The 61958-nt window shown below is 46.3% G+C and overlaps 1 protein-coding gene across 3 annotated transcripts; it reads right to left on the reverse strand.

Annotated features, from left to right (window-relative positions):
* Nucleotides 1-2844: 2844 nt before the first annotated feature.
* Nucleotides 2845-55452, reverse strand: vit (vitrin). 3 transcript variants are annotated; one of them, XM_063071710.1, is made up of 20 exons: nucleotides 55232-55452; nucleotides 51265-51381; nucleotides 45608-45667; nucleotides 44918-45074; nucleotides 43483-43616; nucleotides 42607-42684; nucleotides 36548-36742; nucleotides 34262-34321; nucleotides 34114-34176; nucleotides 33691-33759; nucleotides 31806-31874; nucleotides 29480-29548; nucleotides 27780-27800; nucleotides 26246-26302; nucleotides 24051-24107; nucleotides 22097-22244; nucleotides 18433-18536; nucleotides 17513-17739; nucleotides 9585-10098; nucleotides 2845-6203 (listed from the first exon to the last, which is right to left on the reverse strand). In XM_063071710.1, the coding sequence occupies exons 2-20, from the start codon at nucleotides 51296-51298 to the stop codon at nucleotides 6025-6027; spliced, it is 2295 nt and encodes a 764-aa protein (XP_062927780.1). In that variant the 5' UTR covers nucleotides 51299-51381; nucleotides 55232-55452; the 3' UTR covers nucleotides 2845-6024. The 3 variants fall into 3 exon arrangements, with proteins under 3 accessions (XP_062927780.1, XP_062927790.1, XP_062927771.1); XM_063071701.1 differs by having other exon boundaries at nucleotides 2846-6203; nucleotides 27750-27800; XM_063071720.1 differs by lacking the exon at nucleotides 27780-27800.
* Nucleotides 55453-61958: the final 6506 nt, after the last annotated feature.

Raw genomic sequence — 61958 nt, forward strand, 5'->3', positions numbered from 1 at the left:
TGGGGGGGAGGAGTGGAGGGTGATGGGTGAAATCAGGTGGGGGGTTGGTAGGTGGATGGGTGATGCGAAATGAAGTGAGAACCTGGGAGGTGATGGGTGAAAAAGGGCTGAAGGAGGAATCTGATAAAAGAGGACAGTGGACTATGGGAGAATGAGAAGGAGGAGGGGCAGCAGAGGGAGGTGACGGGGGGGGGGCAAATTACCATAAATTAGAAATTAATGCTGTTGATTTACTTCCAAGAGTTTTTTGTGGAGGTAATGAGGGTCCAGTGAGATGGAGGAACTGAGTGAAATACATGTTAGTAGGGAAGTGGTGTTAGGTAAATTGAAGGGATTGAAGGCAGATAAATCCCCAGGGCCAGATGGTCTGCATCCTAGAGTGCTTAAGGAAGTAGCCCAAGAAATAGTGGATGCATTAGTGATAATTTTTCAAAACTCGTTAGATTCTGGACTAGTTCCTGAGGATTGGAGGGTGGCTAATGTAACCCCAATTTTTAAAAAAGGAGGGAGAGAGAAACAGGGGAATTATAGACCGGTTAGCCTAACGTCGGTGGTGGGGAAACTGCTGGAGTCAGTTATCAAGGATGTGATAACAGCACATTTGGAAAGCGGTGAAATGATCGGACAAAGTCAGCATGGATTTGTGAAAGGAAAATCATGTCTGACGAATCCCATAGAATTTTTTGAGGATGTAACTAGTAGAGTGGATAGGGGAGAACCAGTGGATGTGGTATATTTGGATTTTCAAAAGGCTTTTGACAAGGTCCCACACAGGAAATTAGTGTGCAAACTTAAAGCACACGGTATTGGGGGTAAGGTATTGGTGTGGGTGGAGAATTGGTTAGCAGACAGGAAGCAAAGAGTGGGAATAAACGGGACCTTTTCAGAATGGCAGGCGGTGACTAGTGGGGTACCGCAAGGCTCAGTGCTGGGACCCCAGTTGCTTACAATATATATTAATGACTTGGATGAGGGAATTAAATGCAGCATCTCCAAGTTTGCGGATGACACGAAGCTGGGCGGCAGTGTTAGCTGTGAGGAGGATGCTAAGAGGATGCAGGGTGACTTGGATAGGTTGGGTGAGTGGGCAAACTCATGGCAGATGCAATTTAATGTGGATAAATGTGAAGTTATCCACTTTGGTGGCAAAAATAGGAAAACAGATTATTATCTGAATGGTGGCCGATTAGGAAAAGGGGAGGTGCAACGAGACCTGGGTGTCATTATACACCAGTCATTGAAAGTGGGCATGCAGGTACAGCAGGCGGTGAAAAAGGCGAATGGTATGCTGGCATTTATAGCGAGAGGATTCGAGTACAGGAGCAGGGAGGTACTACTGCAGTTGTACAAGGCCTTGGTGAGACCACACCTGGAGTATTGTGTGCAGTTTTGGTCCCCTAATCTGAGGAAAGACATCTTTGCCATAGAGGGAGTACAAAGAAGGTTCACCAGATTGATTCCTGGGATGGCAGGACTTTCATATGAAGAAAGACTGGATGAACTGGGCTTGTACTCGTTGGAATTTAGAAGATTGAGGGGGGATCTGATTGAAACGTATAAGATCCTAAAGGGATTGGACAGGCTAGATGCAGGAAGATTGTTCCCGATGTTGGGGAAGTCCAGAACGAGGGGTCACAGTTTGAGGATAGAGGGAAAGCCTTTTAGGACCGAGATTAGGAAAAACTTCTTCACACAGAGAGTGGTGAATCTGTGGAATTCTCTGCCACAGCAAACTGTTGAGGCCAGTTCATTGGCTATGTTTAAGAGGGAGTTAGATATGGCCCTTGTGGCTACAGGGGTCAGGGGGTATGGAGGGAAGGCTGGGGCGGGGTTCTGAGTTGGATGATCAGCCATGATCATAATAAATGGCGGTGCAGGCTCGAAGGGCCGAATGGCCTACTCCTGCACCTATTTTCTATGTTTCTATGAAAAGATTTACTGTCCTTTCCATACTACTTCCCCTTGCCCCAACTGCCCAAATCAGCAATCATCATTTGAAAAACCATTTTAGAATGGAACAAGCAGATAGATTGGGATACGCAGGTAGGCAGAAGAAATTAACAGACTTTGGAAAAGGATTACTTTGGATATGAGCAATTCAATCCTTCCTATCAGTTTGCTTTCTGCAGAGCAACTATGGAATAGGCACTGTTAACTTTTGCCTCTAAGCAGATGCCTATGAAATTGTGGAGTTGAGAAGCAATAGTGAAATAAAAAGATGGTATGGGTAGTCATCTCTATACCACTGTGTATCAGACAGCTGAAGGAAGAAATAGGTGTGCAACTCCTCTTTTTTGGGTTACTCTGCTAATGTCTGCTGATAGGGTTTTTTTTTAAAAAAGGCATTCAAACTGCCAGAAACAAAACAAGGGGCAATAAGATTGAGATTTGCACAGCAGTTTTCATAGTTTTCATAGTTTGGGAATATTCTCTTTTTATATATTAATTAGATTCAGGATCTGGGTGACAGATTGCCAACCCAAAGTGTACAAGGGGCGATAAGATTGAGATTTGCACAGCAGTTTTCATAGTTTGGGAATATTCTCTTTTTATATATTAATTAGATTCAGGATCTGGGTGACAGATTGCCAACCCAAAGTGTCCTTGAGCTTGATTGGACTACTCGGTCTGACTCAAGGTCCTCTCACAGTGCTGCTGGGGAGGCAGTTACACAATTTAGACCCTGCAAGGATGAAAGACGGATAACATATTTCCAGGTCAGGATGGTGTGCAACTTGTAGATGTTTACATGCAGCTGCTGCCCTCATTCTCAATGGTAGATGTCTTTTATATGATGTTGTTGTTGGAGAAGACATTTTGTAGATGGTACACCTTGCAGCCACTTTGATAGGAGTTTACGTTTTGGGTGACGGGTGGAGAGTCAGTTAATGGGCTGCTTTGCCCCAACTGGTGTGAAGCCACTTGAGACTTGTTTAACCTGGTAAATAGAAAATATTATGTCATACTCCTGGCTGGTGTTTTGTAGATAGAGGAGAAGTTTGGGGATTACAGGTGGTGAACCATTCACTTCAGGGTATTCAATCAATGACCTGTATGGTGGCATTGATTGATTTGAGTGCCAGCAATTGATCGATTCGTGTTTAATTCCTGCTGTTATCAGTAATGGGTTTGCATATGCTCCCCATGACTGTTGGTTTCCTCTGGGTGCTACTGTTTCTTCACACATTTCAAAGGCCTACATGTTAGGGTTAGTACGTTGTGGGCATGCTGTGTTGGCACTGGAAGTGTAGTGACATTTGTGGGCTGTCCTCAGCACACTTTGTAGGTCATTAATGCAAACAACACATTTCACTGTATTTCGATGTACATCTGACAAAGCTCATCTTTATTGACATAAAATCGTAGAATGGTTGTAGTACAGAGGGAGGCTATTCAGCCCATTATGACCATGTCAGTTATTTCACTGCAATCTTTTCTCCAGTGTATTTGGAATACAACCCCATGGTGCCTTTTAATATTTTCCTGATTTTTGCTCAACAAATATACACCACGGAGTTGAGATACCCATAACATTTATTTGGTTAGGGAATTGTGTAGGAGTCACACTCAAGGTCTAGTGAAAATGTACATGTTTTTTCACCTCACCTTGACCACTGTGCCTCTATAATTACTTTGCATATATCCAACATTTCATTTTAGTAAATATAATAACTGTACATATTCACAGCAGCTCTTGAACTGTAGCTTCAAATTCACACCCATTTAAAACAGATGAGGAAAAATTTCTATAGCCAGAGTGTGGTGAATCTGTGGAATTCATTGCCTTTGACAGCTGTGGAGGCTAAGTCATTGAGTATATTTAAAGCAGAGATTGATAGGCTCTTTGTTATAAGGGCGTCAAAAGTTACAGGGCGAAGGCAGGAGGATGGGGTTGAGAGGGATAATAAATCAACCATGATGGAATGGTGGAGCAGCCACAATGGGCCGAATACCCTAATTCTGCTCCTGTGTCCATGGTATAAGATTCTGCAGATGCCGGAAATCTTGAGCAACATACACAAACGCTGGTGGAACTCGGGGTCAGGCAGCATCCATGGAGAGGACTTGCTACATGACGCTGGTCAGGTAGGGTCAGTTCAAGGATGTTTTAAAATTATTTTTGGCATGTAGTAATTTGTGACAGGGCCTGCATTTTATTGTCCATCCTGAATTATGATGGTAAGGCTCCACTTTGCATTATCGTAGTGCTTCTGGTGAAGATGCTCTCATACTGGTACAGGACACAGAGTTCCGGGATTTAAAGCCAATTTTAATACTGGTTTGGGAGGTTCCTTTCCCCAGTGAGATTAGTCAACCAGTTTTTTTTTAATTTTAAACAATTCTATAAATTTAATCCCAAACAACTATGTTTTCTTGACTTTGCTTCACAACTAGGAGTTAAGTTCAAAGGAGATGTGAAGGACAAGTTTTTTTTACACAGAGAGTGGTGGGTGCCTGTTCTGTGCTACCCTGGGTGTTGGTAGAGGCAGATACCTTAGGGATTTTAAGTGACATTTAGATGGGCACAGGAATGTGAGGGGAATTATGGGCCAAAGGGCCTATTCCTGTGCTGTACTGTTTCTATGTTCTAGTACCAAAATGGGTCCCTTGGTGTCCGTGCCAAACACCAAGCATTCATCTGCACTGATCCCAATTTTCCCTCTCACCTTTCCATAAACAACTGCTCCTGATTTTCTAGCTGACACTGGAAGCAATTTAATATAGCCAATTAATTACATGAATGGAAAGCAGTCACAGGGAGAATGTGCAAATTCTGCACCCATAGCACTGGAGGTCAAGGTTGAACCTGGGTTACTGGAGCTGTGAACATCCCATCACCACTCCACTGAGTCAAAGTGTAATGTGGGAAAAAAGTAGCAGCAATCTCCAATTTAAAGAAAGTTATGAGAAGAGGGTGATTACTAACCAGGACATGAGCTTTCCTTCAATAAAACCACCACTGGACTTTTCACTTCCACCACAGTGTGATTGGATGTCAAAGTATCATCGAAACATTGACAGTGACTCTTCAGTTGTATACATTAAGTGTGCAGAGATCTCTGGGTCAATGCCTCAGTGTCTGGTTACACTGGGATTCCATCTTGATATTCCCAACATAATGTGGAATGTCAGCACATGGATTTTCTAAAAACTTACTTTGCCCATCTTAGATGCCATTTGAGGATGTTGTGGGTGTGAATTCCGTCGTTTGTCTTCCACTGCACCCCCTTCCACATGCCAGAGCAACCTGGCAGAAGAGAATTCTGAGAGCTTTGATACCCTAAATGTAACACGAGACTCTGCAGATGCTAGAAATCCAGAGTAGCACACACAGAATGCTGGCAGAACTCAGCGGATCGGGCAGCATCTATAGAGAGAAATAAAGAGCCAACATTTCAGGCCAAGACCCATGAAGTCTTGGTCCGAAATGCCAAATTATTCCCTTCCATTGATGCTGCCTGACCTGCTGAATTCCTCCAGTATTTTGTGTGTAATACCTTTCCTGTACTTGGTTATTCCTTAAGGAGAGGGGAAAATCTCTGGGTCATTTTGGTTCTTTCCCCCACTGCTGGACTTCATAAGTTGTTGCAGCTGACTCACCCAGACTCAGGTGCCTGTAATGGAAAATGAATGCCCCACTCCTCCCATTCCCCGGGGGATCCAGGAGAGGGAAGTGGGCCATCCAGTGCTCCCTCACTGCCACAGCTGGGCCTCCAGAATGGAGGATCTTCACAGATTTTGGGATCGTGGCCACCAAATCTGAAGGATGGTTTCCACTGGTAACATCAAGTGAAGCCACAAGTACCCTCCTGCCCACATGTGGATGTGCCTCACATGGTTGTACTTCAGAAGATCATCCTGTTCTGCAGCTACATGCCTTTAGAAAGATTGGTGTCAGCAAGAAAACTTGGAAGACATGTAACGAAGTCTACTCCATAGGCTGGACAATTTGAAGCTTGCCTTTTTTTAAAATGGTAAGTGTAGCTGAGCAGCTGGAGTCTGGCAGCCCACGACAAGGTTCGCTTAGTTGCGTGGCTGTGAGTTGAATTCCTGGCAAATATTGTGCACGATCTGGGGCACAAATTGATACAGGCTGTTGAAATCGTCAACAAAGAAAGAGTGGTCCTTGTCGGGGTCGCTGGCAATGTATTCCAGCTCATCCATCGCAGCCCAGGCAATCCCGACTGCATACGCGATCACACCTGCACAAGGAAGATTAGTAAGACATCTTCACTCATCCTACAGAACAGATATTCAGATAAAGTGGCACGAAGTGCCCTCTCTCACCCCATTCCCTTAATTTTTCAACCCAGCCCTCTATTCTGTTCTCTTTCACATGTTCCCACAGATACTCCGGTTTTATCCCACATTCCAAATCCGTACAGATTGTGTTGCAAGGATTTCCCCCGGATGCTCCGGTTTCCTCCCAAATTCAAAAGGACACGCATCTTGGTAAGTTAATTGACCAGTGCATGGTATAGACAGTGAAGAATATATAGAGGCCGCTGTGATCGATGAAAAGGTGGGGAGAATAAAATATCTCGGAGTATGATTAGTGGAAGGGGAAGTCAAGGTTGGTACAGACTCGAAGAGCTTGTTTCTGTGCTGCATCTCTCCATGACTCGACACCATGGATGCTGGAATCTACAGCAACAAGCAATCTGCTGCAGAAATTCAGGCTCAAGCAGTGTCTGTTGGGGGAAAAGGAGGGGACTGATTCGATGCAGTGCTTCCCCCCAAAACATCAACAAATTCTTTCTCTCGCACTGACTTTTGGAAATGGATGACGAATATCTTTCAAAAATAGAAAGGATCATTATCAGGAAGAATCTGTAAAGACGTATGTGATGATAAGAGACATGGATAGTGGACAGCCTGCCAGACTTTTTTTTACCAAATGGCTCATAGGTGGGGGTATAATTTTAAGGTGATTGGAGGTAAGTATAGGAGGGGATATCAGAGGTAATCATTTTTTTTTTACAGAGAATGCTGAGTGCATGGAATGCATGCATGGTAGAGACGGATACATCAGGAATCTCAAACGAGAAAGTCTGCGGATGCTGGAAATCCAAGTAACACACACAAAATGCTGGAGGAACTCAGCAGGCCAGGCAGCATCTATGGAAAGGAGTACAATGTTTTGTGCCAAGCTTTCATCAGGACTGAAGAAAAAATGTGTGTTGCAGTAGGGATCTTTAAGGTTTTATTTTACTCAGAGAATTGTAAGTGCATGGAGCACGCTGCCAGGGGTGGTGGTAGGGTCAGATGCATTATACAGACATTCAAGAGACTCTTAGATAGGTACATGGATGGAAGAAAAATGGGGGTGTGTGTGTCAGATTGATCTTGGAACAGGTTAAAGGTCAAAGGGCCTGTACTGTGTGGTACTGTTGAATGTTCAGACATTTCTCTGCCAGAGACTATGAGATATAGGAGCAGAATTAGTCCTATCAATACTTTAAATATACCCAATGACTTGCTGTCCACAGCTCCCTGTGGCAATGAATTCCACAGATTCGTTACCCTCTGGCAAAAGAAATTCCTCCTTATCTCTGTTCTAAATAGACATTCCCCATTGAGACAGTGCCCTCCAGTTCTAGCCTCGCCCACTATAGGAAACATTCTCTCCACATCCACTCTATCTAGGTCTTTCAATATTCAATAGGGTTCAATGAGATCCCTACCCCCTACCCCCATTCTTCTGAACTCCAGCAAGTACAGGCCCAAAGCCATCAAAAACGCCTCAGAAGTTAACCCTTTCATTTCCAGAATAATTTTTGTGGAACTGCTCTGGATCCTCTCCAGTGCCAACACATCCTTTCTTAGATCAAGGGTCCAAAACTGCTCACAATACTTCAAGTGTGGTCTGACCAATTTTTTTTTTTACAAAACCTAGGCATTACATCCTTGCCTTTACATTCCAGTTCTCTTGAAATGAAGGCTAACATTGCATTTGTCTTCATTATCAGCAACTCCATTTACAAGTTAAACTTTAGGGGATCTTGCATGAGGACTCCCAAGTCCCTTTGCACCTCAGATATTTGAAGTTTCTCCCCGTTTAGAAAATAGTCTACGCCTTTATTCCTTCTACCAAAGTTCATGACCACACACCTCCCTAGGCTATATTCCATCTGCCACTTCTTTGCACATTCTCTCAATCTAATGCAGACTCCCTGCTTCCTCAACGCTACCTGCAGCTCCACCTATCTTCGTATCATCTGCAAACTTGGCCACAAAGCCATCAATTCCTCATCCAAATCATTGATATATAACATGAAAAGAAGCGGTCCCAACACAGACCCCTGTGTAACACCACTAGTCACTGGTAGTCAACCAGAAAAGGCCCTTTATTCACACTCTTTACTTTCTGCCAGTCAGCTAATCCTCCATCTAGGCTAGTATCTTTCCTGTAATACCATGGGCTCTTATGTTGTTAAGCAGCTTCGTGTGGCATCTTGTTAAAGGCCTTCTGAAAATCCAAGTAAACAACATCCACTGACTCTCCTTTGTCTATCCTACTTGTTATTTTCCCAAAGAATTCCAAAAAATTTGTCAGGCAAGATTTCTCTTTATGAAAGCCATGCTTACTTTGGCCTATTTTATCAAGAACCTTCAAGTATCCCAAAATCTCAACCTTAATAATGGATTCCAACATCTTCCAAAACACTGAAGTCAGACTAACTAGCCTATAATTTCCTTTCTTCTGCCTCCCTCCCTTCTTGAAGAGTGGAGTGACATTTGCAATTTTCCAGTCCTTGGGAACCATTCCAGAATCTAGTAATTCTTGAAAGATCGTTACTAATGCCCCCATAATCTCTTCAGCCATCCTTTCAGAACCCTGGAGTCCATCAGGTCCAGGTGACCTACCTACCTTCAGACTTTTCTGTCCCACGACACTCTTGCACTTCCGACATACTGCTAGTGTCTTCCACAGTGAAGACTGAATCAACATACTTTTAAAATTTGTCTTCCGTTTCTTTCTTCAATACAATCTCTGCAGCATCACTTTCCAGCAGTCCAATATCCACTCTCACCTTTATTTTACTTTTTACATATCTGAACATACTTTTGGTATTCTCTGATATTAATGGCTAGCTTATATTCATATTTCATCTTTCTTTATGACTTTTTAGTTGCATTGTTAGTTTTTAAAAGCTTCCCAATCCTCTAATTTCCCACTAATTTTTGCTTTATTGTATGCCCTCGCTTTTGCTTTTATGCTGTATTTGACTTCCCTTGTCAGCCACAGCTGCCTTATCTTCTTCATACTTCTGAATTGCCCCCAGAAACTCCAGCTGTTGTCCTACTGTCATCCCTGCTAGTGTCCCCTTCCAATCAACCTTGGCCAGCTCACCTCTCATGCCTTTGTAATTCTCTTTACTGCAATGTAATATTGACACATCTGACTTTATCTTCTCCCTCTCAAACTGCAGACTGAATTCTATCATATTATGATCACTGCCTCCCAAGGGTCCCTTTACCTTCAGCTCCCTAATCAAATCTGATTCATTACTCATAATCCAGAATTGCTTTTCCCCAGCCAGAGGACTATGTTCATTGAAATCCCCCTTCCAGTGACTTACCATTCCCGTGGGCAGTAAGTGCAGGGGTCCGAACATCGTCGTACGATCGACCATCAGTGATGACAATCATCAGTTTTCTTTTGTTGGGTTTGGACTTGCTGAAGAGATGTTTGGAAGCGAAGGTGATGGCTGCCCCTGTGCTTGTGCCACCGCTCCAGTACCTGACGTTCCTGACGGCGCCCACCACTGACTCCCTGGTGTTGTGCTCCCCAAAACCGAACTCCAGCCGCTGCTCGTACGTATACTGCACCACCCCCACCCGGGTGGCCGTTTCAGAGATCTCGAACTCCTGGCTGATGTTGGCCACAAACTCCAGAACGGTGCGGAAGTTGCCGGTGCCCACGCTGCTCGAGCCGTCCACCACAAAGCCAATGTCGGCAGAGTTGAGGCAAGTTTTGCTGCAGGCCAGCCGCTCAGTGTCACACACCCGCCCGACCAGCGGAACTACCACCCGCTGCAGCTGGAACCAGCTGGGCACGTGGATGGAGAAGTACCCATTGGTCCTGCAAACGGACTGCGTGGGGGAGAATTGCAAGGGAGGGGGAAGAAGAGAACAGGTTAGAGAGTGCCAGCCAGCACCACTCTCACAACAATGGAACAGCATTTGTGGGAGCAGTAATTGTGTCATCCGGCTTATCGTGGAATTGATATTGGTTTATTGTTGTCATGTGTACTAAGATACAGTGAAGAGACCATCTTGCATACTGTTCATACAGATCAAATCATAACTGTGCTTTGAGATAGTACAAGGTAAAAGAACGATACGGAATAAAATGTAAAAATGCAGTGTGCATAAGCGATAGAACGCAAGATCATAATGGGGTGAATTGTGAAGTCAAGAGTCCATCTTATTGTACGAGAGGTCCGTTCGAGAGTCTGATAAGATAGGTCAAGGTAACATAGAAACATAGAAAATAGGTGCAGGAGTAGGCCATTCGGCCCTTCGAGCCTGCACCGCTATTTATTATGATCATGGCTGATCATCCAACTCAGAACCCTGCCCCAGCCTTCCCTCCATACCCCCTGACCCCCGTAGCCACAAGGGCCATATCTAACTCCCTCTTAAACATAGCCAATGAACTGGCCTCAACTGTTTCCTGTGGCAGAGAATTCCACAGACTCACCACTCTCTGTGTGAAGAAGTTTTTCCTCATCTCGGTCCTAAAAGGCTTCCCCTCTATCCTCAAACTGTGGCCCCTCGTTCTGGACTTCCCCAACATCGGGAACAATCTTCCTGCATCTAGCCTGTCCGATCCCTTTAGGATCTTATACGTATCAATCAGATCCCCCCCAATCTTCTAAATTCCAACGAGTACAAGCCCAGTTCATCCAGTCTTTCTTCATATGAAAGTCCTGCCATCCCAGGAATCAATCTGGTGAACCTTCTTTGTACTCCCTCTAAGGCAAGGATGTCTTTCCTCAGATTAGGGGACCAAAACCGCACACAATACTCCAGGTGTGGTCTCACCAAAGCCTTGTACAACTGCAGTAGTACCTCCCTGCTCCTGTACTCGAATCCTCTCGCTATAAATGCCAGCATACCATTCGCCTTTTTCACCACCTGCTGTACCTGCATGCCCACTTTCAATGACTGGTGTATAATGACACCCAGGTCTCGTTGCACCTCCCCTTTTCCTAATCGGCCACCATTCAGATAATAATCTGTTTTCCTATTTTTGCCACCAAAGTGGATAACTTCACATTTATCCACATTAAATTGCATCTGCCATGAATTTGCCCACTCACCCAACCTATCCAAGTCACCCTGCATCCTCTTAGCATCCTCCTCACAGCTAACACTGCCACCCAGCTTCGTGTCATCCGCAAACTTGGAGATGCTGCATTTAATTCCCTCATCCAAGTCATTAATATATATTGTAAACAACTGGGGTCCCAGCACTGAGCCTTGCGGTACCCCACTAGTCACTGCCTGCCATTCTGAAAAGGTACCGTTTATTCCCACTCTTTGCTTCCTGTCTGCTAACCAATTCTCCACCCACACCAATACCTTACCCCCAATACCGTGTGCTTTAAGTTTGCACACTAATTTCCTGTGTGGGACCTTGTCAAAAGCCTTTTGAAAATCTAAATATACCACATCCACTGGTTCTCCCCTATCCACTCTACTAGTTACATCCTCAAAAAATTCTATGAGATTCGTCAGACATGATTTTCCTTTCACAAATCCATGCTGACTTTGTCCGATCATTTCACCGCTTTCCAAATGTGCTGTTATCACATCCTTGATAACTGACTCCAGCAGTTTCCCCACCACCGACGTTAGGCTAACCGGTCTATAATTCCCCGGTTTCTCTCTCGCTCCTTTTTTAAAAAGTGGAGTTACATTAGCCACCCTCCAATCCTCAGGAACTAGTCCAGAATCTAACGAGTTTTGAAAAATTATCACTAATGCATCCACTATTTCTTGGGCTACTTCCTTAAGCACTCTAGGATGCAGACCATCTGGCCCTGGGGATTTATCTGCCTTCAATCCCTTCAATTTACCTAACACCACTTCCCTACTAACATGTATTTCGCTCAGTTCCTCCATCTCACTGGACCCTCTGTCCCCTACTATTTCTGGAAGATTATTTATGTCCTCCTTAGTGAAGACAGAACCAAAGTAATTATTCAATTGGTCTGCCATGTCCTTGCTTCCCATAATCAATTCACCTGTTTCTGTCTGCAGGGGACCTACATTTGTCTTTACCAGTCTTTTCCTTTTTACATATCTATAAAAGCTTTTACAGTCCGTTTTTATGTTCCCTGCCAGTTTTCTCTCATAATCTTTCTTCCCCTTCCTAATTAAGCCCTTTGTCCTCCTCTGCTGAACTCTGTATTTCTCCCAGTCCTCAGGTGAGCCACTTTCTCTGGCTAATTTGTATGCTTCTTCTTTGGAATTGATACTATCCCTAATTTCTCTTGTCAGCCACGGGTGCACTACCTTCCTTGATTTATTCTTTTGCCAAACTGGGATGAACAATTGTTGTAGTTCATCCATGCAACCTTTAAATGCTTGCCATTGCATATCCACCGTCAATCCTTTAAGTGTCATTTGCCAGTCTATCTTAGCTAGTTCACGTCTCATACCTTCAAAGTTACCCCTCTTTAAGTTCAGAACCTTTGTTTCTGAATTAACTATGTCACTCTCCATCTTAATGAAGAATTCCACCATATTATGGTCACTCTTACCCAAGGGGCCTCTCACGACAAGATTGCTAATTAACCCTTCCTCATTGCTCAAAACCCAGTCCAGAATAGCCTGCTCTCTAGTTGGTTCCTCGACATATTGGTTCAAAAAACCATCCCGCATACATTCCAAGAAATCCTCTTCCTCAGCACCTTTACCAATTTGGTTCACCCAATCTACATGTAGATTGAAGTCACCCATTATAACTGCTGTTCCTTTATTGCACACATTTCTAATTTCCTGTTTAATACCATCTCCGACCTCACTACTACTGTTAGGTGGCCTGTACACAACTCCCACCAGCGTCTTCTGCCCCTTAGTGTTACGCAGCTCTACCCATATCGATTCCACATCTTCCCGGCTTATGTCCTTCCTTTCTATTGCGTTAATCTCTTCTTTAACCAGCAACGCCACCCCACCTCCCCTTCCTTCATGTCTATCCCTCCTGAATATTGAATATCCCTGAACGTTGAGCTCCCATCCCTGGTCACCCTGGAGCCATATCTCTGTGATCCCAACTATATCATAATCATTAATAACAATCTGCACTTTCAATTCACCCACCTTATTACGAATGCTCCTTGCATTGACACACAAAGCCTTCAGGCGCTCTTTTACAACTCTCTTAGCCCTTATACAATTATGTTGAAAAGTGGCCCTTTTTAATGCTTGCCCTGGATTTGTCGGCCTGCCACTTTTACTTTTCTCCTTAGTACTTTTTGCTTCTACCCTCACTTTACACCCCTCTGTCTCTCTGCACTGGTTCCCATCCCCCGGTTGTGAACTAACCTCCTCACGCCTAGCCTCTTTAATTTGATTCCCACCCCCCAACCATTCTAGTTTAAAGTCACCTCAGTAGCCCCCACTAATCTCCATGCCAGGATATTGGTCCCCCTAGGATTCAAGTGTAACCCATCCTTTTTGTACAGGTCACGCCTGCGCCAAAAGAGGTCCCAATGATCCAAAAACTTGAATCCCTGCCCCCTGCTCCAATCCCTCAGCCACGCATTTATCCTCCACCTCATTGCATTCCTACTCTCACTGTCGCGTGGCACAGGCTGTAACAGTGCAGGGTGAAGTATAGCAGCTACAGAGAAAGGAGATGAGTTTGCCTGGATTAGAGAACGTCTCTTGGGCAAGCTAGGGCTTTGCCCTTTGGACCAAGGAGTGTGAGTGCAGGCTTCATAGAGATATACAAGATCATAAGATGCACAGACAGAGTGGCCAGCCAGCACCTTTTTCCCAGGGCAGCAACGGCTAAAACGAGAGGGCAGAATTTAAAAGTGATTGGAGGTGAGTATGGGGGAATATCAGAGGTAAGGTTTTTTTCTTACAGAGATTGGTGAGTGCATGGAACGCAGGCCGGGATAGTGGTAGAGACAGATAGATTAGGGATCTTTGAGAGACTCTTAGACAGATAATAAGATCAAGGAGCAGATTTAGGCCATTCAGCTCATTGAATCTGCCGTGTCATTCCAACATGACTGATTTGTTATCCCTCTTGACCATATTCTCCTGTTTTCTCCCCCGATTACCCCTAATTAATCAAGAACTTATCAACCTCTGCCTTAAATATACTCAATAGCTTGGCCACAGATGGCTGTGACAATGAATTCCACAGATTCACTACCCTCTGGCTAAAGAAGTTTTTCCTCATCTCTGTTCTAGATGTGATCCAAGACTCCCCCACTATAGGAAACAACCTTTCCACATCCACTCTATCCAGACCTTTGTCTATCATGCCTGTTATTTCCTCAAATAATTTCAACAGATCTGTCAGGCAAGATTTGCCCTTAAAGAAACCCTGCTCACTTTGCCTATTTTGTCATGTGCCTCCAAGTATCCCAAAACCTCATTTTTAATAATAGATTTTAAATGGATTTAATGGATTTTTAATAATGGATCTTCCCAATCACAGAAGTCAGGGTAACTGGTCTATAATTTCCTCCCCCCTTTCTTAAAGAGTGGAGTGACATTTGCAATTTTTCAATTCTCATGAACCATTCCAGAATCTAGTGGTTCTTGAAAGATCATTACAAATGCCTCCACAATCTCTTCAGCCACCTCTTTCAGAACCCTGGGATGTAGTTCATCTGGTCCAGATGTCTAATCTACCTTCAGACCTTTCAGCTTCCCAAGCACCTTCTCCTTAGTAACAACAACTACGCTCACTTCTGCCCCCGACACTCTTGCATTTCTGGCATACTCCAGTGTCTTCCAAAGTGAAGACGGACACAAAATACTTATTAAGTTTGTCTCGCCAGCATCATATTCCAGTGGTCTGATATCCACTCTTCTATTTCTTGTATCTGAAAAAAACTTTTTGTATCATCTTTTATATTATTGGCTAGCTTACCTTCAAATTTCATCTTTTCTCTCTTTATGGCTCTTTTAGTTGCCTTCTATTGGTTTTTAAAAGATTCCCGATCCTCTAACTTCCCACTAATGTTTACGCTATTACATGCCCTCTTTTTTGCTTTTATGTTGGCTTTGACTTCCCTTGTCAGCCTTAGTTGCCTCATCCTCCCTTTAGAATATCTTATCATCTTTGGGATGTATCTTTCCTGTGTCTTCTGAATTTCCTCTAGAAACACCAGCCATTGCTGTTCTACCATCTTCCCTGCTAGTGTCCCCTTCCAATCAACTTTGGCCAGCTCTCTCTCTCTCATGCCTCTGTAATTCCCATTGCCCCACTGTAATACTGATATATCCAATTTTAGCTCCTTAAAATGCAAGGTGAATTCTATCATATTATGATCACTGTCTCCTAAGGGTTTCTTTACCTTAAGCTTCCTAATCAAATCTGGGTCTTTACATAATACTCAATCTAGAATTGCGATTCCTCTGGTGGGCTCAACCACAAGCTACTCTAAAAGTCATCTCACAGGCATTCCTCAAATTCCCTCTCTTGGATTCCAGCACCAACTATATTTTCCCAATCTACCTGCACATTGAAATCCCACATACTTATCGCAACATTGCCCTTTTTGTTCATGCCTCTTCTATCTCACACTGTAATTTGTAGCCTGCATCCTGGCTACCGTTCAGGTGCCTGTAGATAACTCCCAATAAGTCTTTTTACCCTTGCAGTTCCTTAACTCTACACACAAGGATCCTACATCACCTCTTTCTAAAGATTTGATTTCACTTTTTACCAACAGAGCCTCCCCATCCCTCTGCCAACCTGCCTGTCCTTTCAATACAATGTGTATCCTTAGATGTTAAGCTCTCAACTATGATCTTCTTTTAGTCACAAGTCGGAGATGCCCACAACAACATACTCTCAATCTCTAACTGCACAACAAAACCATCTATCTTATTCTATATACTGCTTGCATTCAAATATAACACCTTCAGCTCTGTACTCATCACCCTTTTTGATTTTATCCCCGTGTTACACTTTAACCCATCCCATTGACTGTAATTTTGCTTTATCGTATACCTGTCCTTTCTAACAGTCTCACTACAGTACACACTGCATATACTTGTATACCAACTGCCCCATCCTCAGACCCCATCACTCAGCTTCCCACCCACTGCCAAACTAGTTTAAGCCCTCCCCAACAGCTCTAAAAAACCTGCCAGCAAGGATATGGGCCCCCTTGGGTTCGGGTGTAACCCGTCCTCTTTCTACAGGTCATACAAGCTAGAAGAGATACCAATGATCCAGGAATCTAAAACCCTGTCCCCTGCATCAATTCTTCAGCCGTTTACCAAATCATCTTATTTTTACCTTCACTAGCATCTGGCACAGGCAGCAAGCCAGAGATTACCACCCTGGAGGTCCTGTTTTTCAATTTTCTGTTTATCTCCCCATATTCTCTCTTCAGGACTTCTTCCCTTTTCCTACCTATGTTGTTGGTATCAATAACTTCCAGCTGTTCACCCTCCTCTTTAGAATGACATGGACCTGATCAGAGACATCCCCAACCCTGGCACCTGGAGGGCAATGTACCATTGGATGTCTCTCTCACATCCTCAGAATCGGCTCTTCTAATTATGGAATTCCCTATGACTACTGCAATCCTCCTCACTTCCTTTCTGAGCCACAGAGCCAGACTCAGTGCTAGAAACGTAATCACTGGGGCTTTCTCCTTGTATGTCATTCCCTCCCAACAGTATCCAAAGTGGTATACTTATAATTGAGGGGAGTGGTCACTGGCTGCCTATCCCTGCCTCCTGCAACTTAAGGGTGCCTACTTCTCTGTAGCTCCTAGCCATCACCCCTTTATTCCACCACATGAACAGAAGTTATTGAGCTACAGCTCCAGTCCCTTAACACAGTCTCTAAGGAGGTGCAGCTCAGTGCACTGTGCAGATATAATTATCAGGGAGACTGGAGGTCTCCCATCTTTCCCACATCTCACACAAGATAGGCATGTGGATGAAAGAAAAATGGCGGACTACGTGGAAGGGAAGGGTTAGATTGATCTTCGAGTAGGTTAAAGGGTTGACACGTTGTTGGCCGAAGGTCTGTACTGTGCTGTACTGTTCTATGTCCTATTATCTCAAACCTCTTAGTTTAGCGTGCTGGACTAGATTTGCTCCGTTCATTCTGAAACCCACAGGAGTGGGGGGTGGGGGTTAAAGGGGGGCATTAAATACTGGGCTTGCCACTGACAACCAAATTCAAAGCAAGATAAAGTTGTTTAAAAGCAGGGACAACACCAGGGAAGACGTGTGAGACTTCCTCAAAGGAGATATTAGGGACTTTACCAATGGAGATCAGAGAGTTCACCTTGTCCACAAAGTCCTTCTCCACCATGTTCTGCTGTTCGTTTTCATCAGCCCCTTCCACAGTGATGAAGAAGATATTGATGCCGGACTCCCTGGCGAGGCGGGCAGTTTCTCCGACCTTGTCTGTGGGCCACCCATCAACCAGGACCACCACCACGTTGGGGGCTCCCCCACGGTTACCCTGCTCGCTGGTGAAGAAGTTGCCGATGGTGTGATTGAGGGCTCGGCCTGCAAAAGAGAGGGTCCACACTTCCAACCCGTGTTGCCATGTGGAATCACCCTGGATGTTTCTCACAACCCGTCAGAGGTGTTTAACCCGAACTGTTGAAACTATGGTGGACAGCCTGCCTCAAATCCATCAACTTGAAAGAGTACAGAGAAAATTTACATGGATATTGTTGGGAATTGAGGACCTGAGTTCTAGGGAAAGGTTGAATAGGTTAAGACTTTCTTTCCTAGGGTATAGGAGAATGAGGGGAGATTTGATAGAGGTATATGAGGGCTAACTACAAGCAGGCTTTTTCCACCGAGCTTTTGTGAGACTAGAACCAGAGGTCATGGGTTAAGGGTAAAAGGTGAAATGTTTAAGGGAACACAAGGGAAACTTCCTCACTCAGAGGTCAGTGAGGGTGTGGATTGAGCTGCCAGCGGAAGTGGTGGATGCAGGTTCAATTGCAATATTTAGGAAAATTTGGACAGGTACACAGATGGGAGGGGTATAGAGGGCTACGGTCAATGGGACTGGGCAGAATAATAGTTTAGCAATGGATTGGTGGGCCGAAGGACCTGTTTTTGTGGTAGTGGTCTATGACTCTGACGCAATGCCTGCCCTGGACAAGCCAGTGGAGCAATCTTCTTGCAGTGTTGGAAGCTGAGGGACTGCTGACGTGGCTGGGACCCCAGGGAGGAGATGGGACTTACCTACATTGGAGAGGCCACCTTTCTGTGGAATCTTCTCAATGGCCTTTTTAAGATCACGGGAGTTGTGGTAGACGTGGAGGTTAAACTCAACACGAGCATTACTCCTAGAATGACAGAAGGTGAACAAGAATTAACATTTAGTAAAGAAATAGTCGGTGTTCATCTCCCTCCTCCCACAAAACTAGGACATCCCCTCCCCTCCCTGTTCTGTTTGCACTTCTTCATCGCATAACCGTGTCTTCAAAGTGGTGGCACATCGCAAGATCACTCCCAACTATATCTAGAGCCGAAGACGCAGGATTCAGATTCAGATTTATTTATCACATTACACTGAAACGTTGGCTGAAATGCATCCTCTGCATTAACAACCAACACATCCGAGGATGTGCTGGGGGCAGCCCACAAGTGTCACCACACATTCTGATGCCAACTTAGCATCTCAGCAGAACAACACAGAATACATTAAAAGAGAACATGCCATGCAACAACAGTGAAACAAACCCTGTTCCTCCCACACACACAGTCCTCTCCCCAGGACAGGCAGTCTTCTGCCTCCAGTCTCTAGTGGACTCATGGATTCACAGACTTAATGCTCTGGCCATTGGGCAATAGGTGCAGGAGTAGGCCATTCAGCCCTTCGAGCCAGCACCACCATTCACTATGATCATGGTTGATCATCCACGATCAGTATCCAGTTCCTGCCTTATCCCCATAACCTTTGATTCCGCTATCTTTAAGAGCTCTACCCATCTCTTTCTTGAAAGCATCCAGAGACTTGGCCTCCACAGCCTTCTGGGGCAGAGCATTCCATATATCCACCACTCTCTGGGTGAAAAGGTTTTTCCTCAACTCTGTTCTAAATGGCCTACCCCTTAATCTTAAACTGTGGCCTCTGGTTCTGGACTCACCCATCAGCGGGAACATGCTTCCTGCCTGCAGCGTGTCCAATCCCTTAATAATCTTATATGTTTCAATAAGATCCCCTCTCAGCCTTCTAAATTCCAGAGTATACAAGCCCAGTCACTCCAATCTTTCGACATATGACAGTCCCGCCATCCCGGGAATTAACCTTGTGAACCCACGCTGCACTCCCTCAATAGCAAGAATGTCCTTCCTCAAATTTGGAGACCAAAACTGCACACAGTACTCCAGGTGTGGTCTCACCAGGGCCCTGTACAGCTGCAGAAGGACCTCTTTGCTCTTATACTCAGTTCCCCTCGTTATGAAGCCCAGCATGCCATTAGCTTTCTTCACTGCCTGCTGTACTTGCATGCTTGCTTTCAGTGACTGATGTACAAGAACACCTAGATCTCGTTGTACTTCCCCTTTTCCTAACTTGACTCCATTTAGATAATAATCTGCCTTCCCGTTCTTACCACCAAAGTGGATAACCTCACATTTATCCACATTAATCTGCATCTGCCATGCATCTGCCCACTCACCCAGCCTGTCCAAGTCACACTGCATTCTCATAACATCCTCCTCACATTTCACACTGCCACCCAGCTTTGGTTCATCGGCAAATTTGCTAATGTCACTTTTAATTCCCTCATCTAAATCATTAATATATATTGTAAACAGCTGCGGTCCCAGCACTGAACCCTGCGGTACCCCACTGGTCACCGCCTGCCATTCCGAAAGGGACCCGTTAATCGCTACTCTTTGTTTTCTGTCAGCCAGCCAATTTTCAATTCATGTCAGTACTCTGCCCCCAATACCATGTGCCCTAATTTTGCCCACTAATCTCCTATGTGGGACTTTATCAATGGCTTTCTGAAAGTCCAGGTACACTACATCCACTGGCTCTCCCTTGTCCATTTTCATAGTTACATCCTCAAAAAATTCCAGAAGATTAGTCAAGCACAATTTCCCCTTCGTAAATCCATGCTGACTCGGACCAATCCTGTTACTACTACCCAGATGTGTCGTAATTTCATCTTTTATAATTGACTCCAGCACTTTCCCACCACCGACATCAGGCTAACCGGTCTATAATTCCCTGTTTTCTCTCTTCCTCCCTTCTTGAAGAGAGGGACATTAGCCACCCTCCAATCCACAGGAACTGATCCTGAATCTATAGAACATTGGAAAATGATTACCAATGCATCCACGATTTCTAAAGCCACCACCTAAAGTACCCTGGGATGCAGACCGTCAGGTCCCGGGGACTTATCAGCCTTCAGACCCAACAGTCAATCCAACACCATTTCCTGCCTAATATAAATTTCCTTCTGTTCATCCATTACCCTAGGTTCTTTGGCCACTATTACATCTGGGAGATTGTTTGTGTCTTCCCCAGTGAAGACAGATCCAAAGTACCTGTTCAACTCGTCTGCCATTTCCTTGTTCCCCATAATAAATTCACCCGTTTCTGTCTTCAAGGGCCCAATTTTGGTCTTAACTATTTTTTTCCTTTTCACATACCTAAAGAAGCTTTTACTATCCTCCTTTATATTCTTGACTAGTTTACCTTCGTACCTCATTTTTTCTCCGCGTATTGCCTTTTTAGTTACCTCCTGTTGCTCTTTAAAAGATTCCCAATCCTCCGGCTTCCCACTTATCTTTGCTGTTATACTTCTTCTCTTTTATTTTTATGCTGTCCATTACTTCCCTTGTCAGCCACGGCCTCCCCTTACTCCCCTTAGGATCTTTCTTCCTCTTTGGAATGAACTGATCCTGCACCTTCCACATTATTCCCAGAAACACTTGCCATTGCTGTTCCACTGTCATCCCTGCTAGGGTATTGTTCCATTGAACTTTGGCCAGCTCCTCCCTCATAGCACCATAGTTCCCTTTGTTCAACTGTAATACTGACACTTCCGAGTTTCCCTTCTCCATCTCAAATTGTAGATTAAAACTTATCATATTATGGTCACTACCTCCTAATGGCTCCTTTACCTCGAGGTCCCTGATCAAATCTGGTTCATTGCACAACACTAAATCTAGAATTGCGTTCTCTCTGGTAGGCTCCAGTACAAGCTGTTCTAAGAATCCATCTCGGAGGGACTCCACAAACTCCCTTTCTGGGGGTCCAGTACTAACCTGATTCCTCCAGTCTACCTGCATGTTGAAATCCCCCATAACAAATTCTGGACTTCCAATTGGTGTTTGGACTCCAATTTTCAGTTTTAACCCAGGACTCACAGATAACGACGAATGAGGACACAAACTCCAGGCCTCAAAAATCAAAAAACCCTGAAAGTTAGGTCTTGATCACCGGTCTCGCTGACGATGGGACCTGAAAGTTAGGCCTTGAACACCGGTCTCACCGATGATAGGACCCTGAATGTCCTTGCTGGTCTGCGGGCCTTCAAACGTGGAGCAGAGACTTAGACTCTGACCTGTCCTCCAATTCCCCCACATCACTGTCTCTAAGAGATAACTTGACACTTAACTCAGTCCCCGAAACCATCCCGTGGTCTGAGCCACGGCATCAACAGAGACCGGAGCTTGGTGCCATCTTAATCTGGTTTAAGGTGCTGGGATGTGAAGCAAACAAACAAACTGCTAGAGGCAGAGGAAATGGTTGACATGTCAGATCAAGACTCGGACAGGTGACCAAAAGATAGTGGAGAAAGAGGTAGACCTTAAAGAAATAGAAATGTGACAGAGGAAAGGGAATCCGAGGGCTCTGGGTCTCAGGATTGCTTCTCACTCTACTCACCCAAACTGAACAATGCCGATGAGTGGACCCTCAATTCCAACATCAAGGGTGTCTGCCACACTCATCAAGAACTTCTTCTGAATTCCAAATCTTCGTCTTCCTATACTCCAGCTCCCGTCCACCAGGAACGCAAGGTCCACCTTGCAATCTGCAAACAAAAAAGCAAACTGCAGGAGGAACTTGACGGGTCAGGCAGCATCTGTGAGGGCAAAGGGGAAGGTCAGTATTTCAGATCGAGACCATCCATCGGGGTTGAGAATGTAAGGGGAGGATGGCCAGTATAGAGGTGTGAGGGCAGGCTGAAATGGGGGCTGGTAGATGGAACCAGGTGGGGGGGGTTTGATGGGCAGTTGGCAACGTCAGGAAGGCTCATTGCCCAACCCAGGAGCAGGTAGGTGTTCAGAACCTGTATTAAAGAATTTGTGCTTCTTTCACCCGGGTACTGAGGCTGGTGTTTCCCTGTCTACCCCCAAAACAGCACTAGTGAGATGCTAGATTAGGTACGGAAATGTAAGTGCTCCACACACAAAATACTGGAGGAACTCAGCAAATCAGGCAGCACCTATGGTGGGGAATAAACAATCGATGTTCTGATCTTGCAGTATTATTTACCTGCACTGTCCTATCTCTGTAGCAGTTACACTTTATTCTGCATTTTGTTATTGTTTTCCCTTGTTCTAGCTCAATGCACTGTATCATGGTTTGAACAGTATGCAAGACAAGCTTTTCACTGAATCTCGGTACATGTGACAATAACAAAACCAATGCCAATGCCAATACCAATATCAATGCCAATTACAATATCAATACCAATGCCAATATCAACACCAATTTCTGACATTCGTAAGGATGGGAGGAAGTGTATGTGACAAATGATAATCCCCAAGGATCTCTCTGTAGCCTCGGTTTTTCAATATGCTGGGGAAGGGAGGGAGGGTTGATGTCCATGCAGTGGGTAACACATCTGAGGTGGGTAGGATCGCAAGCAGGAGGCATTGGCATTTGTATTAGTTTATCATTGTCAAGTACCAAGATACAGTGAAAAGCTTGTCTTACAAATTGTTTATACCGATCAAGTCATTACACAGTGCACCGAGGTCATCAAAAACAAACACGAGGTTCCGCAGATGCTGGAAATCCACAGCGCACACCAGGTGGTGGATGAACTCAGCAGGTTGGGCAGCATCTTTGGAGAGGAATAAACAGTTGATGTTTCGGGCCGAGATTGCCTGACCTGCTGAGTTCCTCCACCATCTAGTGTGTGTGCATAACTCTTCTCCTCAATGGGCTGACTCTGCTCCTAGCTTCGGAAGTTTATGTTACCGAAAAGGACATTGGTTGGCTCTACCTTCCATAAGAACACAAGATATAGGAACAGGATCAGGCCACTTGGCCCATCAAGTCCCTCTGCCATTCAGTCATGGCAGATTTATTTTCCTTCTCAACCCTATTCTCCTACATTTTCCCCAAAACCTTTGATGCCTTGGGTAATCAAGAACCTACAAATCTCCACTTTAAATATACCCAATGACTTGGTCTCCATAGCCATCTGTAGTGATGGATTCCACAGATTCACCATCCTCTAGCTAAAGAAATTCCTCCTAATCTCTGCTCTAAAGAGATGTTCTTCTATTTTGAGGTTGTGTCCTCTGGTGCTAGACTCTCCCACTTTTGGAAACATCCTTTCCACATCCTCTTTATCCAGGCCTTTCAGTGTTCCCAACCAATAGCAGCCCACATTAGGAGTACACACGAGAGATCTGAGCATTGAAGTCTGTGTATTCATTTTCCACAACCTCCAAAGATGTGTACATCAAAATTCCTATCACGGGAAGCTCCCTGCTGGAAGAACTGGTTCATAACACCAGGAGGTCCACACGGTCAGTGGTGAAAAATAACATTGCTCTGTTACTATACTGTTTAGAGTCAACAATGAGGCAAAAAAAATAGTTACTTGGATCTCCTCGGGAAGTTGGCTCCTCGACAAATTCTTGATTTCTTGTGCTGAAACCTGGTACAGGAGAAAACCTGAAATCAGTGTGTGTGCCAACAAAGACCCCTCCTCAACCTGAACCCCCCCACCAGTCACTTGTCAATGCATCCCCGCTGGTCGGGATTTGATGTCTCCATTTGGATGACATCAGAACATCCCATTGGTAATGGTTCCAGTCTGGCCATGTCACTTGCCCAACCTCTTGAACGCGAGTTGTCTATCTCAATCCATTCCCATGGGTCCGTCCCACTTACCCAGCACCACCATGCTCACTGACATGCACTGGCCTCAATACAGGCTGCATGGGCTATGGGTGAGATGTTGGAACAGTAGGTGGTGTGGCTGTTTCACAGCATAACAGACCGGGGTTCAATCCAGACCTCCAGTGCTGTCTGGGTGGAGTCTGTACATTCTCCCTGTCACCCTGTGGGTTTCTTCCCATTGCCCAAAACGTAGATGTTTGTGAGGGGGTGCAAGTGGAGGGTGGGGTCAGCTGTTGAAGGATGGGGGGCACACAGGGTGCCAGGTGAGTAGTGGGCAGTGCTCAGTGACTGTGGAGAGGTCAGGGATGAGAAGCAGAGAGGTCAGGGACTGTGGAGAGCTCAGGGGTTGTGGCGAGGTCAGGGAGATGTTGTGCAATGGATTTAGTTCATCATGAGTTGGCACTGAGAACTGTTGGTGTGATCCAACAGCAAAACGTGTTGTTCACATGTTGCTGTGGTACTGAAAACTTCCAGTGATCCAGGTGCCTGGCAGAATGTCTGTCTGCTGAATTATGTGGATTTCCTTCTCTTGTTAGCAACCCACACCCCCAACACACTTTTAATTCACTTTCTTTTGCTTTCCTTCATTTTTCAGCAAACCCAGTCAGTTCAAAGGGATTGCAGAACCGGGAACTGGTATTTAAAGGGATTGTGGAAGTGGGGACTGATGTTCAAAGGGGGAGAGTGTGGAAAGCGAGGGGGGGTGAGACTGGGGACCGGTGTGGAAAGGGGGGGGTGAGACTGGGGACCAGTGTGGAAGGGGGGGTGAGATGGGGGGGGTGAGATGGGGGGGGGGAGTGAGACTGGGGACCGGTGTGGAAAGGGGGTGAGAGTCTGGGGACCGGTGTGGAAAGGGGAGGGGGGTGAGACTGGGGGGGTTGAGATGGGGGGTGTGAGACTGGGGACCGGTGTGGAAAGGGGGTGTGAGACTGGGGACCGGTGTGGAAAGGGGGTGTGAGACGGGGGGTGTGAGACCGGGGACCGGTGTAGAAAGGGGGTGTGAGACTGGGGACCGGTGTGGAAAGGGGGTGTGAGACGGTGGGAGTGAGACTGGGGACCGGTGTGGAAAGGGGGTGTGAGACTGGGGACCGGTGTTGAAAGGGGGTGAGTCTGGGGACTGGTGTGGAAAGGGGAGGGGGGTGAGACTGGGGGGGGTTGTGAGATGGGGGGGTGTGAGACCGGGGACCGGTGTGGAAAGGGGGTGTGAGACGGTGGGAGTGAGACTGGGGACTGGTGTGGAAAGGGGGAGTGAGACTGGGGACCGGTGTGGAAAGGGGGAGTGAGACTGGGGACCGGTGTGGAAAGGGGGTACAAAAGCAGCACTGATGAGTTCAAACGCAGTATGCGAACACTGAATTTATAGGGAGTGTGTGAACTAAGGCACTGGTAGATCAGGAAGTAGAAACTGGTTGGCTGGAGCCCAATCCATTGTTATTTCAAAACAGTTGGATAGCAGATTGTAGAAGCTCTACATAGTCTTAAAATCATACAGCACAGAAAGAGCTTAGGAGCAGGAAAAAAGCCATTCAGCTTATCTTGTCTGCTCCACCACCATGGCTGATGTATTTTCCCTCTCAACCCTCTTCTTCTTCCTTCTCCCCATAACCACTAACACCCTTACTAACCAAGAGCCTATTTAAATATACTCCACTTTAAATATACCCAATGACTTGGCCTACATAGCCATCTACGGCAGTGAATTCTACAAAGTCTCCACCCTCGGGTGAAAGAAATTCCACCTCATCTCTGTTTCAAAGGGACATTGCCCTAATCTGAGGCTGTGTCCTCTGGCCATTTGCTCCATCCACACTAACCCCATTTACCTGTATTTAGTTTGTGGCTCTCTACTGTACGGAGTACTTATTGAAACCAGATGACCAATGTTTAACTCACCTCTGGTGTCAAAACCCGACTTCCAGAAATTAATTTCTGTTTCATCGTTGTTGTGATCTGGAGGAGAACAAGACAGACTTGACAAGTTTCAGGTCAGGTGAGGAAAACCAGTTGTGACCATGATTTCGAGCCCGGTGGTGGGGTGGGGGAGAGACAGTGAGCTGCTGGGCTCCTGTCTAGCTAATAGTCCCTCAACACAATGTTTCCAGCATCTGAAACCATACCCAGGGCACACAAAACTCTACTGTAACACCTGTAGGTGCAGGCAAGTCATTTCAGAAAATTCCAGCTTTCCAAAATAAAAGCACAACAGTTATGAGACAAAATAATTCTCCCCCAAGTCAAAGCCGAAGTTAACTACTTGTATTATCAAAGTATGTGTATGTCACCATATATTACTTGAGATTCATTTTCTTGTAGCCATTTTACTGGAAAATAAAGAAATACAATTGAATTTATGAAAAACTATACATAAATAAAAACTTACAGACATCCAACGTGCAAAAGAAGACAAATTGTGCAAATATAAATAAATAAATAAATAAATAAATAAATAAATAAATAAATAAATAAATGAGTTGCTGGTTCCTTCAAAGTGAGTCTGTAGGGTGTGGATTCAGTTCAGAGTTGAATGAATGAATGAATGAGTGAATGAATGAGTGAATGAGTGAATGAATGAATGAATGAGTGAGTGAGTGAATGAATGAATGAATGAATGAATGAATGAGTTGCTGGTTCCTTCAAAGTGAGTCTGTAGGGTGTGGATTCAGTTCAGAGTTGAGCTGGGTGAAGCTCTCCACAGTGGCTCAGGACCCTAATGATTACAGGGTAATAACCGTTCCTGCACGTGGTGGTGTGGCCCCTAAGGCTCCCGTACCTCCTGCCCGATGGTGGTAGTCAGAAAACAACATGGCCTGGATGGTGGGGGTCTTTGATGATGGATGCTGCTTCTTGTGAAGCACTCAGTGACAGGGAGGCTGATAGAATAACCCAGTGTCAATCCACAGACAAACCCCAGTCCAACTGATCAACTGAATAACATCTTCCAGTAGAGGAAGGGTTAAGAAAGCCACAGAGTTGTGCTGTGCTACTACATTTATTTAGAGATACAGCATGGTTACAGGCCTCTCTGGTTTATGTGACCAGCTAACCTAGTAATCTGTACGCCTTTGGAATGTGGGAGGAAACCAGAGCACCCAGAGGTAACTTCAGAAAAACGTCATGTGCTTAGCACTGTGAGTGAGCCTGGGCTGTGTTCCCATGGTCTGTTTGCTGGTGCTTTGAACCCTTGACTTTCAATGAAATATCGACAAGGTTTAGTGGTATAACCCCAATACACGGCCAAGCTAACCGCACCGGGGATTTTCTGATTCCCAGCACCCCACTTCTGGGGCTGGTCGCTGCCATGCTTGTCAGCCATTAAGTTCATGAGGAGAACGTGCACGTACACAGCTGTGAGACCCGGCACAGGGTGGTCAATAAATGAAAATACAGTGCCTCATACCATGGTCTGAAGAGTCAAATGTCCATGTACCTGGATCCTGAGCTCTCTGATCTGCCAGATTAAAGAGAACATAGGAATTGTGAAACAATGTCCGATCAGCACCTGTCCATTTCACCACCATCTATCTTCCAATCCCATTCTCTTACCTTCTTCACTGTTACTCTTACCCTCTGAACAACCTAGCAATCTCCGCCTTAAATATACCCAATCACTTCCCTCTCTGGCAATGAATTCCACAGATTCACCACCCTCTGGCTAAAGAAATCCCTCCTCATCTTCTCATCGTCATTACCTAAAACACTTGCAAACTTCTACAGTGGTATTGTGGAGAGCATTCTGACAGGCTGCATCACCATCTGGTATGGGGGTGGGGGCTACTGCACAGGACTGAAAGAAGCTACAGAAAGTTGTAAAATTTGTCAGCTCCATCTTGGGTACTAGCCTCTGTAGTATTGAAGGCATCTTTAAGGAGCGTGCCTCTTTTCGCACTACTTTTAAATTTAATGATTTAATCTACACACACACACATACATACATATATATATATTTACTGTAATTCATTTATTTTTTCCCTATATTTATCATATATTGCATTGTACTGCTGCTAAGTTAACAAATTTCACGACATATGCTGGTGGTATTAAACCTGATTCTGATTCTGATTTTGAGGGGATGTCCCTTTGTTCTCAGGCTGTGTCCTTGGGTCTCGGACTCTCCCAATGATGGAAATATCCTCTCCATGTCACTCTGTCAAGGCCTTTCAGTATCTACAGTAATAGGTTTCAATGAGATCTTCCCACGTTAGACTCCATTGAGAACAGACCCAGAACAACAAACACTCCTCGTACACTAAGCCTTCCATCCCTGGGATTGTTCTTGTGGGGCTCCTCCGAGGCCCAATTGCTCACAATATTCCAAACGTGGTCTGACCCACGCATTAGAAACCCACCACAGTACACCCTTGCTTTTGTACTCTTGCGCTCTCAAACGGGCCCCACAGTAGCATAGTAATTACTGCGACTCCATCACAGTTCAGAGTTCAGTTCCGGCGCCCTCTGTCAGGAGATTGTACATTTTCTTCGTGACTGTGTGGGTTTCCTCCGGGTGTTCGATCTACTCCCACAGTCCAAAGACGTACTGGTTACTGGGTCAATTGGTCGTTGTAAGTTGTCCCGTGATTAGGATAGTGTTAAATAGGAGGGTTGCTGGGCAGCGTGTTCATTGCCCTGTAAGGGCCCATTCCACACTCCATCTCTAAATAAAATTAAACATTGTGCTTGCCTTCTTTACTACTGCCCATTAACCTGCAGGTTGAGCAGCACGGTAGGATATCGATTAGCTTAACGCTATTACAGTACCTGTAACCGAGGTTCAATTTCACACTTCTGTAAGGAGTTTGTATGTCCTCCCAATGAGTGTGTGTGTGTGTTTCCTCCGGGAACTCCAGTTTCCTCCTATATTCCAAAAATGTACAGGGTAACTGGCCACAAGGGTGTAATAGGGCAGTGTTGGGTTGGAAGAGCCATTTCTGTGCTGTATCTGTAAATAATTTTAAAATATAATATAAACCTTTAAGGGAATCGTGAATGAGTACTCCCGTTCTCCTTGTTCCCGTGACTTCTGAATTCTCTCCCTGTTCTCTCTGTGCAATGCAGCCTACTTATCAGGCTTGAATTAGGCTCTTTTATTTAACTGGCACCTCCTGGATTAATAATAGCAAGCGGACTTACTGTGAGTGCCCACACCGAGGCCCAGGATCCACTTCTGGTAGTCAGAGAGCCCAGGAGTAGAGCTGTAAGCTATAAGTGTGACAACAGTTAGTCAGGCCAGGTCTCCTGCCCATGGACAGGAAAGTCAGGGCAAGTAGTGCGTTTTTTGCCTGCCTGTGCCAAGGCCGGGTTAACGGACACAGACTGTCAATAGGGCAGAAGGAAGGCTTCCCTGACCCCGGGTGCTCGATCATAATCAACCCCTTGGCCAGCAACAGCTGTCAGTAGCTCCTCCATTTTGGTCAGAGACTACTGGATGTTCTGACAGGATTTTAGCAGGTCAGAGGCTAAACTTGCGGCAGAGATTGACCACACATTCCCATCTCATAGCAACTCACTCCTGCAGGACTAGGCTCACCCAGGGTAGGTGGGCCAAACTACCCACTCTTTCACTCCTGTGACGAGAATACACATAAAATTAAGATGTTTGCTGGCCTGGGTTAGCATCAGTGGCATCAGCAGTTGGTCTGCCACCTGCCCTCAGGGGAAGGAGAGATAAGGAACAATGGAGCAGCGTCTGGAGATGTGTAATGAAGGGACGTGGGAGAAAGAGAGCTGTCTGGAGCGGCTCCCCCTTTGAACCCTGAACTGTTTGAAGTGATGGACAGGCGATACCCCAGCAGGGGGATAAAAAGGGACAGGTTCGCTAAGGCAGGTGACACACGCCACCCGAGGTAACGAGACCCTGGAAGCGGTACGCTTCTCACGAGTCGGTGAGAGGTACCAGACAACGGCCAGGGTGGAAAGGTACGATCAGCGGGAACCCGGTGTGTGTCTGCCCTTGCCTGGGTGCCGGGTTCACTGCAGAGGATCGACCGCATCTGGAGGAGGGGTCACAGTCGGTGACCTCAGGTGACATCACCAAGGACCCGCCCAAACGCGGCTTGTGAGCAATCTCGCCGGTCTGTGAGTGAAGCCGTTCTGAATGATCAGTTGTTCCTGTTCTCTCTCTCTCCCCCAACGTTGTCCATCACCATGGCAACGATTACTGCGAACTGAACTACTAACTGGACTGAACTTTTGAGTCACTTTGAAATTTGGTCATTTACCCCTAGACAACGATAGAGCTTGATTGATGCTGTTATCTTAATTCTGTGCACATGTGTGTTTATCATCGCTGAACTGTTGCATTTATTATCCTTTCGATTACTGTGTTGCTTGTTTCTTTAATAAAACTTTCTTAGTTCTAGTACTCCAGACTCCAACTGAGTGATCCATTTCTGCTGGTTTGGCAACCCAGTTACGGGGTACGTAACACTCCCAATACTAGAGGTGGGGGCTGTTTTTGATGCAGGAATCCCACATGAGTTGAGAAGGAAGGCTCCGAGCTTTGCTATCCAGAACCCCTCCCATTGGGAGTGCACCCGTACCATGCCCCACTATCTCCCCATCACCTCAAAACCCAACACCCCCCCAAATCTGTACCTATCGCTTCATCTCCCCAATCTCCCACCCACCTGTGCTCACTGACTCATCTCTTCAACCTGCATCCCTCCTACCAGTACCCATCACCTCATTTCCTCAGAGTCCACCCCTCCCCACCTGTACCCATCAACTCATCTCAACCTGCACCCCCCTACCAGTACCCATCACCTCATTTCCTCAGAGTCCACCCCTCTCCCACATATACTCATCACCTCATTTTCTGAGTCCACCCCTCCCCACCTGTACCCATCGACTCATCTCAACCTGCACCCCCCTACCAGTACCCATCACCTCATTTCCTCAGAGTCCACCCCTCCCCACCTGTACCCATCACCTCATCTCCCCCTCACCCCTCCCCACCTGTACCCATCACCTCATCTCCCCAACCTCACCCCTCCCCACCTGTACCCATCGCCTCATCTCCCCAACCTCACCCCTCCCCACCTGTACCCATCGCCTCGTCTCCCCAACCTCACCCCTCCCCACCTGTACCCATCGCCTCGTCTCCCCAACCTCACCCCTCCCCACCTGTATCCATCTCCCCATCACTCTAATCTCACCCATCTCACCCTATTCCACAGAACCCTCCCCACACGCCCACCTCACCCATCTTCCCCATCCTATACAGAACCCTCATCACCCACCCGTGACATCCATTACCTGCCCCATCCCACCCCAGCCTGTGCCAATCGTGAGACCCACCCACCCCAAACACCGCCCTGAGCCACACACAATGCATCCCAAACGCCCCCACCCCCACTGGTGAAGCTGAAAGGGAGTTCCAATCCCTCCCTGCGAGTGTGCCTGGGTCCCTGGAGGGAGCGAGGGGTCTGGGTTAGTTGAGTGTCTGGATGACTCTGACCTGGGTTGTTGGGGGTCTTCTCGTCAGTCCAGGTGTAAGCAGGGTTGGTGGCCAACTCAGAGCTGTCAACTGGAGACAGAAAGAAGCATCTGTAAGGCATCACCTGTTGGAGCTGGGAAACTACCATGTCCGGGGCAGTGGGACTGGGAACCATGGTGCCTCAGGGGCTGGGGGAGGCACCATGGAAACACACTAACCCCTTCCCCATTAACCCACAGTGGGCAAACAGACACAGGAGGAAGACACCCTCACTCACACTCTCTCAAACACACGTGCATTCCCTCTCTCTCTCCCACAGACTTTTCCCTCCCTCTCTCTCTCAGACTCTCTCATACAGAGATTCGCAGTCTCTTTCAAAGTTCAGAAGTATGCTTATTATTATAGTTATTGGATACCAGACACAGCTCCGAGATTCATTCTCAATAATTCCAATAACCACAATAGAAGACCGCACCGACAGGGTGGACGACCAGCGTGCAAAAGACAACCGTGCACATGCAAAAAGAAAGAAAAATAATAATAATAATAAATAAATAAGCAATATGTATCAAGAGCACGAGATGAAGAGTCCTTGAAAGTGAGTCCATAGGTTGTGGAAACAGTTCAGTGATGGGGCGAGTGAAGTTATTCCCTCCAGTTCAAGAGTCACAGATTCTCTCCTTCTCATTTAGAGACCCTCTCTCACACACACTCAGAGACACGCACTGCTTCACACACACGGACTCTCTCACACTCAGAGACACACACTGCTTCACACACAGACACACACACAATCTCACACTCAGAGACACGCACGGCTTCACACACAGACACACAGACTCTCACACTCAGAGACACGCACTGCTTCACACACACACAGGCTCTCTCACACTCGGACACACACACTCTCACTGCTTCATACAGACTCTCACACTCAGAGACACGCACGGCTTCACACACACGGACTCTCTCACACTCGGACACACACGGCTTCACACACACACACACACTCTCTCACTGCTTCATACAGACTCTCACACTCAGAGACACGCACTGCTTCACACACACACACACACACACACACACACACACTCAGAGACACGCACTGCTTCACACACACACAGACTCTCTCACACTCAGAGACACACGCACGGCTTCACACACAGACACACAGACTCTCTCACACTCAGAGACACACACTGCTTCACACACAGACACACACACACTCTCACACTCAGAGACACGCACGGCTTCACACACAGACACACAGACTCTCTCACACTCAGAGACACACACTGCTTCACACACAGACACACACACACTCTCACACTCAGAGACACGCACGGCTTCACACACAGACACACAGACTCTCTCACACTCAGAGACACACACTGCTTCACACACAGACACACACACACTCTCACACTCAGAGACACGCACGGCTTCACACACAGACACACAGACTCTCTCACACTCAGAGACACGCACTGCTTCACACACACACAGTGGTGTAGCCACTGCCAGTGTAACCCTGCCACGCGTGATCGATTCCATGTATGTCGCAGAATTATCAGTGTTCTAAAACGCAATCAATCCTATTCCCTCTATTTTCCAGTTGTATTTATTAATTTATCTCTCCGTCACCATTCTGTCCCGACACAATAATGAACCTCTCTGAAGGACAACCCTAGTCTGCCAGATTTTTAAAGGAAAATAAACTTGTCTTTCTAGGAAACTTTACACAAAGTCAGTTGATATGCTTTACCAGCAGTAAGGTGCCCGTTTTGAAAGCCATAATCCTCGTTGTAATGTAGAAAACAGAAACAGGGCATAATGTGCTGTACTGTCTGCGTTCAGAGACTGGCGTAGAGGGGCTGTGGAACAGGAAGGATCGCTGCTCACTCACCTCGTGGGTTTACAGGAGGGATCAGCCAGTCCGAACGGGGCCGCGCCAAATGAGCCTGTCTGCTGAAACCTAGCGAGATGAGAGAGTCACAGATCGGGAGCGTGAGTGAAGCGACGGCGGCAAATCCCCCCGAATCAGACCGCATCCAGAGAGGAAGGAGACAGACAGAGGAAAGAGCAAAGGAGAAAGAGAGAAAGGTGAAAAAGAAAGAAGAGAAAGAAAAGGAGGAAAAAAAAGAGAAAGAAGAGGGAAGGAGAAAGACAAAAGGAGAGAGGGAGAAAAAAAGGAGAAAGAAGAAAAGAGAAAAGGGGGTGTGATAGATAACAGGAGGAGTGAAGTTAGAATAAAAGAGGGATAGATAAATGAAGGAAAGTTGGTGGGGTGGCGGATGTCTGGAGTTGTTCACACTCTGAGTTCACCCACCGTGAATGGGACCCACGCCTCCCGCTCGTTGCACCGCGATGGCTGGCTCCCACCGATGGACCCCTGATCGTGACAAAAGCACGGCGTCAGATTACACAGAGCGATTCCAGTAGCACATTTACCAGATTGTGGAGGGGTGGTGAGGTACCTGCGTGCGGCAGAGGGTTGCTCCTGTCGGTGAATTCGGCCACTCCTGATTCCCGGAGAGCTGACGGGGGGAAAAGAGATCATTTTGTCAGCCTGGAAGGGAGAAACACCGCGGGCAGCACTCCGAGAATCACCGGGAGTCCACTGGTCACCTACCTGACGGGAGGCTGCTGCCTGGTGGAGAGAGACCAGTCGTTAGCTACGGGTTAACGCGGAATGAGAAAGACTGTAATGGTGGCCTCGAGTTCAAGACGTCTGTGATACAAACTGAGGAAATCTGTGGCCATCTCAACTGGAGCACCTCATCAGTTTTTCCGGATGCATCGCTGTCTGAGTGAGACAACAGGCATCTCTGTGGGACTCCGAGACCCTGAGGTGCTGCACCTCCGGCGTGTGGGAGTCAGGGTCAGTGGGGAGGGGGGGAGGGGGTGGGGGGTTGGGTCAGACACCGGGACACTGAGTGGTGATGTGCAGCTTCGAGACAGACAGAGAGAGGAGACGGAAGACCACTTCAGATTCACAGCTTTAAAGTTAATTTATTATCAAAGTTGGTAAACCTTTGAGATTCTTTTTTTGCAGGCATTTACAGGGAAAAAGAAATACAGTAGAAAAACTACACATAAACAGGCAAGGAGTGATAACCAACAGCAAAAGACAAACTGCGCAGCTAAAAAAACCAGTGAGAACATGAGTTGTAAAGAGTTCTTGACAGTGAGCCAGAGCTGAGGTGAGTGAAACTAGCCACGCCTGAACCGGGTCATTGTAAGGTAAACAGAGCGAGTGAGGTGGGGGGGGGGGAGTTAGAGAGAGTCTGAGAGGGTTAATCCTTATTCTGGGTGGCGGGGTGGAGATACATCTCTACCAAAGGAGAGATAAGACGCTCCTTCCCTCCGCTAGCCTACACCTTGGGTAAGGTGTAGCGCCAGTTTAGCTCTCTCCCCCACCCCACCACTCTGAGCAGGTAGTGGATAGTCATATGAGTTTCTGGTGCATACCACAAGTCCTGGTTATCTGACCACTGATGCCAGGCAGACAATCTCTGGCTGGCATCACACAGAAACATAGAAAACCTACAGCACAATACAGGCCCTTCAGCCCACAAAGTTGTGCAGAACATGTCCCTACATTAGAAATTACTAGGATTACCCATAGCCCTCTATTTTTCTAAGCTCCATGTACCTATCCAAAAGTTTCTTAAAAGACCCTATCGTATCCGCCTCCACCACTGTTACCGGCAGCCCATTCCACGCACTCACCACTCTCTGAGTAAAAACCTTACCCCTGACATCTCCTCTGTACCTACATCCCAGCACCTTAAACCTGTGTCCTCTTGTGGCAACCATTTCAGTCCTGGGAAAAAGCCTCTGACTATCCACACGATCAATGCCTCTCATCATCTTATACACCTCTATCAGGTCACCTCTCATCCTCCGTCGCTCCAAGGAGAAAAGACTGAGTTCACTAAACCTATTCTCATAAGGTATGCTCCCCAATCCAGGCAACATCCTTGTAAATCTCTTCACCCTTTCTATGGCTTCCACATCCTTCCTGTAGTGAGGCAACCAGAACTGAGCACGGTACTCCAAGTGGGGTCTGACCAGGGTCCGATACAACTACATTACCTCTCGGCTCCTAAATTCAATTCCACGATTGATGAAGGCCAATACACCGTACGCCTTCTTAACCACAGAGTCAACCTGCACAGCAGCTTTGAGTGTCCTATGGACTCAGACCCCAAGATCCCTCTGATCCTCCACACTGCCAAGAGTCTCACCATTAATACTATACTATCACCTGTCTTGTAAAGGCAGGCACTGCCCAGAAGAAGGCAATGGCAAACCGGTTCTGTAGGAAAACTTGCTGAGAAGAGTCATTGTCACGGACAGAGAGGAGTAAGAACAGCAGGGCTGATGGAAGACCACGACTACCCACATCACATGATGGAACGTAGTGATGATGATAATGAGTCCTTTATTTGACACCGCGGGCAGGGTGGCACTCCGGACCACCAGCTGGGGTCCCTGTGATGCTCTGACCCGGGGAAGAGCTCAGTCCCGAGAGCAGTAGCAGCCGAGACCGAGGATCCCACCTTCGACCGTCGGGAGGTGGTTCGATCAGACGCGGGGCAGAGGGAAGGCTGACCCCGGGCAGAAGGAAGGGGATCTTTGTCCTGGCAGAGAACAGGCGGGATTCTGCATGGTATAAGCCACACAGAAGAGCCGGGGTGATCCCTGGGACCCTGCTCCAGGCTCTAACACAGCAACATTTTCTGACCCCCGACACTCACCTGGTTCCACACCGCCCAGCAGGGATGGCCGGTGGGGGGCCGACTGTCGAGCAATGTCCCTTGGCCAGGGTGGGTGGGTTGTGTGGGTTTCCAGTGGAGCTGGCGGCCGGGTTGTCACAGGCCGCTGGGTGTTGGGCTGGGTGGTGGTCGGCTGGGCAGCGGTGGGAGCCGGCGCCTTGGTGGTCTTCAGCCTCCCTGCTTACAGCCGGAGAAAGGCAGGGTTAGTTAAGGAGAAACCACACACACGCAGCCCTCCCTCTCGCTCAGACCCTCAGTCAGGAGCTCACCACCACCCTCCCCCCCCTACACACAAGCCGGGGTGAAAGTCTGTGCAGTCACAGCCGACACTCGGGATGCTGGGGAATGGACAGTCGACGTTTCGCGTCGGGATCCGACATCACCCAACCCGCTCCACAACAGCTCACCGGCCTGTTCTTCCAGCTGAGGGGAACGAGTAAGGAACTGGAGCTGCAGCTCGAGGACCTCCGGCTCAGAAGGGAGACTGAGGAAGTGAGATTGGAGCAACGGCGAGGCAGTCACTCCCAGGCTGTAGGAGGCAGGCAGCCCAGTGACTGTCAGGAGAAGGTGGGAATATGCAGCCAGAGCAGAGTACCCCTGTGGGCATTCCCCTTGATAATAAGTCTAGCGCTTTCGATACTATCGGAGGGGATGACCTACCCAGGGTGGGGGGGGGGCAAAGGGGGAACAGTCATTGGGTCTTTGGCATGGAGTCTGGCGCTGAGACACAAAAGAAGAGGGGGGTGAAGAGGACAACAGGAGCGTTTCCATAGTTAGAGGAACAGAGACGAGTTTCTATGGACGCGTGAGACACTGGGATGGTATGCTGCCCCGCAGGTGCCAGGGTCCGGGATGTTTTGGATCGGCTGCACGGCATTCTAAAGGAGGAGGGGGAGCAGCCAGCAGTCTTGGTACATATTGGCACCAGTGACATAGGTAGGTCCTGAAGAGTGATTTTATGGAGGTAGGTAGAAAGCTGAAAGCATAACCTCCAGGTTAGTGATCTCTGGATTGCTGCCAATGCCACGTGTCAGTGAGGGCAAGAATAGGATGATATGGTTGATCAATGTGTAGCTGTGGAGCTGGTGCAGGGGGCAGGGCTTCAGATTTCTGGATCATTGGGATCTCTTCTGGGGATAGCACGACCCTGTTACGCCTGAACCTGAAGGAGACAGGTCAGGCTTGCAGTGAACAGGATGGGTTGCAATATAAATCGAAAAGGGTCATGAGTATAGGACCGGCTGCGGGCAGTAAACCAGACTTTTAGCACAGTTTGTGTTGGTACGTGTGGCGTTGTGGGCATCACTGAGTCATGGCTGAAAGATGATTATAGCTGGGGGGGGGGTGGAGGAGCTTAACATCCAAGGATACATACACATTGTACAGAAAGGACAGGCAGGTAGGCAGAGGGGATGGGCTGGCTTTGTTGGTTAAAAAAAATGAAGTCAAATCCTTAGAAAGGATATTAAAGAGGATACCCAAAATTTACTTCAAATATACGAAGTGTAAAAGAAAGGAGAGAGAAGATATCGGACTGTTGGAAAATGATGCTGGAGAAGTAGTAGTGCGACAAGGAAATGGCGAATGAATTGAGTAAGTATTTTATGGATACATCGATGATTTAGATGATGGAATAGATGGCTTTGTTGCCAAGTTTGCAGATGACATGAAGATTAGTGGAGGGGCAGGTAGTGTTGAGGAAACTGGTAGGCTGCAGAAGGACAGGCAGATTAGGAGTATGGGCAAGAAAGCTGCAAATGAAATATGTTGTTGGAAAATTCACGGTTATGCACTTTGGTGGAAGAAATAAATGTGCGGACTATTTTCTAAGTGGGGAGAAAATCCAAAAATCTGAGATGCAAAGGGACTTGGGAGTCCTTATGTAGAACACCCTAACTTGCAGGTAGAGTCAGTGATGAGGAAGGCAAATGCCATGTTAGTATTCATTTCAAGAGGTCTAGGATATAAGAGCAGGGATGTGATGCTGAGGCTTTATAAGGCACTGGGGAGGCCTCACCTTGAGTATTGTGACAGTTTTGGGCTCCTTATCTAAGAAAAGATGTGTTGGCATTGGAGAGAGTTCAAAGGAGACTCACAAGGATGATTCTGGGAATGAAAGGGTTATCATACGAGGACGTTGTAAGGCTCTGGGTCTGTACTCGCTGGAATTTAGAAGGATGGGGGGGGGATCTCACTGAAATCTTTATAAGGTTGAAAGGCCTAGACAGAGTGGATGTGGAAAGGATGTTTCCCATGATGGGAGAGGCTAGGACAAGAGGGCACAGCCTCAAGATAGAGGTGAATCCATTTAAAACAGAAATGCAGAGAAATTTCTTTAGCCAAAGAGTGGTGGATTTGTGGAATTTGTTACCACAGGCAGCTGTGGAGGCCAGGTCGTTGGGTGTATTTAAGGCAGGGATTGATAGGTTCTTGATTGGCTATGGCATCAAAGGTTATGGGGAGAAGGCCGGGTAGTGGGGCGATGGGGGAAGGATCAGCCATGGTGAAATGGTAGAGCAGACTCGATGGGCCAAATGGCCTAATTCTGCTCCTCTGCCTTCCGGCCATGGTATTTTGCATCAGCGTTCACTGTGGAAGGTACCAGCAGTATGATGGAAGTTCCAGAGTGTCAGGGGTCAGAAGTGAGCCAAGTTGCTGTTACTAGGGAGCAGGTGCTTAGGAAACTGAAAGGTCTGAAGGTAGATAAATCACCTGGAACATATGGACTATACCCCAGAGTTCTGAAAGAGGTGGCTGAAGAGATTGTGGAGGCATTAGTAATGATCTTTCAAGAATCAATGGATTCTGGTATGGTTCCAGAGGACTGGAAAATTGCAAATGTCGCTCCACTCTTCAAGGAAGCAGACAGGCAGAGACCATAAGACATAGGAGCAGAATTAGGCCATTCAGCCCATCGAGTCTGCTCCACCATTCCATCATGGCTGATCCCAGATCCCACCCAACCCCATAGACCTGCCTTCTTGGCATATCCTTCGATGCCCTGACCGACCAGGAAACTATCAACTTCTGCTTTAAACATACCCATGGACTTGAGCTCCACCGCAGTCTGTGGCAGAGCATTCCACAGATTCACCACTCTCTGGCTAAAATAAAAAAATCCCCCTTACCTCTATTCTAAAAAGTTGCCCTAAATTTTGAGGCTGTGCCCTCTAGTTCTGGATATCCCCACCATAGGAAACATTCTCTCCACATCCACCCTAGCTAGTGCTTTCAACATTCAGTAGGTTTCAATGAGATCCTTACACATTCTTCTAAGTTCCAGTCAATACAGCCCCAAAGCTGCCAAACACTCCTCATATGTTAACCCCTTTGTTCCAAAATCATCCTCATGAACCTCCTCTGGACTCTCTCCAATGACAACACATCCTTTCTGAGATATTTGGCCTAAAACTATTGACAATACTCCAAGTGCAGCCTGACCAGTATCTTATAAACCCTCAGCATTCTATCCTTGTTTTTGTATTCTATTCCCCCTGAAATTAATGCCAACATTGCTTTTGCCTTCAGTACCACAGACTCAACCTGTAAATTATCCTTCTGGTAGTCTTGCACAAGGACTCCTAAGTCCCTCTGCACCTTTGATGTTTGAACCTTCTCCCCACTTAGTTAATAGTTCGCACTATTTTACTTTTACTAAAATGCATTATCGTATATTTCTCAACACTGTATTCCACCTGCCACTTTTTGAGGAAAAGAAATTATAGGCCTGATAGTCTGACCTCAGTGGTTGGGAAGGTGTTGGAATCAATTGTTAAGGGTGTGGTTTCAGAGTACTTGGAAGCAAACGATAAAATAGGCTGTAGTCAGCATGGTTTCAATAGACAACAGACAATAGGTGCAGGAGTAGGCCATTCGGCCCTTCCAGCCAGCACCGCCATTCACTGTGATCATGGCTGATCATCCACAATCAGTACCCCGTTCCTGCCTTATCCCCACAACCTTTGATTCCACTATCTTTAAGAGCTCTATCCATCTCTTTCTTGAAAGCATCCAGAGAATTGGCCTCCACTGCCTTCTGAGGCAGAGCATCCCACAGATCCACTCAAGCGAAAATCTTGCCTGACTGATCTGTTGGAATTCTTTAAATAAATTACAAGCGGGGTAGGCAAAGGAGAATCGGTGGAGGTTGTGTTCTTGGATTTTCAGAAGGCTTTTGACAAGGTCCCACACTTTGACAGGCTGCTTAACAAGATAAGGTCCCATGGTATTACAGTACGGGAAAAATAAGAACATGGATAGATTGGCTGACTGGCAGGAGGGGAAGAGTGGGAATGAAGGGAGCCTTTTCTAGTTGACTGCTAGTGACTAGTGAATGTTATGCAGGGGTCGGTGTTGGGACCTCTTCTCATGTTATATGTCAATGATTTAGATGATAGAATTGATGGCTTTGTGGACAATACAAACATAGGTAGAGGGGCAAGTAGTTTTGAAGAAGCAGGGAGGTTACAGAAGGACTTAGACAGATTAGGAGAATAGGCAAAGACGTGGCAGATGGAATACAGTGTCAGGACGTGTCTGGTCCTGCACTTTGGTAGAAGAAATAAAAGCGTAGACTATTTTCTAAATGGAGAGAAAATTCAAAACTCTGAGGTGCAAAGGGACTTGGGAGTACTTGTGCAAGACTCCCTAAAGGTTAATTTACAGGTTGAGTTTGTGGTGAGGAAGGCCAATGCAATATTAGCATTCATTTCAAGAGGACTAGAATATAAAAGCAAGGATGTAATATTGAGGGTTTATAAAGCACCAGTGAGGCCTCACTTAAAGCATTGTGAGCAGTTTTTCTCCCCTTATCTAAGGGTATGCTGACATTGGAGAGGGTCCAAAGGAGGTTCATGAGAATTATTCCGGGATTGAAAGGATTATCATATGAGGAGTGTTTCATGGCTCTGGGTCTGTACTCACCCGAATTCAGAATGAAGGGGGGTCTCATTGGAACCTACTGAATGCAGAAAGGCCTTAATAGAGTGGATGTGGAGAGGATGTTTCCTATGGGGGGAGTGTATGGCCTCAATAGAGTGGATGTGGAGAGGATGTTTCCTATGGGGGGAGTGTATAGCCTCAATAGAGTGGATGTGGAGAGGATGTTTCCTATGGGGGAGTGTAAGGCCTCAACAGAGTGGATGTGGAGAGGATGTTTCCTATGGGGGGAGTGTATGGCCTCAATAGAGTGGATGTGGAGAGGATGTTTCCTATGGGGGGAGTGTATGGCCTCAATAGAGTGGATGTGGAGAGGATGTTTCCTATGGGGGGAGTATATGGCCTCAATAGAGTGGATGTGGAGAGGATGTTTCCTATGGGGGAGTGTATGGCCTCAATAGAGTGGATGTGGAGAGGATGTTTCCTATGGGGGGAGTGTATGGCCTCAATAGAGTGGATGTGGAGAGGATGTTTCCTATGGGGGAGTGTATGGCCAGAGTGCACAGCCTCAGAATAAGGGGAACGGAGATGAGAAGGAATTTCTTTAGTCAGAGAGTGGTGAATCTGTGGAATTAATTGCCACAGACAGCTGTGGAGCAAATCATGGAGGCATGCACACTCACAACACTTACAGATGCAGACACAAAGACACACAACTCAGAGATACTGACAGAAACACATCCAAACATACGCACAGACACACAAAAACAAAACTATAGACAGAAACAGAAGTATACATTGACATTCAGACAGACACACACACGCAGATAGACATACTGGACATACTAAGACATACACACACACAGATAAACATACTGTAAATACAGAAACATACCAGACACATACACACACACACACACACAGGAAGTCACATTCATGTGTGTATATACACACATAAACACAGGTGTGCACGCTTACACGTGTGCACACACACACACATGCGGAGTCTGTGATCAGTTGGCTCACACCTGAACTATGGAGACTGCTCATCCACACCTCTCCCCCGTCCAGTTAATGAAATAACCAGAATTGGGTCTCGTTAGTGCACCACGTTTAACTGTGATTGTAGCTGGTGTCCCAGGCCACGGCTTCAGCCAAATTACCGGTTCTTAGTCTGGAGCTTCTTGGAGGCAGGAACTCGAGGATGGATGGGTAGGTTACTCCTTTCTGTAGCTTGGGAGCTGAAGGAATAGACAGGAAAGAAAGTTAGCTGGTGAGTTCAACGTCACAGGGAGAACAGGGGTGAAGCTCATGCCCCAGCTGGGCATTGTACTCAGCTCTAAACTGGACAACAGTCAAGATCCCAAAAGATTTAGAATCAGAATCAGGTTTGTCGTCTTGTGGCTGCAGTACTTTACAACACATACTAATAAAAAAGAAATATATTTTTAAAAATTAAATTAAATCAGTAGTGCCAAAAGAGAGGAAAAAGGTATTGAGGTAGTGTGGGTTCATTGTCCATACAGTAATCTAATAGCAGAGGGGAAGAAAGAGCTCCTAAAGTGTTGAGCGTGTGTCTTCAGGCTTCTGTACCTCTGCTTGGTGGAGGGCACGTCCCATGTGCTGGGTGATGGCGGTTCTTAATAATGGATGCTGCCTTTTGTGGTATCACCTTTTGAAGATATCCTTGATGCCAGAGTGACTGGTGCTGTGCTGGGGGAGTGCTGCTCGGTCAGATATCCCTGACGCTGGGGGTGTTGGTGCTGTGCTGGGGGAGTGCTGCTCGGTCAGATATCCCCGATGCTGGGGGTGTTGGTGCTCTGCTGGGGGAGTGCTGCTCGGTCACATGTGTGGGTCCACCTTTATTAAGAACCCAGCTTTCTGACTTTCATCCCTTTCTCCTCTTTCACAGAGCACCCCATCATTTGAAAAGCAGCATTAATCCTTTACTCAATTCTTGTTGTCAAATGATAAACACTAAGGATAAATGGGAACAAAACAGCCTCTGTCCTCTGGTGTGGAGGCTCAGTAGTAGTTACCCGACACAATGAAGGAATCTTTCCACCTGGGGAGGGACAAGGAGCGAACGCCGTTGGAAAAGGTCCCCTTGTAGCTGGAGCTGTTGGGCACCTTCCGAACGTGGATCTTTCCTCCTCTGTTTCTGATGACACCGCTGTAGCAGACAATGATAGGTTAGTTACCCCTGCTCCACTTGTCCTCTTTCTGTATGCTCATGTCCTCCCATCTCTGTTACCTCCTGCCCCTTTGTAATTATATAAACTGCATCAAACCTGCATGACCTATACCTACCTACAGGAAAGATATCAATAAGTTTGAAAGAGTGCAGAGAAAAATTACAAAGAAGTTGCTGGGACTCAAGGGCCTGAGCGAGAACTTTGTTCCCTGGAGCACAGGAGAATGAGAGGAATTCTTATAAATGAGGGGAACCTATAGCATGTGTGCCTGAGAAGGTACATTGATAAATTTTCTTGGCACACAGTTCCACCTCTCTATTTCCTTAAACTCCACCCATAATAAAAAGATCCATAATGACTATCTTATCCAGCAAATGATTTTTTACACTCTGAGAGCAGTAAGATGTTTTCACAGATGTTTCACGCCAGCTAGACGGTTACAAGAACACGTGATGTTGGATGAAATGTTTTGAAATCTTCACAGACCTTAGTGCACACATCAGTATTTGGATCGTAAATGGTTACAATGTTTTAAAATGATGTTTTATTTCAATTGTCTGTTTAAAAGATTGTTACTAATAATTTTTAATGGGTTTTCTAAAATGCTTGATTTCTCTCAACCTGTCTCTGTTATATATTAACAGTCAAACAACAAATACAAGTAAACAGGAATCATCCTTTTTCCTTTAAAAAAAATCCATAATTATTGTTACTAATTCATTAATCAATGATAACCTCTGCTCAAATTTATCATGGCACATGAGAAAAGTTTTTTTAGATGATGATTTTCAGTTTGGGCACACACTCAAAAAGGTGAGCCACTCCAATGACCTTAAAATTCTGCCTTCTTGTACTTGACATTTCTGCCCTGGGGGAAAGATACTGTCTGTCCACTCTATTAATGCCTCTCATCACCTTATAAACTCCTTTTAAATCTGATCATTCTTACACACTCCTTTTAAATCTGATCACTTTATAAACTCCTTTTAATCTGATCACTTTACACACTCCTTTTAAATCTGATCGTCCTATTCACCTCTATTAATCCACCTTTCACTAAGTTCACCTCTCATTATCCAAATGGGTGTACTGATACTGTCAAATTAACCTCCCTCCATAGGGCAAACCTCTCTGCCCAGGGGCCAGTTGGGAGAGCACAAACACCATGGGCTGAATGGCCCCCCCTCCATGGCTCCAAACAAAGACTCTTGTCACAAGCTGCCCAGGATAAAAGGACCTGTTGAGCCCCTCGGCTGGAGTCAAGGGAAGAGCTATGGACCTGTGAATGGCAGCGACACACACGCTGGAAACAGAAGCATAGATCTCCGTGCCCCACACCGCCTGCTTCGTGCCCAGGCAGCCTGGCGGGCAGCGCGCCACAAACTCCGACACCTTCACCTTGCCCGCTCTGATGTCGCAGTCTATCTGAGGCACAGCTGGAGGCAAGAACACAAGTGGCGGTAAGCAGCAGACAACAAAGGCAGTTAGGTTATCAGAGAAGTCCCACCCCGGATCAATCTCACATGTGGAAACTCCCATCTATGGAAAGTCCCTCCTCTAGACGGTCACACCACTGGATGGTCCCACCTGTGGATGGTCCCATCTGTGGAGAGCCCCACCTCTAGATGGTCCACCTGTGGACGGTCAGCTTGGATCAGACACTGAAGCTAACTCTCCATCCTCTTTCCACTGCAGGTGATCCTGAACCCCCACCCCCGAACCCCTCCCACCCTCTTCACCATTTCCCGAGCCGCCTTCCATCATCACCCCAACCCCTGTCCCCAATGGACTCCATCCCCTCAGACCACGCCACATGTAAAAACTCTCTCATAACGTTAAAGTCTCCCCTCAGTCCGTCCCACTGGGTTTAACCGCCCCATTCTCCAGCATGGGTTTAGCGTTTTGTGAATTCAGGGTTTGAAAGCAGTGCAGAGTGGTGTTGTCCTGGTCCTGGGAACCCTTCACCTACACGTTCTCTTGGTCCTCTGCTCCTTCCCTCTCACGCCATCAGCCAAAGTCAGCAGCAACACTGTGGAAGGAAAAGAGACGAAATTGGAATTTTTATTATGTATTGAGATACAGTGAAAAGTTGGTCTTGCATTCTGTTGATACAGATCACAATGTATTGAGGTAGTGAAAAGATGAGCTTACTTGTCATATGTACATTAAGACATGCAGTTTGGGCTGATGTACATGTGACTGCGGATATGCTGGGGACAGCCCACGAGTGTCTCCATACTTCCACAGCCAACATACCATGACTTTAACCCTGACATCGTTGGAATGTGAGTTAACAGGAGCAGCCGGAGAGAATCCACACGGCCACAGGGAGAATGTACAAACTCCTTACAGACAGCAGTGGGAATTGAACCCTGATTAATCACTGGCGCTGTTGTAATGACCCTAGGGGTCATTTTTTTTTTATGGACTATACCTTTAAAAAGAGAGAGAGAGGTGTCCAACACAGACACCTTGTTATTAAGAGAGAGAGAGGTGAAGACTGCTTGGAGATGGTGTTATGGTTTCTCTGCAGCATGTTCACACTTCTGCAAGGACACTGGCAGCTTCTAAGTTCTTAAAGAGAGAGAAGGGAGGAGCTACTTGATGGACAGCTGGTGTTCAGCATGCTGAGATAAATAGAAGGTCAGATGATAGACTCACAGACACGTGGTTTTGGACACTGGATGAGCTTTGTTGTGCCCATAGAAAGGTGGGTTTTGGAGGATCAATCAGTGGCTTTCGCAGTGTGGAAAAGGTGTGACCGGTGGGGAGTTATTAGTGTGTCCAACCTTCGCCTGGGTTGATAACTCCAGCACAGAAAACGGTCCCTTTGTTGTGGTTACATGCAGTGACTTTAAAGGAAGAGAAGAGGGGAGACAAGGGTTTGAAACAGAAGAAACCTAGTGACAAAGAGGTCACTGGACCCTCTCCTAAGTAGCCCGTAAGGGTGAGTTTGAGTTCCATTCGAATACGAAGGTGTGACTGTCACGTAGTTAATCCACAAAAGTGGGTTCTCTGATGAGGGGAGTACCTTTGTGAATACCACTTGTGCGTTACCCTTGTCTGGGTGTGGCAGTTCACTGAAGAAAGGCACCCCTGTGGCAAATCACTGTTGGAGTTATTTCGTATGCCACGGAACTGGATAAGTGGCTATCACGTTGTGTGTTTGGGGTTGGTTCCCTTGAAGATGGTCCCCTTAGTGATAGGCTACTGTTGGTGATAATCCATACATGGATTCTGTTTGAGTATCCTGTGGCCACCAATTTGGAATGACCCGTAGCTGAATTTGGGTGTGGTACCACTTGTGTTGAAAGGATATTCATTGAAGATCACTGTCTGTGACATTTCGTCTGTGGAGTGGAACAACTTCGGAGATAAAACCTACTACTGTTATCTTATTGCTGTCGTGGAATCTGTGGAATAGTGATGCAATTGCCTTCTCTCGACATTCACCCTGCATTACAAATATCTCTCTCCATCACTACCCAACTGAATACCACGAACTGAACTGAATTTTCATACTTCACCATCTCAAGACTCTAAGCCTTGTTTCCCCCAAGGTCAATAGTTCAGGAGTTATATTTGCACACATATATACATGTAACACTACTAACTTGTTTGATTTATCCGGTTATATATGACCACATTATGTAATTACTAATAAAAATATCTCATGTTAACACCAATACCAGACTCTAGCTGTTTTCCATTTCTGCTGGTTTTTAACCCGTCACGGGGTACGTGACACTAAAGCGTTACGCTCACCGCCACGCTGCCGTGCTGCCCAAGAGGCTGCTCTTGTGTTTTGTTCGTACAGATCACACCGCAGTGAGGTAGTACAAGGTAAAAATGTGACACAGCACCAGCAATGGGAGCTCAGCTCTCGGTGCTGTGTGTAAGGAGTCTCTGCAACCTCCCCGTGACTGTGTGGGTTTCCTCCCATCTTCCAAAGATGTACAGGTGAGGGTTAGTAAATTGTGGGCCTACTGTGTTAGTGCTGGAAGCATAGTGACAACACCTGCGGGCTGCCCCCAGCACGTCCTCGGAGTCTGTTGGTCATTCTAAAACAACTAATTTACTGTACGTTTTGATATTCCAATGTACATGTAACAGATAAATTAATCTTTGAATATTAAAAAGTTAACAATGGGGGATAAACTGTAACAGTACAGGCAAGGTCATAATGAGCTAGGTAGTGAGGTCAAATATCCACCATCTCATACTTCATTTGCACCAAGCCCGTCCTCAGGCATGGGAGCAGCCCAGGGCTTAGCGCGCACACACGACAACCTACCCTGACATGTCAGCACCTCCTGAAGCTCCCCCCACTGAGCTGCTGGACAGAGCCCCACAGGTGACAGCTACCAGGGTGGTCATTGTCTCAGGAAGGAATATTCATCCTCGATTGCTGTGATATGTCGGATTAAACTGTTTAATTGTTATTCTCTTTGCAGCTTACCTTTTATGCTAATTGTATTTTATATAATCACCTGTATACATGTAACCATTAAGTATGTTCCCAAGAGGTCACAATATGTTCAGTATATATGTAATAGTTCAGTGTGTCCCCGACTGGTTACAGTTCTTTGTATAATTCTGGAAGCTTCTCTGCCGTCACATTATTTGAATAGGAGCTATCTGGTTGGTTAACTCCTATCTACAAATTCTATTGGAATGTTTCTTATCTATGGGATATAAGAATGGCCCACGATCTTTATTCTTTACTTCTTTCCTTCCCCTGCTAGAGCCCAGCTTCTCCTCATTTCCAATTCTCTTTGTTCTATTAGTGTTCAATAAAACAATCATAATACAACAAAAACAAGAGAAATCTGCAGATGCTGGAAATCCAAGCAACACACAGAAAAAGCTGGAGGAACTCAGCAGGCCAGGCAGCATCTATGGAAAAGTGTACAGTCTAATATCAGAATTTCATAACCTCCTTTTCAAGTAGTAAATAATCAATTTACTTACCTTGGCATTACAGTAACAAGGAATTATAAGTGTCTTTTTGGAGAAAATTTCACTAATCTTTTAAATCTTACAAAACAGAGTCTAGTAGAGTGGTCACTCCTGTCTATGTCTCTGATTGGTAGAATTAATGTTGTTAAAATGTATATCCTTCCTAAATTTTTATACTTATTTCAATCTTTACCAATTTTTATTTCTAAAGCTTTTTTTAACTTGTTAGCTTCTATTATTTCATCCTATCTATGGAAGGGCAAACATCCCAGACTAAATAAAGCTCACCTTCAAAAACCTAAAAGGGTGGGTGGTATGGCCTTGCCCAATTTTCATTTATATTACTGGGCAGCCAACATACGTTGTCTTAACTTTTGGTCTTACTTTTATAATCAGTCTAACTGCCCAATATGGGTGGCAATGGAGTTGAACTCTAATAAGAATTTCTCCATTTCCGCACTTCTTGGATCCGCACTTCCTTGCCATCTGCCTAAACCAATTGTTAATCCTGTCATCAGACACACTCTGAGAATATGGGCTCAGTTCAGAAAATATAATGGTCTTCACAGTTTCTCTCTCTCTCTAGTCCTATTCTACATAATCATCCTTTTCAACCTTCTGCGCAGGATTTCACATTTCGAGACCGGCACAGAAAGGGCATTAGGTGCTTTGAAGATCTTTTCATAGACAATCGCTTTGCAACTTTTGAACAACTATCTGTAAAGTTCAACCTACCCAACACTCATTTCTTCAGATATCTCCAAATTAGACATTTTATCAACCCTTTAATACCAAACTTTCCTGAGGTACCCGATAAAAATGTTGTGGACTTGCTTCTTCGTATGAACCCATTGGTTAAAGGTTTAATATCCACTATTCGAGGTATGTTAGTGATTTGGAGGCGAGTCCCCTTTGACAAAATTAAAACTGCCTGGGGGCATGATTTAAATTTTCCTCTGTCCGACGAGGTTTGGGATTTAATTCTCAAGTCAGTTAATTCAACTTCTTTGTGTGCTCGCCACTGCCTTTTACAGTTCAAGGTTGTACTCAGAGCTCATATGTCTAAAACTAAATTATCGTGGTTCTATCCTGATATTGGCCCCTGTTGCGACAAGTGTGGGGGGGGGGCGGGGCGGGGTGAGGCTTCCCTTATTCATACGTACTGGGCTTGTCCTGGCTTGGAGAAATTCTGGAGAGATGTCTTTTTAAACTTTATCCCATATACTTAATTGCTACTTGGAACCTAACCCTCTGATTGCTCTTTTCAGCACCTCGGGAGAAGTTGACACACATCTGAGTCCAACTAAATGTTGCACATTGTCTTTTGCCTCTCTTTTGGCTAGACGTGCAGTTCTTCTTAGGTGGAAAGATGTTGCCCCACCCACTCACGCTCAATGGCTCAGAGATATTATGTCCTGCTTAGACCTTGAAAAGAGTCATTATTCACTTCTTAATTCAGACATAAAGTTCCAAAAGGTGTGGGGACCTTTTCTTAAATATTTTCATAATTCCCATTTAGATTAAGGGTTCATCCCTCCTTTTTCCCTTTTGCATTTAAATCCCTTACTTCCAGTTTCTTTCGATTAAGATTTACTGTTTTTTTAATGTGTAAACATATTATAGCTCAGTTAGTAGGCAATATTCCCTTTTAATAAGTACAGCTCTGTGGCGATAAAAGTTCTGATTAACTTTTCTATATATCCTAAGGCTGGCTTGGAGTTGGGTAGTGGGAGGGTGGGGTGGTAACTAACTTTATACAATTCTACTATGGGTGTTTTTCCTTAACTGTTATGAACTGTACATTTGATATGTTTGTTTTGCACTGTATAAACTTTTTTTTACTGTTTTTTGTTGTTGTATTGTAGAAACATATATTAAAAAAAATAATAAAAGAGTACAGTCAGCGTTTCGGGCCGAGACCCTTCAGCAGGACAACAAGTTTTGTGCCACTTTTTTTACTTGAGAAAGAATCTTGGATCAAAAACAACAGATCTTACCAATGGGATCAGAGACTCTCGCGGATTTCTGTACTGGGAGAGCTGGGAGTTCTCCATGGGCACAGTGAGCACTTACCCCAAACTGTTTAGGTCGAGACTGAAAGCAAAACCACATGTCTTGATAACAATGGCCACGTGCTGAGGTACTTCCTGGATAGTGACACAGTTTGAATGCACTGCATACTGCATTGGAACCTGCAATATTCATTGTATAGCCCCCAGCACTGGAGCCTGCAATCATCATTGCATGGATCTCTGCATTGGAGCCTGCAATAGCTGGTAAAATAGACCTGCATCAGACTGGTTCAGTAACACAGCTGTGCACAGAAACTGGAACACAACTTTTGACAGGCACTCAGTCATGTATCTGATGGAGTGAGATGGTGGACGCAGGAAAGCTCCACCACAATGTTCTTACTGTCGTTTCCCTGCAGCAAACAAGTGCTGGGAGTGGCAAGGTGATGTTGTGGTTAGCGCCACTGACTGGGGTTCAACTCCACCACCAGTTTGCACCCCACTTTCCAACGATGAGGATGCTGGGTTCACTGGTCACATGGGTGTAACTCCAGACTCGTTGGGCCGGAAGGACCTGTTACCGTGCTGTATCTCTAAATGAAAATAAAAATGAACCGACCCATTCGGGCCGGGCCAGGAGAACTGAGCTACCTACCCAGGGCGAAGGCTCCTACTGTGGACAAGTACATGGTGAGACCTTGTTGAGTCACCGTTAGACTGCAGGTAGCATCAGGTTATGAACAGCGCTTTCTTCTGATCACCGTGACGTCATCTATAGTGAAAGGAAAATCAGGAAGCATTTTAAATCTCACCACAGAAACAGATTTACAGAAATATCCAATAATCTGTGTTCCGTTGTCACTTGGCTCAGCAGTTCTGCTTGTTGCTAACCTTGCTCACCACCTTGTGTGGGACCTTACAACAACCTGACCGAGCTTGACCCTGTTTGGAACAGTTCCTCACTGCTCAGAACCATACACCTACTGAGTGAAATCCACACTCCACGAAAACACTGCTGGATAACTTGCATACAGCAGTCAAGGTATCTTACCAAGATTACAGAGGTGTTGGTAGTGCTTTGCTATTGTCACATGTACCGAGATACAGTGAAAAGCTTCTCTTGCATACTGTTGATATAGATCAAATCACTGCACAGTGCATTGAGGTAGAATAAGGTAAAACAATAACACAGAATAAAGTGTCAAAATCTGCAGAGAAAGTGCAGGGTAGGTAAACATTAAAAAGCAAGATCATAACGAGGTCGGCTGTGAGGCCGAGTGTCCATCCTATCATACAAGAGGTCCATTAAAGAGTCTGGAAACAGTGGGGTAGAAGCTGTCCTTCAACCTGGTGCTACGTGCTTTCATTGTTTTGTATTTTCTGTCTGATAGGAGAGGGGAGAAGAAAGAATGTCCGGGGAGGGTGAGGTCCTTAATTATGCTGGCTGCTTTACTGTGAGAAGTGTTGACAGAGAGGAAGATTGTTCTTGTGACGTGCTGAGCTGTGTCCGGAACTCTGCAAACTCTCGGGGTCAAGTGCAGAGCAAATGCTACACTAAGCTGTGTGCATCCTGTAATATATGATGGAGACAGGCCTTTCAGCCCATCTTGTCCATGCTAATCAAGATGCCCATCTAAGCCAGTTCTATTCGCCTGCGTTTGGCCTTTTCCTATCTACGTACCTTTTAAATGTACTTATTGGTGCTCCCTCAGCCATTTCATTTGGCAGCCCATTCCATAAAACCTCTGCTGTCTTTTGGAAAAACTTGCCCTTCAGATCCCCTTTCGATTTTTCCCCTCTCACCTTAAACCTATACCTTCTAGTTTTAAACTTTTCTACCCTGGGAAAATGACTGTGACTATCTACCTTAGCTCTGACCCTCATGGTTTTATCCACCTGTATAAGGTCACCCTGCCATCTCCTATTCTCCAATGAATAAAGTGCTAATCTGCCCACCCTCCCTCTATAACTCAGGCCCTCGAGTCCTGGCAACATCCTCATAAACTTCCTCCGCATTTCTGAGCCTCTGAAAGCATTCGTGTCATCCATGAACTTACAAATGGCTTTTGAGACGTGCCGAGACACACAGTCACAGAGTAGAGCGGGTAAAGCAGTGGACTGGGCATACATCTTTGATATACGCCTGCATTGACTGTCAGCGAGGAGATGTTATTTCCTATCAACACTGACTGTGGTGTCCCGAAGAGGAAGTTAAGAGCCAGTTGCAGAATTCTGGCTAAAATAATTCCTTTGTTTTCTAAAGAGGCATCCCTTTATCCTGAGGCAGTGCCCTCTGGTCCTAGACTCCCCCACTATTGGAAACATCCTCTCCACGTCCACTCTATCTGGTTCTCCTAGTTCATCAACACTTCCTAACCTAATACCATTGAAATAACCCAACTCCTTTCTCTTCTAACCATTGCGGATAACTTCATATTAATTTATGTTACACTGCATCTGCTGTGGACCCACCTGCCTGCAGGTTTGTTGTCAAACTCTGAAGCCTCTCTACGTTGTCCACACCCACCCATTCATCAGCTAGCTCAGACATTATATTCTGTTCCTTCACCTAGGTTGTCGATATGTACAATGACTAGCTGTGTGGGAGAGTCCTGGGGTGAAGAGGGTTGATAGGGATGTGGGGGGAAATAGATTACAGGCCGAATATACTTGGGGCAGCAAGCAAAGCAGTTAACGTAACACTATTTCAGTGCCAGTGACTCGGGTTCAGTTCCCACTACTCTCCGTAAGGAGTCTGTACCTTCTCCCCTTGATCCCAAGTTTCCTCCCACATGACAAAAATGTACAGGTTATCAGGTAAATTGGTCACATGGCTATAACTGGGCCGCGGGCTCGTTGGGCCGGAAGGGCCTGTTACCGGCTGTATCTCTAAATAGGGGTGTACGGGGTGCGCAGGGAGGGGTTGTCGTGCTCCCTCCGCCCAGGGGCAGCTCGTCCCCCTGCCACCCAGCTCTTACCCGTGGCTCCAGGTAACTGCATGCGACAGTGGCCACACCCCGATACACTGCTGGGACAGGCTAAACCAGGTGAGGGTTGCTGGGCCTGGGAACCTCCGGCCCCAGTACGCCTACCCCAGCAAGCGGACTGGGTGGATGAGATCCGCTGCAAGATCCAGCGGCCAAGAGGCGATGCTGCGACGCTTCGTGGGAAGTGAAGGGACTGACAAGGCACATGGCTACCCACTGCAGCCGAGGACCACTCCAATCGTAACGATGTTTTGTACCACTGGACCAAGATCCTTGAGACCGAGAGAATGGAATTGCCCCGTACAATGGCTTTTTCCACTTTAAAATCCTCCCGCACCGGTCACGTCATCGTCGGACAAGCAGCACATCTCTAAATAAAAATAAATAATTGTCCCGCGGGCCAGCACAGACCCGACGGGCCAAAATGGCTCCTTCCATTTAATAAGAAGATTGTGGAAATAGCAGGGGAATGTGATTGACAGGATTATGGGCTAGAAGTGATGGACTGAAAACGCTTCTGATCCCATAAGAGATATGATTATCGAAGAACAAATGCAGCTGAGGGAAGTCCGGGCGGGGTTGGTTTTAAGGGATGTCTCCCGGGGCCAAGGCCCAGGAGCTGAACCCAGAACAAAGGATGTTCGGGGCACAATGGGTCGGGACAGTGGTGGGGGGTGGGAGCGCTACAGGAGTCCATGAGAAGGTTTGCATTGAGCCTGAGATGTAAATAACGAAGTATTGTCATTCAGTATAATGAAGGTGGCAGTGCCCATTCACGCATCCCGTGAGTGCTGCCGCCCACAACCCCTCCCTGATTCCGTCAGATTTAATCGCTTCTTTCGATTGCTGATCTCCACTCACCCTCCCCCATTTCGTCTGCATAACTTTGAGGAGAGGCCTTTCAAAACTTTCGGAGAGTTTTTCTTTAAATTGCCACAAGCACCTAACAATGTGTGGTTCTTACAAAATTCGGACTCTGCTAAGATTTGCTTCAACTATTCAACACAGCCAAAAAAACATTTCAAGCGAATATTATTCTTCCAACATATAATTTTCATTCCTATGGTTATAGTTTGAAGTTACGTCTATTGTCGTTCCCAGAGTTAACTACAATTAAATGTAATAAAATGATCAAAATAAAATTGCTCTCGTTGGAACGTCGCCCAGATGCAGCCTTCAGCCGTCTGCTGCAGTACTGACCTTGGCCAGGATGTGGCGCGTTTCCCCACGATTAACTCGGCAGTCAAGTTCGATCATTCCCAGACTCTCAATAAAATTGTTGGCTGCAGGCAAATTTATTCCTGTCGGTACTGGTTCCGCGGACCTACGGGATTTTTTTTATAGGTTCGGATCTGTGTATTTCTCAAGTGATGCAATGTGTGGCAGAAACCAAAAATGATTAACATTTTTTTAACTGAACCGGTGCACAGACACTGAAATTCATATACAAAATGATGGAGGAACTCAGAGGATCAGGCAGCGTCTATGGAGGGGAATAAATAGCTGACATTTCGGACCGAGACCCTTCATGCGGAGAAACTCTCACACCGCACAGGTACAAATGTGTCTGTCTCTCTCACACACAGTAACATCAGGTGCACAATTAAAGTACTGTTTATCTGACCAATAACTTACCAGCAAGTAGTTTCAAGGAGAAATAACCGAGACGAGTGACAGATATTCGAGGGCTCAGTCTCTCTCACAGGCGAGGCCGGATTAAGCGAAGTATTGAACTTGAAGGGGCGGTGCGAGTGGAAGTCGCCCTCGGCAGTGCAGCGCTCTGACCCCGGGGAACCGTCCACATTATCACCTCGGCGCAGATCCCCGGCGCTGCGAGCACTCGATTGACAGCTAGCTGTGTGTGCCTGGGAGTGAATGCAGGCAGATCGAGGTGGGAGGGAGAAGACACGGGGAGGGTAGCGAGGGGCGGACTGCAGCGGCAGTAACACGAGAGAGTGGTCCGAAAACTCACTGAGAGGCAGAAAAATTAATTTAATCTCTCCGTGTTACGTTAGTTTTAAATAGTGTCCCCCCCGTCCTAGAGTTTCCCGTAAAATAAAACAAGTCAACTCGTTGAAAACTTGTTTGCAGCAGCATCACAGACACGTAGGTTCAGAAACGCATACATTTACAAGATAGCGCATTTATTTATTTATGGCAGTTACTGTATTTTATGTCTTTGCACTGTACGACAAAGCAACAACAAACCACGTCACAAACACAGGAGATTCTCCCGATGCTGAAAATCCGAGCAACACACTGTACTGGAGGAACTCAGCAGGCCAGGCAGCATCGAAGGAGGTAAGAGTCCCTTTAACTTAGCACCCCAATCAAATCTAGCTCATTGCACAACACCCAATGCAGAACAGCTTTTTCCTTAAAGGGTTTAACCACAAGCTGCTCTAAAAAGTCATCTTGTAGGTCTTTCTTGAGATCCAGCACAGACCTGATTTTCCCGGAATGTCTGTATATTGAAATCTCCCAGCACTACTGTAACATTGGCCCTTTGAGAAACCTTTTCTATCTCCCATTGCAATTTGTAGCCCACATCCTGGCTACTGTTCAGAGGCCTGTATATAACTCCCAACAGGGTCTTTTTACCCCAGCTCTACCCATAAGGATTCTACATCTTTCAACCCAATATCACCTCTTTCTAAGCATTTCATTTCAGTTTTTACCAACGGAGAAACACCACCCCCTCTGCCTACCTGTCTGTCCTTTCAATACAATGTGTATCCTTGGATGTTATACTCCCTACTATGATCTTCTTTCAGCCACGTCTCAGTGATGCCCACAACATCACACCTGCCTATCTCTAACTGCACCACATCCATCTACCTTATTCCGTATACTGCATGCATTCAAATATAACTTCTCCAGTCCTGTATTCATCATCCTTTTTGATTTTGCCCTCCCATTACACTTTAACTCATCCCATCGACTGTGATTTTACCCTGTCCTTCCTCACAGTCTCACTGCACACTGCATCTAATTGTATAACCAACTGTCCCATCCCCAGCCCTATCACTCCAGTTTCCACCCCTCCCCCACAGCTGTAGCAAACCTGCCCTCAAGGATATTGGACCCCCGCGGGTTCAGATGTAACCCGTCCTTTTGTGCAGCTCATACCTTCCCCAGAAGAGATCCCAATGAACCCCCTCCCCCTGCATCAGTTCCTCAGCCATGCAGTCATCTTCCAAATCATTCTATTCTTACCCTCACCAGTGCATGGCACAGGCAGCAACCCAGAGATTACTACACTGGAGGTCCTGCTTTTCAGCTTTCTACTCATTCCATATATTATCTCTCAGGACCTCCTCCCAGTTCCTACCTATGTCATTGGCACCCAATTCTGGCTGTTCACACTCACCCTTTAGCATGACATCCAAGACATCCCTGACCTTGGCACCTGGGAGACGACATACCATCTGGGTTTCTTTATCACATCCACTGAAACTTCTGTCTGTACCCCTGCACCACAGGGTACCTTGCACTGGCTGCCTATTCCCTTCTCTCTCCTGACAGTCACACAGGTACCTGTCTCCTGCAACTTAGGGGTGACAACTTCCCTGTAGCTCCTACCTATCACCTTCCTGCTCTTCCCTATGAGCCGAAGGTCATCGGGCTGCAGCTCCAGTTCCTTAACATGGTCTCTAAGGAGCTGCAGTTCAGTGCATTTCATGCAGATGTGGTTATCCGGGAGGCTGGAGATCTCCCAGGAGTCCCCACATCTCATACAAAGAATATACCACTAACTCTAGACGCACTCTCAGCGCACGAGCTACCTCAGTGCACTATGTAATGATCTAATCTATCTGAACAGTATGCAAATTCAAGCTTTTCACTGCGTCTTGGTACATGCATCAGGCGGTGACTAGTGGAGTACCGCAAGGCTCAGTGCTGGGACCCCAGTTGTTTACAATATATATTAATGACTTGGATGAGGGAATTAAATGCAGCATCTCCAAGTTTGCGGATGACACGAAGCTGGGTGGCAGTGTTAGCTGTGAGGAGGATGCTAAGAGGATGCGGGGTGACTTGGATAGGTTGGGTGAGTGGGCAAATTCATGGCAGATGCAATTTAATGTGGATAAATGTGAAGTTATCCACTTTGGTGGCAAAAATAGGAAAACAGATTATTATCTGAATGGTGGCCGATTAGGAAAAGGGGAGGTGCAATGAGACCTGGGTGTCATTATACACCAGTCATTGAAAGTGGGCATGCAGGTACAGCAGGCGGTGAAAAAGGCGAATGGTATGCTGGCATTTATAGCGAAAGGATTCGAGTACAGGAGCAGGGAAGTACTACTGCAGTTGTACAAGGCCTTGGTGAGACCACACCTGGAGTATTGTGTGCAGTTTTGGTCCCCTAATCTGAGGAAAGACATCTTTGCCTTAGAGGGAGTACAAAGAAGGTTCACCAGATCGATTCCTGGGATGGCAGGACTTTCATATGAAGAAAGACTGGATGAACTGGGCTTGTACTCGTTGGAATTTAGAAGATTGAGGGGGGATCTGATTGAGACGTATAAGATCCTAAAGGGATTGGACAGGCTAGATGCAGGAAGATTGTTCCCGATGTTGGGGAAGTCCAGAACAAGGGGCCACAGTTTGAGGATAGAGGGGAAGCCTTTTAGGACCGAGATGAGGAAAAACTTCTTCACACAGAGAGTGGTGAATCTGTGGAATTCTCTGCCACAGGAAACAGTTGAGGCCAGTTCATTGGCTATATTTAAGAGGGAGTTAGATATGGCCCTTGTGGCTACGGGGGTCAGGGGGTATGGAGGGAAGGCTGGGGCGGGGTTCTGAGTTGGATGATCAGCCATGATCATAATAAATGGCGGTGCAGGCTCGAAGGGCCGAATGGCCTACTCCTGCACCTATTTTCTATGTTTCTATGTTTCTATGCAACAATAATAAACCAATTCCAATTCCAGCAGAAAGTCTTTGGGATTGCCTTAGACTATTCCAACAGCAGCAGAGAGCCTTACCTGCAAATATAGCTTCAACTCTGTAGTTTGAAATCGAATTAAAAATAAACCACACCAAGTGTTAGAGAAATCTATCACATCTAATTAGTGGTTGGAATATCCCACTGCGCTAAATAATGTGTTCACGGTTTCAATTTAGAACTTAAATCAAAATACAGTAATTTAGCATTCATTCCTTCAATTAAATCTATAAATACAACCATGGGATTCTTCAATCATGTGTGTGTGTGCTGAGAATCATTGGATCCCACAGAACGCGAGGTGTCCTTTCAGCCCATTCACATAATGTCGGTCCTTCTGCTAAACCCTACTGCTTTTTCCCGATTCTTCCCATCTTCCTCTACTGCCCATTGCCCCATCATTCCCATCTTCCTCTACTGCCCATTCCCCCATTCTTCCCCATCTTCTGATTGCAGTCCTCTGACAGATAGAAATGTCCTAATAGAACTTCGTACAATACAACACAGTACAGGCCTTTTGTTGTGTTGTCCCAACTTTTTAATCTACCAAGATCAATCTAGCCCTCCCGTCCTACATAACCCTCCATTTTTCTTTCATCCATGTACCTCATTGCATCTTCCACCATTCATCCACCTCCATTGCATCTGCTCTCAGGATGAGGCTTTTCATTCCAGAATGAAGGAGATGTCCTCCTTTTACAAAGGAAGTGGCTTCCCTTCCTTCACGATCAATGCTGCCCCCAACCGCAAATCTTCCATTACACGCAAGTCTACTCTTACCCCATCCTCCCACCGTGCTACCAGGTTTCTCTAGCGGGTTTCTCTTGCCCTCACCTACCACCCTATCAGCCTCTGCGTCCAGCACGTAATTCTCCGAAACTTCCAGCACCTCCAACTGAATCCCACCACCAGACATGTCTTTCCCCAACCCCACTTTCTGCTTTCCACACGGATTGCTCCCTATGCAACTCCCTTATCCATTCGTCCCTTCCCACTGATCTCCACTTACCCTTGCAAGCTGAACAAGTGCTCCACCTGCCTGCCCCTATACCTCCTCGCTCCCTACCACTCAGGGCCCCAAACAGTCCTTCCAGGTAAGGTGACACTTAGATTGGAGGAACAACACCTTATATTCTGTTTGGGTAGCCTCTGACCTGATAGCATGAATATCGATTTCTCTAACTTCCAGTAATGCCCCCATCCTCTTGTCCGTCTCTCATGTTAACTCCTTGTCCACCCACTGCCTCCCTCTGGTGCCCCTTCCCCCCCCCCTTTCTTCCATGGCCTTCTGTCTCTTTCACCAATTGACTTCCTAGCTCTTTGTTTCATCCCTCCCCCTGCAAGTTTCACCTATTGTCTGATGTTTCCCTCTTCCCTCAACCCACCTTTCAAATCTACTCTTCAGTATTTTTTCTCCTGTCCTGCCGAAGGGTTTCAGCCCGAAATGTCGACTGTACTTTTTACGTGGCCTGCCGAGTTCCTCCAGCATTTTGTGTGTGTGTTACTCGGATTTCCAGCATCTGTAGATTTTCTCTTGTTTGTGAGTAGGAATAATTGGCTCATTTTCAGGGCAGTATTTCTCTGCAGATGAACTAGAGCTGTTTAAATTGGTAAATCGGTTAATTATTGTCACATGTACAGGAGGTGCAGTGAAAAAGTGTTTTACATGCTGTTCATACAGATCAGTTCATCACATCAGTACAGAGGTGAGAATATAACAGAATGCAGATTAAAGGGTTACAGTCAGATAGAGAGTGCAGTGCAGGCGGACGATAAGGTGCGAGCTGTAAGGGTAGGGTCGTGGTTAGAGTACCAGCTGTGAGGTCAGGGTTCATTGCCAGAGTAAAGTGTCCCTCTGCCTGTGTGAAACCACTGTTGTGGGGAGTTTGTACCTCCTCCCCGTGACTGTGTGAGTTTTCTCCGGGTGCTCCGGCACCCTCTCAATTCCAAAGGCGTGGCAGGAAACCCAGAGCATGACACAAGCACAGCTTCCCTCGGACCATGCCAGCCGTTGGAGCAAATGACTCATTTCACTGTCTGTTTCGATGTTTCTCTGTACCTGAGACAACTAAAGTGAATCTTTATCTAACGGGATAGATGGTGAGGTTAAGAGTCCATCTTATCATACTAAGGGGTGGTCAAAGGGGAGCAGAAGCTGTCTTTGGGCCTGATGGGACATGTACTAATGAGTCTGGTGAAGGGGCCCACGTTACGCTATTGGTGAGTGGGAAAGGGAACAGCCTGGGGGTGATGCTTTAGTGCTCCCATCACTTCCAGGCTAGGGGCATGGGAAAGAAGTTGGCAGATGGAGTACAAACGGGGTTATTTATTCAGTAGGAAGAACGGACAAACAATATTCAAGATTCTAGGATCAAGTTTATCACATGTACATCAAAACATCCAAGTGAAATGCGTCATTTGCATTAACAACCACCACACCTGAGGGTGGGGCAGCCCGCAAGTGTTGCCACACATGCTGCGCCAACATAGCGTGCCCACAGTATTCAGCAGAACGACACAGAACTCAACAAGCAACAGCCAAGCAGGCCCCGTTCCTCCCTCCCATTCTCAAACAGGTGATAAATATTAACCTAGATGGTGAACTGGTAACCTGAGTGAGTACGTCACCACCCCCACAGACTGTGTCAGCAAGCGTATTGAGGCTAAGGAGATTTGCCATGTCCCCTTTAAGCCCAAACAAGTTTTGTTGATGCACCATAAAAACATCCTATCCAGAAGCATCGTACCCTGGAATGGTGACTGTACCACCGGTGACCACAAGAAACAGTACAGAGAGCTGTGGAAACAGCTCAGCACATCACAAAACCAGCCTCCCCTCTGTGGTCTCTGTCTACACTTCACTGCCTCAACAAAGAAGACAAAGTGATCAAAAGATGATGAGAGGCATTGATCATGTGGATAATCAGAGGCTTTTTCCCAGGGCTGAAATGGCTAGCACGAGAGGGCAAAGTTTTAAGGTGCTTAGAAGTAGATACAGAGGAGATGTCAGGGGTAAGTTTTTTATGCAGAGAGTGGTGAGTGCGTGGAATGGGCTGCCGGCGACGGTGGTGGAGGCGGATACGATAGGGTCTTTTAAGAGACTCCTGGACGGGTACATGGAGCTTAGAAAAATTGAGGGCTATGGGTAAACACAAGGAAATCTGCAGATGCTGGAATTTCAAGCAACACACGTAAAAGTTGCTGGTGAACGCAGCAGGCCAGGCAGCATCTCTAGGAAGAGGTACAGTCGACGTTTCGGGGCTATGGGTAACCCTAGGTAATTTCTAAGGTAAGGACATGTTCAGCGCAGCTTTGTGGGCCGAAGGGCCTGAATTGTGCTGTAGGTTTTCTATGTTTCTAAAAACCCCACCCACCCTCCCTCACACTCTCTATTCTTTCCCACACCTTTCC

The sequence above is a fragment of the Mobula hypostoma genome, chromosome 2 (assembly GCF_963921235.1).
Source record: "Mobula hypostoma chromosome 2, sMobHyp1.1, whole genome shotgun sequence".
Classification (NCBI taxonomy): domain Eukaryota; kingdom Metazoa; phylum Chordata; class Chondrichthyes; order Myliobatiformes; family Myliobatidae; genus Mobula; species Mobula hypostoma.

Bases quoted from the DNA above. Each gene is read 5' to 3' on its own strand.
- vit (XM_063071701.1), bottom strand. From the start codon at position 51,298: ATGTACTTGTCCACAGTAGGAGCCTTCGCCCTGG. The intron at 17,740-18,432 runs GTAAGTCCCATC...TCTCTTTTGCAG, and splicing joins AGGTGGCCTCTCCAATGTAG to GCCGAGCCCTCAATCACACC. The intron at 6,204-9,584 runs GTAAGTCACTGG...TTCCTTGTGCAG, and splicing joins ACTTACTGCCCACGGGAATG to GTGTGATCGCGTATGCAGTC.